The sequence below is a fragment of the Hyperolius riggenbachi genome, chromosome 5 (genome assembly GCF_040937935.1).
Source record: "Hyperolius riggenbachi isolate aHypRig1 chromosome 5, aHypRig1.pri, whole genome shotgun sequence".
Classification (NCBI taxonomy): domain Eukaryota; kingdom Metazoa; phylum Chordata; class Amphibia; order Anura; family Hyperoliidae; genus Hyperolius; species Hyperolius riggenbachi.
Genome location: NC_090650.1, coordinates 86,033,235 through 86,105,323, shown reverse-complemented (window position 1 = coordinate 86,105,323; position 72,089 = coordinate 86,033,235). Strand labels below are relative to the sequence as shown.

General features: G+C 44.5%; 1 protein-coding gene across 3 annotated transcripts; it reads right to left on the bottom strand.

Moving 5' to 3' along the window:
* Positions 1 to 33,130: 33,130 nt before the first annotated feature.
* Positions 33,131 to 57,710, bottom strand: LOC137519662 (cysteine/serine-rich nuclear protein 1-like). Of its 3 annotated transcripts, none has more exons than XM_068238633.1 (5): positions 57,617 to 57,710; positions 42,593 to 42,765; positions 38,997 to 39,256; positions 36,897 to 37,193; positions 33,131 to 35,152 (listed from the first exon to the last, which is right to left on the bottom strand). In XM_068238633.1, exons 2-5 carry the CDS (start codon positions 42,759 to 42,761, stop codon positions 34,142 to 34,144), a joined length of 1,737 nt encoding a protein of 578 aa, XP_068094734.1. In that variant the 5' UTR covers positions 42,762 to 42,765; positions 57,617 to 57,710; the 3' UTR covers positions 33,131 to 34,141. The 3 variants fall into 3 exon arrangements, with proteins under 3 accessions (XP_068094734.1, XP_068094732.1, XP_068094735.1); XM_068238631.1 differs by lacking the exon at positions 57,617 to 57,710 and adding an exon at positions 56,841 to 56,914; XM_068238634.1 differs by lacking the exon at positions 57,617 to 57,710 and adding an exon at positions 43,381 to 43,407.
* Positions 57,711 to 72,089: the final 14,379 nt, after the last annotated feature.

The window sequence follows — 72,089 nt, the reverse complement described above, 5'->3', positions numbered from 1 at the left end:
TTCAAGGGACTGGTTAACTCTTTCGGTCTGACCATTGGTCTGTGGGTGGTAGCCTGATGAAAACGAGAGGTCCATACCTAACTGATGGCAAAAGGCTCTTCAAAATTTCGACACAAACTGGACTCCCCTATCTGACACCACATTCTCCGGAATGCCATGCAGCCGGAAAACGTGCTGAATGAAGAGATCAGCTAGCTCTTGGGCCGAGGGGTGTCCTTTCAGAGGGACGAAATGAGCCATCTTACTGAACCTATCAACTACCACCCAAATGACCGTCTTGCCCTCAGACCTGGGGAGTTCACCTACAAAGTCCATTGACAAATGAGTTCAGGGTTAATTTGGTACTGGTAGGGGTTGTAATGTACCCACTGATGCCTGACGAGAGGGCTTACTTCTAGCACAAACTGAGCACTCTCTCACAAACTCTTTACAATCAAGTGCCAGTGTAGGCCACCAAACTCATCTGGCCAATAAATCCTGAGTTCGAGTTGCCCCGGGATGCCCAGCATTCTTATGAGAATGGAATAATTGTAAAAGTTGTAGGCGAAAGGGAAGTGGTACAAACATAACCCCTCTCAGGCTTCCCTTCTGGAATGTCCTGTTGATAAGGCTCTAGCGTAGCCGTCCAGTCCTCCCAGGATTCGGTAGCTGCCAACCCCACCTTTTGAGACAGGATGGACTCAGGGGTTGAAGGCTGAACTGTCTCTGGCTCAAAACACCTAGATACAGTGTCTGCTTTGACGTTCTTACTACCTGGTGTATACGTTATGACAAATCTGAATCTTGAAAAGAATAAGGACCAACGGGCCTGTCGAGGGCTAAGTCTTTTGGCCCCCTCTATGTACTCCAAGTTTTTATGATCAGTGTAAAAGGTAACGGTATGTTCTGCCCCTTCTAGCCAATGGCGCCATTCTTCAAAGGCTAACTTAATGGCCAGGAGCTCTCGGTTGCCAATATCGTAGTTCCTCTCGGCAGGAAAGAACCTACGCGAAAAGAACGCACATGGGTGTAGCTTGCCTTGCAAACCAGAGCGCTGAGACAGTACAGCCCCAACCCCAATTTCTGAGGCATCGACCTCAGCAATGAAGGGGAAGGTGACATCCACATGTCTCAGGATGGGTGCCGAGCAGAACAATTTTTTCAGTGTGGCAAAGGCGGACTGTGCCTCTGCCGACCAGTGGTAACTGTCAGCCCCCTTTCTGGTAAGGTTGGTGAGAAGTGGCACTACCGAGGAGAACCCTTTGATGAATTTTCTATAGTAATTGGCAAAACCAAGAAATCTTTGGAGTGCCTTTAATCCTACAGGTTGAGGCCACTCCAAAACAGCAGAGACTTTCTCTGGATCCATGGAGAGACCAGAAGTAGAGATAATATATCTCAAGAAAGAAACTGTCGTGACCTCGAAGAGGCACTTTTCTAGTTTTGCGTACAGCAAATTCTGTCTCAGTTTTCTTAACACAAACTTGACGTGTTTACGATGCTCTGTCAAATTAGGAGAAAAAATCAGTATGTCGTCTAGATACACTAGCACAAACCTCCCCAATACCTCCCTGAAAACCTCATTGATTAACTCCTGGAAGACGGCAGGGGCATTACACAACCCGAAGGGCATAACCAGATACTCGTAGTATATAAAATGTATCAAAGCGCTATAGCTAACACAGAATTAAAAGTCCAGTCGGAGTGCGCTACCACAAGGTCAGGCAGGACCTAAAAGACTTGTACACAATAGTTTAAGCGCACATTCTATTCATATAAAAGTCCACATAAAAAACACTTGGGAGTCTTCATATGCAGTTTCTTGGTCTCCTGTGCCACCATCACCATGGACACCCAACAGTAAACAGACTCACCAGATGTATTGGCCACTGCTAGACTGGCCAAAGATGCACAAATCCAGGAGCCTCAGTACTTCAGGATCCTGGTGCCACTTTGATGCTGTCCTTTTAGACCACCATCATTCTCCACATTATCCATGCATAGTACCTCAAAGAAATAGCCTGCATAGCGTAACTCCGTATAACACTTAAAACTTTAATTATAAAATTGCACTCACATGCTCCAAAAGGTATTGCACACAGAGTTTTACGGGCTCTCCCCCGTTGCCTGGCAGGGCACTACTTGTGTTGGGTCCTTCAGCTTCCCCTCCACTCAGCTTGCAGACACCACCGACTCCACTTCCTGGTATGTGTAATCTCCCGCCCGATCGATTTCGTCACTCCCTTGTGACTCATCAGGGGCACCTGTTGTGGTGATCCCTTCTGGTGCTCATGCAAAATCACAGGACTGTAATGGAGAGATGGGGGTGGGAACAAAAGGGAGCCAACTGAAAAGCAAAATACATGTGAGAAGAAGGACTACAACTCACAGTATGCTTCTCTGCACCAACATTAGGGGGAAATATTTGTGGGAGGACATCCTACTAGTGGACAGGCAAAGCTATACTTCGGGACACCATAGCTAGACTTGTAAACTGACAGAGGTAGACAACACTTTTAAGGATGCGTTTAGTTAGCTTTAACTCCTTCCAGATGTTGCTGTACATAAATAACCAGGGAACGTTTGTTTTGAAGCGCAAACTTTCCCATTGATCAATGTGAATGGCTGATTGTGATGACCACATGATAACAGACTAGACTGACTGGTCTCTGATGTATCTCTGGGTGCTGAGACAGCACAGCTCTGAAAATAGGTGCATGTATGGGGGCGTGCAATCACTGTGAACTATGACCAGTACCATTCACTGTTAGCAGACCCACTGGCTGGGTCGGATTTCTGGAAAGGCCACCAAAGCCCGGGCCTTGGGTGGCTGCAGCCCCAGGGGGGATCCTGCACATCAAATAGGGGCCCCACATAAAGGTTTATTCCAACTAGTGTGGAGTACAGCTATGAGGGCATATTACAATCTGGACCACCCACCACATACGCTCAAACAAACATTCATTTTTGTCTAGGATCAAACCTTAACTAACATCTCCATGAAACTGTAAAATATACTCCCCATGGTGGAATCTAATAATTCCCTTGTAGATAAAGTGATGTAATAGCGGCTTCACCTGATGTAAATCTGCACATGTGCTATAGAATACCTCTGTGTGGGTCTATGTGGCAAAGTGCAAAACCACAAATGTATGTTCTTCACAGAGCTGTGTTATGAAGTGTGAGTCAGAAATGATTCCATGTCAGAACTTGTAGTATGACTGATTTGTAGCTGAATCAAGGCTTTTCAAGCTGGCACAGTAATCCATCTTATTGAGGTTTATATCCAAGATGGTTTACCTCAGGTGAAAGTGTCCCATGATGCCACCTCTGTGGGTTCCCAACAACCTCTTGTGGGATGTCTTAGTGGCTACCATATTTATTGATATTCACTAATGCACTAGAGAAGTCTAGGAGTTAACCCTCATTTGCCTGAAGAAAACTTGTAAGGATACCTCACCCCACCAGAAACACACACACACGGGATGGCAGCAGAGGCCGGACTGTATGGGCAGATCCAGCCTCTGTGTGCAGATAATATTCTTCGGACTCACCTCGGGTTCTCTTTAACTTGTAATATTCACACTGTCTGTCCTTGTATTGTTTTTGTTCGTGTTTGTTAAGCAACTGCCAAGACAAATTCCGTGCAGGTGTAAACTTACTTGTCGAAAAATAAATTGATTCTGATTGTGATGCTAGTCAATCCAAAGCAAGGGCCGTCAGTGACTGAGCAGCAGACATGTGCACATGTGAAAAGTTCTTGGTTAGGATAAGTGAGCAAGCATATGCATAAAAGATTAGTTCTTAATCAGGAATAGAAGCAAAAGATTGTTTCATGGTAAATGCATCAGCATATCCCATAACAGCCATGATCCTGCTCTCCAAAAACTCATATTGGCAGAGTCTCACATGCATAGATGGCATCCAGCAAATGATAAATTCAAGCTAGTGGTGCATAAGTTACCCATCCTGCGTAATGGAATGACATGATGTCCAGCCATATGTGGCTACCATCCAGGTGAAGGGGCTATATGAAATACCCCACTGCCCAAGTGCAGATCAGTCCTTGGATAGGTGGGCCATGCAGAGTCATTTGATGGGTGGATGTTGGCGGGTATAGCTCCGCAACTCGGCGGCGAGGAGAGGGAGTGATGTAATGGCGATCCTCAATAGCACCACGCCGGGAGACCCGACATGTTTCGCTGGCAAGCGGCCAGCTTTCTCAAGAGAGGTGTGGTTGGGTTAAACCCATCCTATCTAAGCACTTTATAGGTCCAGCGAAAGAAGGTTCGCCGGATGTGCGTCACGCTCCAACGTGACCGTCCAATCACCGCACGCCAATCCCCAACGTGAGAACCAAAGACACTCGCAGCTGAGAACAGGCGGCTGGGAGTTGGGGGCACATTAGGCATACACCCACAACTTCCGCCGTGTGGAACGCGGAAAGTCAAAACATCCAGCGCTCACAGCGCGAAGAAAGGAGGGGAGGAAACCTATGGAGCGCGACAAACGGACCAAGGTGCCTGGACATTCATACAAAATAAACATTAGAAGTATATGCACAAAGCAAAAAGAAAAAATATATATTTATTGGAACATCTTATATATTTGGTCAAAATGCACCTTTCAAAACAGAGACACATATCCACTTAGCATAGACCACTTTTCATCAAAGGCCAACTACTAAAGCCTAGGTCAGCCAAAGAATATGCTGTTAATATGTAGGTTCAGAGGAGCGGCTAACTGTACGCCCCTCCCCCAAACAAAAAATCAATAGTGGATAGATGTGTAAAACCCCACCCCCCACAAACGAGGGGGGAAAAGGATGTATTTAAATTCCCTCAATATCACAAACTGGGGGAAAAAGAAGAAGGTGATAAGCATATAGCGCAGGGATCTCAAACTCGCGGCCCGTAGGCCCTTTGCGGCCCTCGATACAATATTTTGTGGCCCTCGCTGGCAAAAGATTCCTTATAGTTCGCTTCAGTGCTCCCAAGTAATCCGCCACATCCCCGCCGCTAAACGAGGGCTGCAGAGCCCCCAAATCGCCCGGGGGGGGGGGGCAATCCGCCGGCATTTCCTGGAAGGGGCAGAGCTTTCAGCTTCAGCTCTGCCCCTCCTGTCAATCACCGCACGGATCGCCGCCTCTCCCCACCCCTCTCTGTGAAGGAAGAGTGAGAGGGGCGGGCAGAGGCGGCGATGCGCTGCGATTGTGAAATTCCTTATGCGGCCCAGCCTCATCCTGACTTTGCCTCCTGCGGCCTCCCAGGTAAATTGAGTTTGAGACCCCTGATATAGCGAAACACGCATAATAATGTGTGTATGCAGTGGGGAGTACATTTGAAATTGGCGCCGGTAGACTTGGGCGCAGGATTCAGCAATATATGGCTGATCCTGTTTCTGCACAAGTCCGGGCCGTTTTAATTACTATTCCCCCTCCAGGCCGACATGGATAGTGGGGGAATGAAATAATTCGGCTTCCAGCGATTGCTGGAGGCTGAATTATTGTGTTTTTTTATGCAACCTTGGCTCCGTCTTCTGACGCCGCCAACGTTACTCACTGAGCGCTGCAATAGGAGTGATTCCTATTGTAGTCTATGGAGGCACCGGCTGCGCCCAAATCTACCAGCGCTGAAAAGCACTGCTCCCGTGCAGTGGGACACCCTGACAACACGTACAAAGAGGAGCTACACAGACACATCAACTAAACTGGCAAAAAAGGTGAGAAACCGAAAGACTCATTAAGACCTGGTGGAGTGGTGGCTTTTAGATCATAAATCCATCTCGCCTCCCTCTGTAAGAGGAGGCGGTCAAAATTCCCTCCCCTAATATTACTATGTAATAAAACCTATGAAGCGGATATGATCGAGATTGCCTCCATGGGCAGTTTTGAAATGTCAGGCTACCGGAGTCATGGCAGACAGGTCCCTCTTTTTCTTGCTCCGTATACTGGTGACGTGTTCACCGATTCTGGAGCGTAATTCACATTTAGTTTTTCCCACATAAAATGCCCCACAGGGGCAGATTAATAAATAAACCACTAAAGTGGTTTCACAGTTCACAAAATGTGTGAGTGACCAATTTCTGCCGTCCGGCAGCCCGACATTCCTGCCTACCCACATATAGCGGCAAACCGAACAACCGCCACATGTGTAAGTACCTGTCAAACGGCAGTGTTTGGAGTTAGGACCCGTACCACAAAAATGGCTGCTCACCAAATAATCCCTTAAAGAAGGGGCCTTCCGAAAGGTAAGTAGTGGTTTAGGGGGGAAAATAGGACCCAGGTGGGGGGCGTTTTGAAGAATGTGCCAGTGTTCCTGTAATATACGTGAAATTTCAGAATGTTCAATACAAAAACGAGTTACAAATCTTGTGACATCAAAATGAGACTCTATGTCTCTAAGGTGATGATTTGCAAATCAAAGAATCCTGATTGCAATGGTGCACTCTCTCATAAGCCCTTCTCAAAATTCTGTCGCCATATCCCCTCTCCCTAAATCTAGATCGCAATTGGTTTGCTTCCCGCTGAAAAGTCTTTTCATCGGAGCAATTACGCCGTACACAAAAGTACTGGCCCGTAGGAATGCCCCTGATGGTATGTGGTGGATGAAAACTATCCGCTCTCAGAAGAGAGTTAGTTGCAGTACTCTTCCTATAGAGAGTAGTTGATATACCACCAAAGGCGTCCACTGAAATAAGTAGGTCGAGAAAGGGGATACGGTCGCATGAAAAATCAAATGTAAATCGCAAATTGCGTTTGTTGGTATTCAAAGTCTCAACGAAGGCTTTGAGAAGAGATGTGGTACCAGACCACAATATGAGGATGTCATCTTTGTACCTGTGCCACGATAAAACGTGGCACAGATACAAAGAGAGACCCTCATTGGAGATAATCTCCCTTTCCCACTCCCCCAGGTACAGGTTGGCATACGAGGGGGCACACGTTGTCCCCATCACAGCCCCCTGCACCTGGAGGTAGTGGGTTCCCTCAAATACAAAATAATTGTTTGTCAATAAAAACTCCAGGAGAGAGACCAAAAACATATTGTGGGGTATAAATTGTACCCCCAATTCACTCAGAAACAGTTCAACAGCCCCGATACCCTTTTTGTGCGGGATGCTAGAATATAGGGCCTCAACATCAAGGGCCACTAAAACAGTGCCCCCTTGGCACTTGCAACCCATTTAAGATCTGTAATAAATGCAGAGTATCTCTAGTATAAGATGGGAGTGATTGAACATGCGGTTGTAAGTGTTTATCCAAGTAAACACTGACCTTCTCCGTGAGAGAGCCGCACCCTGACACTATAGGGCGTCCTGGTGGCTTCTCAAGTTTTTTATGAATTTTTGGTAGGGCATAAAATGTAGGTAGAACCGGGTTCTTAATTTTCAAAAATTCAGCAATATGCCCATCTATTATGCCGCGATCCACGGCATCATCTATGATCTCAAATAGCAAAGTTTGACATCGCAATGCCCTTGATGGAGAGGCCCGCACATAGCAATCCCGCCTTCCAAGGATATCGAGGCACAGGTCTCTATACGCTGGCACAGTCATCACCATGACATAACCCCCTCCTTATCCGAGGGCTTTATTATCCATTGATCCTGTGTTTTAAGGTAATCAAGGGCTTTCTGTTCCTCAACGGTCAAATTGTTCGTCACGTCAGATTTACATCGGTTGTTCCCTAGAGATGAAAACTCCTCCTCAACTACTGAAACAAATGTCTTAAGACTGGCGTTCATAGAGAATGGTGGAAAGGAGGAAGATCTATTAAACAAGCCCAGGTCCGTCAAAGATGGTAGACGGTCAGGAATCTTAAACGGGACTAACTCCACTGATTCGTCCTGTATTTGTGAATCACAGGATTCATTTTGTAAACTTTCCAAAGCTTCCAAAATTTGGAGATCACAAAATCAGCCATACAGAGCCCCCTGATGATCCCTTTGAGAAAAGGAATAGATTTCCCCTAATGAAAATAATCGTAATGCGGCAATGTTTCACCATAAAACAAAATAATCGTAATGCACCAATCTTTCACCAGAAAATAATCATAACGCAGCAATCTTTCACCAGAAAAGAATCGTAACGCAGCAATGATTCACCATAAAATAATCGTAATGCGGCAATCTTTCACCAGAAAATAATCGTAATGTGTCAGCATTTCACCATAAAATAATCGTAATGAGGTAGCATTTCACCATAAAATAATCATAATGAGGTAGCATTTCACCATAAAATAATCATAATGATGCAGCATTTCACCATAAAATAATGTGGCAGTGTTTCACCTTAAAATAATCGTAATGATGCGTTTCACCATAAAATAATCGTACTGATACAGCGTTTCACCATAAAATAATGTGGCAGTGTTTCACCATAAAATAATCGTAATGATGCAGTGTTTCACCATAAATTAATCGGAACGATGCAGCGTTTTACCATAAATTAATCGTAATGATGCAGCGTTTCGCCATAAAATAATCCTAACGTAGCAATGTTTCACTAGAAAAGAATCCTAATGTGAGCAGCGTTTCACAAATAACTAATGTACACCTGTAAAAAGAAAAGCATTTACTCACCTGCAGAAGAATCCTCTCCCTGGGCACAGCTCCCCCGACGATCTTTCGGCAGCCAGCAGCTGCAAAAGTCCCGCACTGGCACAGGCAGAGCAGGGCTACAGGAAGATGGCGCCCGAAGCCCTGTACTGGAGATGCAAATAGTCTCCAGTACAGGGCTTTGGGCGCCATCTTGCCGTAGCCCTGCTCTGCCTGCCGGAAGACTATGCAGGCTGGAGCTGCGGGGATGAACTAGCGCAGTGCCAGCGTCTATTAGACGCCGCAGCCAGTTCACCACGGGGGTCTCACAGTCTGGCGGGGGAAGGTGGGCGCGTCCCCCCCCCACCCCCCCTCCCGCGGCAGCGCCTCTGTCATCCGGCGCTCCAGGCGACCGCTTGTCCTTGCCTGATGGCTGATACGCCCCCGGGGCACAAGTTCACTTTCAGTACAGTATGAAAATGTAAGGCAGCCCCATGTTCATTTTCGCCCTGGGCCCCATTTTACCCAAAGTCCTCCCTGTTCACAGCATATTAGAATAGCTTATAACAAACAAGCTTCTGTTCCTGCTTTACCCTCAGATCTTTCTGGAGAAGTATTTTGTCTTCAAAACAAAAAACAGATGCAGATAAGAAGCCACTTACGCAACACAATTACCACAGAATTTTGTGTTCTAGCAGGAATTCTCTTCAGAACCGTCACTGAAAGAGAAAAAAATCTGCAGCATCGACACTGACAGACACAAAACTAGACGTAAACTGTAAGCGCAACTTCTTATTGTTGACCATCAGTTTAAATTCCCATCCTTCTAAATTCCTGGGAAAGTGCGATCCAGATGCCTGTTTTCCTGCACTGAGGAGGAGGAGGTGTGTCCTCCAGTGCAGAGTGGAAGAGTAATTCAATAAGTCACCATTAATGTGAAGCAGAAGGCAAGGTCAGCTCGCTGACATCATCCTGGGAGAGAGGAGAGATTGTGGAAAGCAGGTCTCTACCTCAGCTGCGTTTAATTACATGTACCGACGGCACTAATGTTTGTGTAATTGCTGCAATGTTCTTTTGGTCAGATCGCAGTCAGGCCGTAACATTTAAAAGAATCCGATCAAGTAAACACATACAGGTTTACGTAACTATTCACGGTGGCGTAGCGGTTAGCGCTCTCGCCTTGCAGAGGCGTGTCCTTGGTTCGAATCCCAGCCAGGGCACCATCTGCATGGAGTTTGTATGTTCTCCCTGTGTATGCATGGGGTTCCCCCAGACACTCTGGTTTCCACCCACATCCCAAAAACACACAGATACCTTAAGTTAATTGGCTTCCCCCCAAATTGGGCTTAGATTACAATACATACAGTATACTACACACTACATATATAGACATATGACTATGGTAGGGATTAGATTGTGAGCCCCTCTGAGGAACAGTTGTCACAAGACAATATACTTTGTACAGCGCTGCAGAACATGTCAGTGCTATATAAAGTGGGATTATTCGACCCAAAACCTTTTTTATTTTTTTCAGTTATGGTTAGATTGAGGAAGGTTTCATTGCGACTGATTTCATTCAGACAAAAAGAGAAAGAACACTTAACCAGGCCCAAATTTACATCTCAGGAGCTTATAGGCACAGATGTCCTGGACTTCACCCTCCATGAACCTACAAATCCCCAACAAACCGCACCTCAAGTGTGCAGGCTGTCCCAGGATCTAGACCAAGTTGCCCCAAGTTGCGCCTGGGGCAAGGTCAGGTTTTGGCGCCTAAACTGCCATTCCCCATCCAAATGTTTCCGCCTTTTTAAGAATTCAACAAACTGCGCCTGGGGCAAAAGACCCGCTTGCCCCCCCCTAGATCCGTCCCTAAGTTCCCCTGCCCAGTGTAGGTAGCTACAGGTGTCCCTTAGCATTAGATAGCCAGAAGTACCCTCAGTATTAAACAGCTAGTGGTGCCCCTGACTGAAGGGAGATTTCATCAGTGGAATGCCAAGAACTGGGTGTGTAACCTCTCATTTATGCTCTGCCCTGGACTATGCATAGGAAAGGAGGGAGGAAAGCATTAGGGGAGGGGTGCGAGACGCCCTTCCATCATCAGGCGCCTGTAGGCACGTGCCAACAGTCCCTTATGGTAAATCCGGCCCTGCTTTGGCATAAATGGCAATAAACTTCTATTAACACAGAAGGGGTAGACCCTTTGCTTACTATTACTTTCTGTCTCTGCTTGAGAGATTCCCTTAGTTCGTCTAGATGCCTAGACTTTAGTAATTTCACCAGCAATGGAATCCCAGAAATTCAAGGAGTAAGAAGAGGAAGCAGAAGTTGGGTGGGGCGATAAGAACTTCATTTAAATATCATTTAACACACAGAGAGTCGAACCAGTTTGTCAGGCTGATTGCTGGCCGAGGCGTCGGGAGCCACTGCTAGATTGTCGGCAGAGGCGGTTGTGATTGGCTGCCTCGGTTGAGTTTGATGTAGCCAGGGCAGCTCCAATTATGACTGTCCTTTGTGGATTTGATACTCAATTGGATGCTAATAATCAGGGCTGTTTTTATGCATAGGTAAACCAGACATACAGTGGCTTGCAAAAGTATTCGGCCCCCTTGAAGTTTTCCACATTTTGTCACATTACTGCCACAAACATGATTCAATTTAATCGGAATTCCACGTGAAAGACCAATACAAAGTGGTGTACACGTGAGAAGTGGAAAGAAAGTCATACATTATTCCAAACATTTTTTTACAAATCAATAACTGCAAAGTGGGGTGTGCGTAATTATTCAGCCCCCTGAGTCAATACTTTGTAGAACCACCTTTTGCTGCAAGTACAGCTGCCAGTCTTTTAGGGTATGTCTCTACCAGCTTTGCACATCTAGAGACTGAAATCTTGCCCATTATTCTTTTCAAAACCGCTCCAGCTCAGTCAGATTAGATGGACAGCGTTTGTGAACATCAGTTTTCAGATCTTGCCACAGATTCTCGATTGGATTTAGATCTGGACTTTGACTGGGCCATTCTAACACATGGATATGTTTTGTTTTAAACCATTCCATTGTTGCCCTGGCTTTATGTTTAGAGTTGTCCTGCTGGAAGGTGAACCTCCGCCCCAGTCTCAAGTCTTTTGCAGACTCCAAGAGTTTTTCTTCCAAGATTGCCCTGTATTTGGCTCCATCCATCTTCCTATCAACTTTGACCAGCTTCCCTGTTCCTGCTGAAGAGAAGCACTCCCAGAGCATGATGCTGCCACCGCCATATTTGACAGTTGGGATGGTGTGTTCTGAGTGATGTGCAGTGTTAGTTTTCTGCCACACATAGCATTTTGCATTTTGGCCAAAAAGTTCCATTTTGGTCTCATCCGACCAGAGCACCTTCTTCCACATGTTTGCTGTGTCCCCCACATGGCTTGTGGCAAACTGCAAAGGGGACTTCTTATGCTTTTCTGTTAACAATGGCTTTCTTCTTGTCACTTTTCCATAAGAGCCAACTTTGTGCAGTGCACAACTAATAGTTGTCCTATGCAGTGTTGCCAACCGTTATTTTTTACTGACAAATACCTAAAAATTTACTGACCAAAGATTTTTTTTATTGACAAAACCCCCTGCGCCGCGCGTAGCGCGGTGCGCCGAAAAATGGGCGTGGCCACGCAACAGAATGTGGGCGTGGTCATGGGTGGAGCCAAATATACATGATTTTAATATTGCTGTGAAAGGTCTGCCAGGGAAGTTTGAGCTCTGCCATAGTGTTTCCCCCCCTTCCCCCAAAATACATGTAATCTTACAGCATTTCACCAAAAATCCACGTAATCTGGCAGAGGTTCTTCCAAAATACAGATAATATGGCAGTGGTTCCCAAAAAATAGATGTAATCTGGCAGCAGCGATTCCCCCAACATACACATAATCTGGCAGCAGTTCCCCAAAATACATTTAATCTGACAGCAGTGGTTCCCCAAAAATAGGTAGCCCCAGGTCTATAGGTGTCCCCAGAATAGGTGGCCAGGGGTATAGATGTCCCCAGAACAGGTAGCCAGGGGGAGAGATGTCCCCAGAACAGGTAGCCAGGGGTATATGCGCCCAGTATATGTAGGCAGGGGTACAGGGCCGGTTCTAGACTGGCACATATGAGGGGGCAGTCAAATTGGTAGGGGGCAACATGTTCGAGGAAATTTGCGGCGACTAAAGTGGGCATGGCAAGTAAATACACATAATGAGAGACAGCGTTTCACCAGTAAATGCACGTAATGACAGACAGCTTTTCACCAGTAAATGCACATAAGAGACCTCCTTTCACCAGTAAATGCACGTAATGACAGACAGCTTTTCACCAGTGAATGCACGTAATGAGAGCCAGCTTTTCACCAGTAAATGCACGTAATGAGAGACAGCTTTTCACCAGTAAATGCACGTAATGAGAGACAGCTTTGCACCAGTAAATGCACATAATAAGAGACAGCATTTCACCAGTAAATGCACATAATAAGAGACAGCTTTTCACCAGTAAATGCACATAATGGCAAACAGCCAGTGTCCTCAGTATATGTAGCCAGCAGATATATGTGCCCAGTATATGTAGCCAGAGGTATATGTCCCCAGTATATGTAGGCAGGGGTATATGTGCCCAGTATATGTAGCCAGGGTTATATGTGCCCAGTAGATGTAGCCAGGGTTATATGTGCCCAGTAGATGTAGCCAGAGGTATATGTGCCCAGTAGATGTAGCCAGGGTTATATGTGCCCAGTAGATGTAGCCAGGGTTATATGTGCCCAGTAGATGTAGCCAGGGTTATATGTGCCCAGTAGATGTAGCCAGAGGTATATGTCCCCAGTAGATGTAGCCAGGGTTATATGTGCCCAGTAGATGTAGTCAGATGTATATGTGCCCAGTAGATGTAGCCAGAGGTATATGTGCCCAGTAGATGTAGCCAGGGGGTATATGTGCCCAGTAGATGCAGCCAGGGGGTATATGTGCCCAGTAGATGTAGCCAGATGTATATATGCCCAGTAGATGTAGCCAGATGTATATGTGCCCAGTAGATGTAGCCAGGGTTATATGTGCCCAGTAGATGTATCCAGATGTATATGTGCCCAGTAGATGTAGTCAGATGTATATGTGCCCAGTAGATGTAGCCAGGGTTATATGTGCCCAGTAGATGTATCCAGATGTATATATGCCCAGTAGATGTAGCCAGATGTATATGTGCCCAGTAGATGTAGCCAGGGTTATATGTGCCCAGTAGATGTAGCCAGATGTATATGTGCCCAGTAGATGTAGCCAGGGTTATATGTGCCCAGTAGATGTAGCCAGATGTATATGTGCCCAGTAGATGTAGCCAGGGTTATATGTGCCCAGTAGATGTAGCCAGATGTATATGTGCCCAGTAGATGTAGCCAGATGTATATATGCCCAGTAGATGTATATGTGCCCAGTAGATGTATCCAGATGTATATGTGCCCAGTAGATGTAGTCAGATGTATATGTCCCCAGTAGATGTAGCCAGAGGTATATGTGCCCAGTAGATGTAGCCAGAGGTATATGTGCCCAGTAGATGTAGCCAGGGGGTATATGTGCCCAGTAGATGTAGCCAGGGGGTATATGTGCCCAGTAGATGTAGCCAGATGTATATGTGCCCAGTAGATGTAGCCAGATGTATATGTGCCCAGTAGATTTAGCCAGGGTTATATGTGCCCAGTAGATGTAGCCAGATGTATATGTGCCCAGTAGATGTAGCCAGATGTATATGTGCCCAGTAGATGTAGCCAGATGTATATGTGCCCAGTAGATGTAGCCAGAGGTATATATGTGCCCAGTAGATGTAGCCAGGGGGTATATGTGCCCAGTAGATGTAGCCAGATGTATATGTGCCCAGTAGATGTAGCCAGATGTATATGTGCCCAGTAGATTTAGCCAGGGTTATATGTGCCCAGTAGATGTAGCCAGATGTATATGTGCCCAGTAGATGTAGCCAGAGGTATATATGTGCCCAGTAGATGTAGCCAGAGGTATATGTCCCCAGTAGATGTAGCGCAGTGGCAGGCGGCAGTGAGCGAAACTTACCTGCGTCTTCTCTTGTCGCCGGCGCGGGATGATCTGCCGCTACTCTGGTCTGGTCCAGACCAGAGCAGCAGAACTTCCGGCGCAGGAGCGAGATGGAAGGTAAGTCCCGCCCGCTGCCAAGCGCCACTGCCAGTCACTTAGGAGGGGGACAGTCAGCGAGGGAGGGAGAGCACAAAGGTGAGAGAAGGGGGGGGGAGATTGCCCCCCTTCTCCACCGCTGCCAACCGCTCTTCCTCCACTGCGCCGCTGTCCTCCTGAAACAGGGCGGGCGGCCCTTTTACGGACGCTGCTGAATTCCTTACGGAATTCACGGGCAGCTTAATTTGTCTAAAAAATTACGGGCTGCCCGTAAATTTACGGGCGGTTGGCAACACTGGTCGTATGGACAGATTCCCCCACCTGAGCTGTAGATCTCTGTAGCTCGTCCAGAGTAACCATGGGCCTCTTGACTGCATTTCTGATTAGCGCTCTCCTTGTTCGGCCTGTGAGTTTAGCTGGACGGCCTTGTCTTGGTAGGTTTACAGTTGTGCCATACTCCTTCCATTTCTGAATAATCGCTTGAACAGTGCTCCGTGGTATGTTCAAGGCTTTGGAAATCTTTTTGTAGCTTAAGCCTGCTTAAAATTTCTCAATAACTTTATCCCTGACCTGTCTGGTGTATTCTTTGGACTTCATGGTGTTGTTGCTCCCAATATTCTCTTAGACAACCTCTGAGGCCGTCACAGAGCAGCTGTATTTGTACTGACATTAGATTATGCACAGGTGCACTCTATTTAGTCGTTAGCACTCATAAGGCAATGTCTATGGGCAACTGAATGCACTCAGACCAAAGGGGGCCGAATAATTATGCACACTCCACTTTGAAGTTATTAATTTGTAAAAAATGTTTGGAATCATGTGTGATTTTTATTCCACTTCTCACGTGTACACCACTTTGTATTGGTCTTTCACGTGAAATTCCAATAGAATTGATTCATGTTTGTGGCAGTAATGTGACAAAATGTGGAAAACTTCCAGGGGGCCGAATACTTTTGCAAGCCACTGTATGCCTAGGGTGACACGAGAGACAGGGGGCTCTAAGTTATTCTTAGCACGCTATACAATACAATACAATAACATTTCTATAGCGCTTTTCTCCCATAGGACTCAAAGCGCTTAGGCTCTCTCAAATTCAGTCATTGGTAGTAGGATGAGGTATTCACACAACAAAAGTTATAATTCTGCAAATGCCAAACTGAAGAGGTGGGTTTTCAGTCTGGATTTAAACACTGCCAGGGATGGAGCTGTCCTGATCTGTTGAGGTAGGGAGTTCCAAAACATAGGGGCAGCATGACAGAAGGCTCTGGGACCAAAAGTTTCCAAGTGGACTCTGGGTATGACTAGATTATTAGAACCTGTGGATCTGAGAATGCGGGGATTGCTACACAGCTGCAACATATCTTTCATGTATCCAGGGCCCAGATTATTCAGGTATTTAAATGTCAGTAGGCCGATCTTGAATAGGACCCTCCATTCTATAGGTAGCCAGTGAAGGGAGTGCAGGACTGGCGTTATGTGGCAGTGACGGGGTTGGTTGGTTAGCAGTCTGGCAGCAGTATTCTATATCAGCTGTAGGTGGTACAAGACCTTTTTTGGAAGGCCAGTGTAGAGAGCATTACAGTAGTCCAGTCGGGATGTGATGAAGGCATGGACTAAGGTTGGCAGATCTTCTGGGGAGATGAGGTGCTTGATTTTTGCAATGTTGTTCAGGTGAAAATAGGCTTTATGCACAACAGCAAGTTATAATAAGAAGAGATGGATGGTTATTTTACCCCCTAAATAGGCACTGCTGATTAGCATAAGAAAGTAAGATATGCTGTACTCCATGTTACCCACGCCATCCCCTTTCACATCATCTCCATTGGCCTAGGACACGTGACAGAGGCAGCAAGAACATTTCGCACTGTCTCTCTTGCTGTGCACTCACCGTATTTTTTGCAATATAAGACGCTTGGGACTATAAGACAAAAAAATACTAAACCTGTTGTGTGCATGGTGCAGGCATGTCTTATAGATGTTCTCCCTCAATTATTATGTCCCCCTTGTATCTCATGTGTACTCCTGTGTCCCCTTCTGTCCCTCCTGTGTTCCATTCTATCCACCATGTCTCCTCTGTTCCCCCTGAATAGTTGAAAGAAGTGGCAGTACGTCTCTAACCTACGCTATCAGCAGAAACTGGCACTAGGGGAGCAGTGAGGGAGAGGAGCTTTGATGGATTAGGTTAGAGACGAACTGCTGCTGCTTTCATCTATTCAGGGGCAGCAGAGGAGACATGGGGACAATACAGGGAGTCCCTGACATCGCAGCGGGTTGGCAGTTCATAACGGCAGAAACTCCCTGTATTTGGCATATAAGGTGCAGTGAACCCCCCGACCCCCATTTTTGGGTGAGAAAAAGTCAATTTTATATGTTGAAAAATACAGGTAGTTAAAAGATCACTACAGTGAAAAGGGTTTATTTCTCTGTATAGAATAATCTGTATAGTAATAGAAGCAGAATACATTTCTCGGTAAACTATTGTACAATACTCAGAAATGCCACTTTCCTCAGCTCCTCGTCTGTGAGAAAGGCTACTGACAGGAATCCTATTCAAACTACCACCTTGCAGCTGTCATTCACTGGACTGACAGTTCAGCAGTTCTGTGCAGAGAAGGGCTGCTTGTAACAAGAGATGACAGCTGAGGAGATGTCAGATATTGAAAAGTGGCATTTCTGGCTATTTCTTAACACAATGTGTATGGAGAATGTTATTCTTCTACTATTACATAAATAACTTTATGGGTAACAGCATGTCAACATTTTCACTATAATGCTCCTTTAAAGGAGAACTCACACCTAAAAAAAAACAACATATATACAAATGTCTGACACTTCTCTTATTAGGTTCACTATAAAATTATCCTAGCTGCAGGACAACTGGAAGAAAAATATGCGGCCACCCATACTGTCTGCAGGTGGTCGAAGGACTATGGACAATGGCTGCTGTTAATTGTGAATACTTGGTTGGCAACACTTAAAGTGAACCAGAGACAAAGCACCCTCAAGTATTTTACCATATATATCAGTGGGAACATTAGAGAAAACACCTACCCTGCTCTCCGTTTCATCCTCACTGCTAAAAGTGTTTGTCATCAGCTGTGATAAGAATCCCGGACTGAGCATTCAGTCTAGCTTTGCAGGGAATGATTATTACTGAGTCATAGCAGAGCCACAAGGGGGCAGGCTTGGGCTTGAAAAGACACCAGAGAAGACAGACTCAGCTATAATCATTCCGTAGCAAAGGCAGACTGAATGCTCAGTCTGCGTTTCTTATCATTGGTGATAACAGTCAGATTAAACAGAGAACAATGAAACAAAGAGCAGATTAGGTGTTTACTGTCATATTCCCACTGATTTATAAGGTAAAATACATGCGGGTGCTTCCTCTCTGGTTCTCTTTAAAGGGATCCTATGGCCTGTAAAAAAAATAAAAAAAAATTCACTTACCCAGGCCCCTGCAGCCATCCTGTGCCCATGCAGCCACTCACCGATGCTCCAGCCTCCCGTTGCGGGTTAGTTTCGTTTTTGCCGACTGGGAGTGGGCAGGCCACTGCGCAGCTCTGGCCAGCGTATCCCTCCCGTCCGCAATAGCATCTTGCGTGGGACGCTATTACGGACGGCAGCGCAAAGGATACGCGTGGCCAGAGCTGCGCAGATGCAGTGGCCTGGCGGGAGACCGGAGCATCGGTAAGTGGCTGCGTGGGCACAGAACGGCTGCAGGGGGCTGGTAGGAGGAGCCCCAGGTAAGTGAAACCTTTTATTTAAACAGTCTTAAAGAGAACCAGAGACTAAGAAGAAATAGTTTTATACATACCTGGGGCTTCCTCCAGCTCCATAAGCCTGGATCGCTCCCACGCCGCCTTTCTCCGCCGGTACTGGGTCCCGTCATTTCGTCCAGTTGACGCAAGCGCAGTGCGCTCCCTCCGTACTGCGCAGGCGTACAGATCCGGAGGGAGCCCCTGTTGATGCGGAAGACTGGTCGTGTCCGGCGGAAGTGACGGTACCCAGTAGACAGAGGCAGCGGAGGATGGCGGCGTGGGAGCGATCCAGGCTTATGGGGTTGGAGGAAGCCCCAGGTATGTAGAACATCTTTTTCCATTTTTAAGCTTTCCCTCGTCTCTGGTTCCCTTTAACGATCCCTTTGTAGGATACAAAAAAAATGATACATTTCAACATGAATTCATTTCAAAAACAATAATTAAAAAAATAAGTTTCTAAATGTGAAAAAAGTGGTTGTATGAGCCTGGGGGTCCAAATTTCTGCTTTTGGCGCCGAGTAGCCAATATTTGCGTTAGCGCTTATTTCGGCGCCCATATTGTCCATTAGCCGCAGGCGCCCAAATTTCCTGCTTCCCATTTCATTGTGATGGCTTAAGCCAGTTAGGAGTGACAACACAAGGTGAAAATTCACAGCAAATCAAATAACTCCTCTTGTCATCACAACACAGAAAGTGCAGACTGAGCATTTTTCAGCAATTTCTGCAGAAAAAAAAAAAAAAAAGATAGCAGATGAGCAAAGGTGCCACAATCTTCCATGCCTTTACATAGAAGGGGTACAACTTTAGCCAATAGTTCCTCTTTGAGCTGTTTGTGTAGCAACTCACCATGACCAATACTAGAGAGGCTGCTGCAGTAGCTTGATCAGGAGTGCTGCTCACATTCATCTCACAGCGTTTCACTACGGCGCTGGCTGTAGAAGGTTTTTTCTTTTTCTTTTTGGATGTTTCAGTGTATTCACAGGTGTTTGTTATTATTGCTTTTTCATGTTGATTAAAGAACATTTTTACTTTTTGAAAGGGTTGTTGCCGGACACGCAGGTATAAAAGCATATTAGGTTTCAGAGAGTAGGAAATGCTGCGAGTCTGAGTCAGACTTTGAAGCCAGAGATTGATAGACTCTGGGGGTAAAGTGAGGAAGTCGTGCGTTACATGAATAAAACATTCTCAAATAGTCTGACAAGTAATGTTTGTGTAACATTGAAGGGAAATGACCAAAATGAGCCCCACACTGCCTGCTGAAGACCCACCCTCTAGATCAGAGACAGTAGGGTTACACAGGGCACTAGGCAAGGTAGCAGGTTTGGCTCCTCTTGCTTGCTGCATGGCTTTTTTTTTTTTTTGTGAGGTCAGACGGTAGACTGGATCTTAGGAAATGCCAGCCAGGTCCTAGGCACCTGCCTTGGTTGGCTTTTGAATGATCTGGTTCTGTTCTAAGAACTTAAAAATTGATAAAATCCCGGTATTTTTTTTAAAAAAAAGAACATATTCTATATTTAAAACACACCATCACATTGAAGGTGAGCCAACACTTACCTTCTTAAAGAGAATCTGTATTGTTAAAATCACACAAAAGTAAACATACCAGTGCATTAGGGGACATCTCCTATTACCCTCTGTCACAATTTCGCCGCTCCCCGCCGCATTAAAAGTGGTTAAAAACAGTTTTAAAAAGTTTGTTTATAAACAAACAAAATGGCCACCAAAACAGGAAGTAGGTTGATGTACAGTATGTCCACACATAGAAAATACATCCATACACAAGCAGGCTGTATACAGCCTTCCTTTTGAATCTCAAGAGATCATTTGTGTGTTTCTTTCCCCCTGCATCTCTCATGAACTGAAGTTTCAGGCTGCTCTTTTCTTCCTGCAAACAGCTTTGCCCTTGTCTGTAATTCTTCAGTATGTGAAAGCCCAGCCAGCTCAGAGGACGATTTATCCAGCTTGTAAAAGATAAGAGAGAAGCTGCTCTAATCTAAACAACACACAGGCAGTGTGCATAGAGGGGCCTGGAAGGGGGAGCTCATAGCAGAACCACAACACTGAAGAACTTTGCAGCCTTCCAGACACAGGCTGACAAGTCTGACAAGAGAGAGATAAGTTGATTTATTACAGAGACTGTGATAGCATAAAGTGCTGCAGTAAGCCAGAACACATTAGAATAGCTTTTGGAACTTGTAGGATGATAAAAAATAGGATGCAATTTTTGTTACGGAGTCTCTTTAAGAGCTTTTTAAACTCAGTAAAACATATATAAAAGGTGGGCACTGTTGTATCCAACACTTTTAATCCAGGAGATACACACTAGTGACGCTCGTAAGGGCCGTGTTTCGACTTCCGAGTGGTTTCGATTTAACCGTAATTGGAATTACAACCGGAAAAAATGTTTGATTTGAATTCAGATTACGAGTCGAAAATACACGTATTCAAAATTACGAGTCGTACTTACAACTGTCATTATATACATAATAAGCAGCTAATAACAAAGCCCTCGTAGGTGCTAGAAACACTAAATGTGCAAGGCAGGTTAAGGAGGAGAGGCAGAACATGAAGACATTTTTTTTTTCAAATAGACCTTGTAGTTCTTGAGAAAATCGATTTTAAAGTTAGAGGAAAAAAAGTCTTTATTTAAATGCCGTAAAATGCAGGGCTGTGGAGTCGGTCCAAAAATCCACTGACTCAGACTCCGACTCCTCAGTTTAGGATTCCACCGACTCCTCTAATTTGCATATTACAATTTTGTTGATTAACAGTATGTAACGTGAAATTTGTCTATTAACTGCCAACGCTTAGGAATTTTACAAGACAACTGAAGTGAGAAGAATATGTAGACTACTATATTTATTCCCTTTAGACTTAGGCCCCGTTCACACTTGCGTTTTGGCAAATAAACGGACCGGATCCTGATCGGATCCTGACCTGATCCTGATCAGAACCGTACGGTTCCGATCCGTTTGTATCAGGCATGCATCAGGCTGCCATCCGGATCCATGGGCAAAAAATAGCGAAATTTAAAAAAAAAAAATGTTGGGGTCAGCAAAAGGTGCACCTGGTACACGTGTAGAATCAGGTTCCTCCGCTGTAGGCCTCACCTCCACCTCCGACATTCTGCCAAACAGCTCCAGCACGTCTGTCACTGCTGCTCCACTCCAGACATGCTTGGCCCATGTGTCCCCATCCGAAATGGCCGCTTGCATACGCATAGGAAGTGGGGTAGAACGTCAGGTTTTTGTAGGCAGTGTGTTCTGTGCCTTCCGTTCCCCATTGGTTTCTGTGTTCCTGATGGTGCTGTCAGGCTCAGGTCCGGCTCCGGTCCGGATGCGTGGGCCAGAGATCCGGACCCAAAAAATAGCGCATGTTGGAAAAGAGTCCGGAGTCCGGATCCGGCTCCGTACTGTACGGAACGGACACGTGTGAACGTCCGCATAGACTTTACATTGCTATGCGGAACGTACGTTCCATTTGTACAGTATGCGGTCCGGATCAGATCCGGAAAATCCGGATAGCGAACGCTAATGTGAACCGGGCCTAAAACTAGTCTTTGGTAAGAGTACTTGTAAAAGGTACAGACCGGAACAAAGAACATCTATCAGGCCCTAGGCAATGTAACTGTGGGTACATGTAAGAGTGATGTGCAGGTACTCTGCAGGGGAATGAGGAGATTCTTCCTCTATTACACATTCTTCATGCACAATCTGAACAAGGTTTATGGGTGACAGACAACACCTCTCTGTTCAATGTGCACAACATTCTCAGTGGATTCCCTGCAGCTCTGTGGGGAGTGCATATGTAGAGTATAGTACTACTGAGTAACAAAGTAAACCTGAGACAGATGAAATTAAAGTTTATACATACCTGGGGCTTCCTCCAGCCCCTTCAGGCTAATCGGTCCCTCGCTGTCCTCCTCCGCCACCTGGATCTTCTGCTAGGAGTCCAGGTACTTGAGCCAGTCTGGTGTAGTGCGTATGCACACACTCCGCCGCCGGGAGCGTACTACATCTGCGCAGAACTATTGCGCAGGTGCAGAATGCTCTGACTGGCTGAATTGCCGGGACTCATAGCAGAAGTTCCAGGTGGTGGTGGACGACAGCGAGGGACTGATTAGCCTGAAGGGGGTTGGAAGAAGCCCCAGGTATGTATAAAACTTCTTTTCATCCGTCTCAGGTACCCTTTAATTTGTAGTCACCAAACCAAATTTTAACAACATATCAAATTATTTGATTTCATGAGCAAAGAGTGTGTAAATTTGCATAAACCAGCATCAATGTAAAATTATTTCCATCTCAATGACCATCTCTATTAGTGACACAGCTACACACATGAGGCTTTATTCTTACAGCATAGATGTTATTTAGTATATATAAGAGATTCCTGTGTACACATCATATATACAGTCACAATCAGATATGTATATCTGACTTTAAAAATATGGGGACTGCTTCATTGAAGCAGCACAAGTAACTAATTTTGATTGGTCAATTTCATTTTTGTGGACTGAGCACAGCTATTACTGTATATATACACATTATTTTTAATGACTATAATCTGAGAAATAGAACATTTTATCATATTTTCTATTTTAATTACAGTTACAAATTCATTAGGAGTCTGAGTCGGTGCATTTTTTCCCGACTCCAACTCCAGGCACTAAAAATTGCTCCGACTCAACAGCGCTGGTAAAATGAAAGATAATGTATCAACATGTATGTAAATGTATTTTTTTTTATATGTTCAGAGTGTGAGAAATGAAAAAAATAAATAAATAAATAAATAAATAACAGGGGGGTTCCCCTTCCCAAGCCACTATAACCTCTTGTCCCTGATGCAGGCTGGGATAGCCAGAATGTGGAGCCCCAGCCAAGTGGGTGTTTTAACGGTTTATTGCTCAGTCATAAAACTTTGCATCCGATTGAATTTTACCCCCTTTTCTTCCCACAAATAGGGCTTTCTTTTGGTGCCCTTTGATTGGTGCTTTTTTTTTTTTTTTTTTTTTTTAATAAAATAAGAGCAGACTTTTTGCAAAAAACTTTTTTTTTTTAATTCCCCCTTAATTGGCCCTAGATTGCAATACATAAACTACACTACATACGCAGACATATGCCTATAGAAGGGATTTGATTGTAAACTCCTCCGAAGGACAGTTAAGTGATAAGATTACTCTGTACAGTGCTGTGTGAGATGTCAGCGCTATATAAACAAATATATAAATTACCTAAATAAAGAGCCTGCCAGCGGCGATCGCTGGCTGGCAGGCTGTTTGCTGGTTTCCCCTCTGCTCAGTGACGGGGGAGCGCGCTTGTGCAAGCTCCCGTCAAATCGCACCTCTCGCAAAATGACACCATATGGCGTCCTGGAGGAACAACAGAGCCACTCTGCCACCGCCAATCTGAGTTAGGCGGTCAGAAAGTAATTAAAGATGCTTTTATTCTAGCTATACTTAGTATAGCTAGAGTTGCGGTGAGCGGCATGTGTGGTGGCGGAGATCTTCAATAAAGCTCGCAAGATTAGAGGATATTGGTGTGCAACATTTCCGAGGATATTGGAGTAGGAATTTTTTTTCTTTTTAAGGTAAAAATTCATTGTAAATGTTAATGTAAATTAACTTTTTTTTTGTCGTGTCCTTATTTCACTTAACTCTTTGTGAAAATGGGTAAGTGGCATGTATCCCTATAATAATTTCTCCTGGTTGGGGGGCTTCTTAAAGGGAAGCTTAACTGACAAGGACAATACTAGTTGCTTGCCAGTCCAGCTAATCCAGTCTGACTTCAGTCAGAGCACCTGATCTGGATGCTTGTCCTGGGGCTGTGGCTAAAAGTATTAGAGACACAGGATCAGCAGGAGAGTCAGGCAACTGGTATTATTTTAAAATAAAAACATCCATATCCTCAGTTTAGGGTTCCCTTTAACTACCTAAAGTCCACATCACGCCAACGGGCGTGACCGTGGTGGCAGTCCCAGGATCGCGTAATGCCAATATATTGCTTGGTGGACTTCCAACTAACCGACTAGCACCGCTCAATTCCGTACTGAACTCTGCTGCTCGACTCATTCATCTCTCCTCTTGATCTTCCTCTGCTGCTCCTCTCTGTCAAGCTCTTCACTGGCTGCCAACTAACGAGAGGATTCAGTTCAAACTCTAATCCCTAACCTACAAAGCTCTCCACAATCTCTCTCCCCTGTACATCTCCTCACTAGTCTCCAGATACCAACCCAACCGCAATCTCAGATCTGCACACTAGCTTCTTTTATCCTCTTCTACAATTACCTCCTCACATGCACGTGTACAAGACTTCTCACGTGCCTCACCCCTCCTCTGGAATGCCCTTCCATAGCACATCCGCCATTCTCCCACCTTTGAAATCTTTAAACGCTCCCTCAAAACCCACCTTTTCCGACAAGCATATTCTCTAGCTTAGGCCATGCACCCACTAAATAACCCAATTACGCACTGACTGTACATGTACTGTATACTTCCCCCACCTCCTGGTTCCACCCCATTCCTTTAGATTGTAAGCTCGCAAGGACTGGGCTCTCACCGTTTTGTGTCATGGAATGTTATTAAATTATTTGCTTGCACTGTTAGACATTTATACATTTTAGTCATGTTAAAGTTACCACTGCGGTCCTCAAATTAAAGGGGACTCCCAGATGCCACCATGAACCCCTCCAGGGCGTCATTGACCTCTCACCTCCTCCTGAGGCAACGGAGGTGGGGAAGATCCCCTTGTCCATGGATTGGGGGAGGCTTTCATCGATTTTCTCAAAAACTACAAGGTCTTTTTGAAAAAAAAAATTTCCTCTTGTTCCCACTGTCCTCCTTAACCTACCCTGCATAATGGCATTTCCTTAGTTATGAGACAACTTAGAAACACAACTCATTCAAAATTACAAGTTGAATGCAAATGTAATTATGGCTGCAATCGAAATAGTCATTAGTGATCGCGGCCATTCATGAATGGTGAATAAGAGCTCGTAAATGCAGAAATCGGCCTGTAATTACGGGAGAGCAGAGCTGTAATTACAGGGTCATAATGAGCAACCCTGATACATACAGCTACAGCAATAACGGAGTAAAGGGGTGGCCTAACAGCCATTTCACAGGTCCTCTGCTTTTTTTTGCCTCTGACAAAGCAGGGGATGGGGACCCGTGCAAATGGGTGTTAGGCCACCCCTTTACTCCCTGTTATTGCTGTAGCTGTGTGTACCTCCTGGATTAAAAGTGTTGAAGCATTATACACTGGTCTTTCACTATGGATTTGAGATTGTACCTATATGGAGGGCACAGTGTAGCTTCAGGTATCCAGTGTGCAACCTCGGTCGGCCTGCATTTAGTGCCAGCCACATTTGTGTTTCTACCGCAGGTTTTTTTTTTTTTTTTTTTTTAAATGCTGTAGGATCGCAAAGAGTAATTATGTATTGATGATGCTTAGAGTACCTGTTGCTTTGACCTGAAGAAATAAAGTGCATTGTTCATCTTAGTCTAATAAAATGTTAAAATTTATCAAAAACATCATTTATTGGCAAGCCAACGCCTACCTATTTTAAAGTGAACCCGAGGTTAGAGTTCACACACTGTGAATGTCGCCTGAGCCTAGAATATTGAACATTTTCACAAGACTAATGGTCTAAGGATTTTGATTCTGGGGTTCTCATAAGATGTAAACCATAAATCAAAATAACGAAGGCTTGAAATATCTTGCTTTGCATGTAGAGTCGATTTCATATATTAGTTTCACCTTTTAAAAAAAGAGACTCTGAAGCCAATAAAAACAAAGTTAAGCATGTTTGCCCCTGCTAAAACGCTGCTATCCCACAGCAGACCGTTTTTTTTTTTTTTTACCACCCAAATCCCCTGTGCAAAATCCACGACTTACTTGATCGTGGATTTTGCTGCCCAGGGAGGCTGCAGCTCTGCCTCCATGTGCGTCAATCAGGGGGATTGACGCCTCCCCCCCGCCCCTCTCAGTGAAGGAAGAAAGAGGGGCGGGGAGAGGTGGCGATCCACGCTGATGGATGCGTGTAGAGGCAAAGCTGCAGCCAAAAGCTCTGCCTCTATGTGGAAGGAGCCTCGCAATGTGCCCCAAGGGATTTGTGGGGTAAAAAACCCTCGTTCTGCCACGGGATAGTGGTATTTTAACAGGGGCAAACACGCTGAACATAAATAAAAAAAAAAAAGGTAAAAACCCGGTTTTAAATTCTTAAGTTGAATTACTGAAATAAATGGACTTTTGCACAATAGTCAAATTTTTTGAGTTCCACCTGTTGAGCTTACAAAAATGCAATTCTACACCATGCCTCCGCGTGATGCAGAGAACTTTTCTATTCCATTTTTCCTATCCAGTGCATCACATGATGGTTTTGGTAAAAGCAATCCCCCCAACTTACAAACGGGTTCTGTTCCAAGAGATTGTTAGTTGAATTTGTAAGCCAAGTCGCGTGTTAGGCCTGGGACCCACTAGCAACACTTTGTGTGCTTATGATTTTTGAAACCCGGGAATCCTAGTGACACTTCCTGTCCAGCAGGAAGTACATTACTGGGCGAGGGGTGGCGCTATGCATATGACCCCATCCGCGCACTCTGCCACAGGGTCATATGTTAGTCATTTTGTGCTTTGCAAACGCCCCTTTCAAGAATAAAGCCGGCCAAAAGGAATAACAGACAAATCATTAATTTTTAGATTTTTATTGAAAGTGTAATGAGTATTTTCTTCATATTGCTTTAATGAAATGACAGACAGCAGGTTTTTTTTTGCTGAACAAAAATAGGATGTAAAAAAAAAAAAAAAAAAAAAAAAAAAAAAAAAAAATGAATATTTACAAAAATGTAAAAAACTTAGCAATTGTGAAAGAGGTTCAATAAGAATTACAAGCTGTGTCAATAAATATCCAGGGCGAACAGACAAATAAAAAAAATCTTATACAGATGAAACAAATACAATCTTAGGCATGTTTTTTTGGCACAAAAACAAATAAATTAAATGCACGTAGTTTCGAAGGCAGGATATTAATTTAAAATTAAATATTTTGTGTAATGCAAAGTAACCCAGGAATGTTGTAACAAAAAACATCATTAGTGCCAATAAATAGAGTACCCAATCGTTATTGCCAGTACTTGAGACAAGAGAAATAAAAAATAAAAGCGTTTGAAAACCAATATCCGATATGCTTTCAGGTCAAGTTTGTCAATACTGCTGTTATGGTGGCGACCGAGTTTTTGTCAGGAATGTTTCAAATTTAAAACGCTTAAAAACTTTAGATGGCAAACAAAAAAGATCAGATCGTTCTGATCAATGGAGAGATGGGGGAATGCAAACAGAAGTGAGGCTGTGTTCACTTCAAACATCCATTTGCAAAGAAGTGACTGTTAGAATTCCCTAATGACTGAAATGGTCAGTTTTTGAAATTTAACACACCCATTTTTTTTTTTCAAGGCAACTATTATCCTTGGGTCTGTCAGTCGAGCAAGCAGTCTCTCTAGATAGCTCTATGAATAATCTCCAGGCATTAGGGCCCTGTCACGTTTTTATTTATAAAAAAAAAAAAAAAAAAAAAAAAAAAAAATTCTATTGACTCGCATTAAAATTATGGGAAAATTGTGGCAAAATAGCCACAATTGCAATTTTTTTTGTTTTAAATTGCGATCACAGCAATTTTATTGCAGGTCAATGGGAGTGTGTTTAAAAAAAATGAAAACACTAAAAATGGTGCGACAGGGGCCTTAGTTTGTTCACAGTATATAAGCAATGTGCAATTACCTCAGATATCGTACAGAGCAAATTCTGAGTTTATAACTAATGCACCGTGCAGCTGTGTTGTCTGCAAACTGAATGGGGGTCAGCACTGCTGCAGGTAAAAACCACCACATTTGTCACATGTAGCAGTGTCATGTTAGGCCACTTGTGCTGCAGAGTGTGAACAAGGCTTTAAAACTGACTAAGGGCTGGTTCAGACGGACGCTTGCGGAGCGTTCACCGCAAGCGTTCGGACCGTCGCGGTAAACGCTCCCATTCAAGTGAATGGGAGCGTTTACACTGAGCTTTTGCGCGCTTTTACCCGAACGCGGCGTTTGGGTCCCGATTTTTGCGAGCGTTCGGGCTGCCCCTGGAAGCAACATGTAGCTTCCAGGGAGCGGCCAACCGCGACGGCTAATGTTCCCCTACGGGGAAAAAAAACGCGACCGCATCACGACGCGACCGAAGGCTACTGAAAGCCTGACCGCGCAGCCGCCGCAACGCACCCAGACGCGACGCCACACAGACGTCCGTCTGAACCAGCCCTAAAGGCAAAGGCTTAAGAATGTTTAAAAGCTGATAACTTTTAATGGAAAAAAAGGGCATACAATTACAAATTGTTATTCCTTTTCAATGCCCAATCTAATGACCCATTATGGCATTCCCTTTCAAGTGAACACAGCCTTACTTCATTGCATGGCTTTCACAAATCTCTCCTCCATGACTGCATGGCCTCTATAACACCAATTACCACATGCAACCGGTCAGACTGGCCGACAGCAAGAGAGAATAAAGTAGGCCATACGCACAGATATTCCCATTCAATACCCAGAAGATCTGATCTCTGATTAAATCTGTCATGAACCTATTGCCCAACATACCCGATCAAATGAAATTTTGATTGGTTTTGGACCCAAAAAAAAAAAAAAATATTTGATTGGTCAGGATGTAGAGGTGAGAGCAGCAAAAAAAAAAAAAAAAAAACCTACTTTCCTGCTGAAACGACAAATATCTATGTGTGGTGTGGTAGTAATCGCTCACTGATCGAATTGCAATTGGAAAGGGATTGATCATTTCGCCACGTCTAGTGACACTGTATTTGGCCACCATAAGCAGCTGACTTATCGGGTTACACTAGAAATTTCATTAATGCAATGTTCAATTGTGCTGAGCAATTCATGTTTTTGTTTAGAAGTCTAAACAAGGACTTCTGATTGGCTAATCTGTGTTTCACCACTTGGACATTGTTCTTTGTCTTATGAAAGGTCACAGGAGAGATGACCCACTGCGTCAGTAACAAACACAGTGAAAGAAGCTAGACTTTCAAGTGTACTTGTCATGAAGAAATCATGAAGGCAGTCATTGCTGAACTCTGAAAAATGCTAATTTTCAGACTATATAAATGGATTCTATGGCTAGAATGCTTTCTGGATCTCACCGCTGTCACACATATACAGACATTGTTCTTAGAAACACCTGCTCCCGCCAAGTGAACCTATATGCTGCTCAATGTACAATAGAAGTATAATTCACTGTCTGTGCAGGTGAAAGCTGCCTCCCCTTCAGCAATCCACCAAAGTGGAAAGCCCTTGGCTGACTGCCACTCCTGCCATTGGATACCTCCTGGGCTCCACCCCCCCCCCCACTGACCAAACTGCACATCTGAGCAGGGATCATGGTTAAGCCATTTCCTGAAGTGATCAATAAAAATTCTTCTATATATTTTACCACAGCATTACAAATCAAGCATTACAATTTAGTATTATTAAAAGTTCCAACAATGACAACCTTCATCTTTCTCTCAGTGTTCGTCTACTTTACGAACACAGCTTTAAAAAACTGAAGATGGATTTATGACTAGAATTTAGTGATTCCATGTGTGTACATTGCAGGGGCTGCTTAAATCACTTCACATTGGGGAAATCCACAACATGGTTTCAAACGGAGAAGCTACAAATGCACATTAACCAGAGAATTGTCTAAGCAGAGTTATCATCTAAAGAACAGCGGTGGTGTGCAGAAATGCACAGCAGCCAATCAGATGCCAAGTTTTCTCCCCCTCGTGTTAAGCTGGTCAAAGCTGGATCCCAGCTGGCTTACATGGGATACTAGGTCACCGTTCTTTGCAAACAAGATCATGGATTTTGCCTTTACAAACTTTTGAATGCTAAACATCACAATTTTAAAAATTTAAAGGGTTGCAAAGCAAACACCTGTGCGAGAAGGCTCTGACGGAAGCACCAGTTCTTGCCCCCTTCTGTTACACGGGACAGAGACTATTAGCTGTCTTTTGCTCACAGCATAAGATATGTGGGAATGGCTGCTTCCATCTCACCCTTCGTCAGAAGTATTTCTTTGCAACATCGCCCCTTTAAATTTTGGCGATGGTGAAATTCTTCACAAGCTTATGGTTAGGACCACATAATAGGGAAGTGCGAAGCTCAAATTCTAGACAGGCTGTAACAAGCAGGTACTAGTTTCCTTCCATAATGAAAAATGTATTACTGTAGACAACCAATGAAGCTTAGAACTAATTCACACCAAAGGACAAGTGGGTACAACTGAACATCGGAATACAGAAGCAGTGTAGGTAAAAGGCACTTATGTGTATCGCTAGAATTAAGAGCAAGTCTTAAATACTACACCAATAAGACGTTCACTGGCTTACATTAAGAACAAGAAGCAAACTGCAACGGTCGACAGCCAATCAGCCTTCAACAGACCATTTCTCAAGCAGAACTCAAGCTCTGATTGGCTGCAAGTCTTAAAGCACATTTACCTCATGTTAGTAGTTAACTGTCTCATTTCCATTGTATACTGTTGGCACACTGTTCAGGCCACAAAACAGAAAGCAAAGGGTTATTGCCTCAGCACTGCTTACACCGCCATTTTGAGGACAAAACCCAACAATGGCTCATTACACAACATGTGCAATTTTTTTTTACATTTTTACTGTGGAAAAAATAAAAATATACATTACTTCATGCCTGAATAGTACAATGCTTCTAATGCCAAAACAGGGGTCCTGAGCTTTGATAATATTCAGGCAGATCAGATAAAGATATGGGACCATATAACTTAGCCACCTTAAAGTGAACCCGAGGTGAAAAACTGATGAGATAAACAATTGTATTTATGCTTCTATTCCTAAAAAAGGACTTTTTTTTAAATTTATTTTTGATATCCCATGGTTTAATTTTAGATTTCAAACACTTGGAATGTGCCTCTGCTCAGTGCCAGCCTCATAAGTGACCCAGAGGTCAATAGTTCATGTATTTTATCTCCCTCTGCTCTCAGAAGTTGTATTTTGCCAGGAAAACTCTTATGGCTGTAATTATCTTATCAGTGATGTCCACTATACTCCTAACAAAAGTAACTTTCAAGCTTAAAAACTAACTCTTTCAGGCAGCAAAATAAAACAAGTAAAACAGCCGATTATTATGTTTTGCACTGTACATACATATATTTATCTCCTGTCACATATCACCTCGGGTACATTTTAAACCGAACATAGCTGCAATTCCAATGTGGTCATTTTCTTGTGTGCCCCTGATAAAATCAGGGCAGTTCACAGTTGCCAATCAGGTTACAAAATATATATATTTGGTAGATTTCTCGATTACCAAATAACTTAAGCATAATGGACAGCCTTAGAATTAGGCTGGTTTTAGAAAGTCCTTAGGGGAATTTTTTTTTTTTTTTTTTTTTTTGCTAGGTAACCTTTTGGTACAGCAATGCGGAGAGAGTAAAAATTAGATCTACAATGGTCTCTGGCCCTTTTAAAACAGCTTTTATAATTTAAAAATGAAATATAAAAACACTTTATATCTTAAAACATCCCATAAATGTTTCATTTGACCAACACTCTCACTTAAATATCTGCATTTAAAATTTTAAAGCTTAAATAGGGTCACATTTCATTTAAATACAAGCGGATTGCAGAAAAAGGAATCCATTTGATAGCGGTTGTATTTAAATGACCAAGTAATAAATAATTTTGTTTTACATAACATCTTTTCAGTTAAAAAGAAATAATACATTTAAATAGTCTGGCCCATATATTACCGTTGGATATAAATTTAATCCATCTAAGGTTTATGGCAACAAGGAGAATTGGGATTCACTTGCTACTCTGGCTCTCTGTAGCTTTTATTTTTATATTGCAATAACTTTATTAAGCTGACTGGCTTCTTGGCTAGAATATCCAATCAACTTGCTTAGAATGTTATGGCCTTATCCCTAGATGCATCAAATAAATAGGAAATAATTTATAGCAAGATTAAATAAAGTGTTCAGAATATTAAAAATATGGCTTGTAAATGGAAAGTGATGGGGACAAAAGGCATGATCTACCGAAAGCATATAGGACAAATGTGAAAAGGCTCAAAACTCCCTCCTAAACCATTGTGCTTCTTAAAGGGACTCCGAGCAGTGCAGAAACTATGGAAAGATGCATATCATTTTAAAGCTCTCTTTCTCCTCTTTCCAATGATATATAAATCGTTGCCCTACGCCTTTTAGTTTTCGCTATTTTCGTGATTGAAATTGCCGCGGCCGCAATTTCAATCGCGAAAATAAAGAAAACTAAAAGGCGTAGAGCGACGATTTAGGTGTCGCCAGAAAGAGGAGAAAGAGAGCTTTAAAATGATATCCATCTTTCCATAGTTACTTGTATTACACAGGACGACACTTTCCCCAGTGTCAGCAGCTCCATTCAGCAGAAAAAGTCGGCCTGTGTAATACAATGTAACTATGGAAAGATGGATATCATTTTAAAGCTCTCTTTCTCCTCTTTCTGGCGACACCTAAATCGTCGCTCTACGTCATTTAATTTTCTTTATTTTCGCGATTGAAATCGCGGCCACGGCAATTTCAATCGCGAAAATAGCGAAAACTAAAAGGCGTAGGGCAACGATTTATATATCATTGGAAAGAGGAGAAAGAGAGCTTTAAAATGATATGCATCTTTCCATAGTTTCTGCACTGCTCGGAGTCCCTTTAATGTCATCAGTGGTTTAAATGCCGACTCCACTCAGTGGAATTGCATCAGTGGGTACAGAAGGGGGGAGTGCAAATTAGATATGGATGCATGGCTCTGTCAATATACTCCACCATTCAGCATATTTAAGTCCTAAACAGAGCAACTGCTAGATCCCACAGACCACGCCCTCGCCCTACTAGAGGAAGTTGTGGGGTGATTAATCAGAGGTGGCTCAAAAATCAACCATCACTGAATAAACTCTGGTACAGAGGTTTCTGCACATTAACATTAGCTCCTTTCTTTTCCCACTGATTTGCTTTAAGTGAACATGTCCTTTCATATAGGACTACTGCTGCTGTAATATTGCACTTTTACAATGCTGAACCAGGGGATAAAAATATAACTGAAATTATATAGAACAGAAATCAGAAAATATTAGTTTATAAATAATGCAGATATATTATGAAAAAAATATGATTGTACTCATAATACATCTGAGGTATTTCCAATTTAAATAAAAACTCATGCTAGTTCAAGCTTTCGACTCATTCCTGGAATTTGCAATAAATAAACAGCTCTATATAAAGTTTGCTTTTGTTGTTTTTTTTTTCAAATTTTTGTTTTTTTCTGTAAACCCAAGTAGTGCACACTACTCCTGCAAATATCTTTTTCTTTTTACAATAAATACATGAATAGAGTTTATTTCAAAAGTGTTGAACATGGTTCACGTGTGAGGTTTTGTACACATCCATAAAAATAGTTTGTTTTTCCCCCCCCGCGAATTATGTTCAAAGTATTATGTACAAGTCCTTTAAAAAAAAAAAAATAGTTCATAACAGACTTGTAGTAAACAGATTGCTGTGGCAGTATTCCATCCAAAAAGGCATTAATCCATAGAAAGACCAAAAATATAATGTATCCATGTAAATCATAGAAACATTGCAAATTTTTAGACGTTATTGAATGTCTCTGCAATATGCCACAGGGATAAAGTAATCCAGAGATCACGCTATAAGCGACTCAAAAGGAGATGGCGATTTTAAGGCATCTTCTAAGTATTGATTGTCACCAGAGGATTCTGAGGAGCTAATTAAAGATTCCAAGAAGTTTGCAGTAGTGTCCATTGATGGTGGAAATCCAGGAACAAAAGTTAATAGACACTGCTGGGAACCAAAGTTATCATATTCACTTAACGAATTGTAAAGATTTCCAAAATTGTAATCTGCTTCATCAGGCAGATCAAAGGTTTCCGAAGAAAGGCTGATATCCATATAGTTTTTTAAGAGTGGCTCTCCTTGCGTCACAGTAGAATCAGTAGAGCCGGCCACAGATACCCCATTGTCCGAAAAGCAATTTGCACCCTGGTTTGCATTTTCATCCATGCACTTTGAAATGTTCAGTAATGAGTCTGATTTTTCTGGGCTATAAAGTGACTCGTAAACTTTGTCACAGAAGAAATCTGTACTATGAAAGAAACTTAAGTTGTCCTGGCAGTCACTGCTGTTTTCCTCGTACTCCGAGTCATTGAAATGAAGAATCCTAGCAAGATAGTCTTCCTCGAAATCCGGTTGGGATTTATCCGATGAAGCAAGTTCATAAGGCCCTTCAGAAGATTCACTCTGAGAAGAAGAGCTGGAACTGTCTGTTGTGTCACTGCTACAACTGTTCTCATTGCCTGGTTCTAAGTCCATATTGAAATGATAGGAGGAGGAAGAGTCATCAGAGCTTGAGGAATTGGTGGTAGCTGTAGTGGGAACCATCCTGTCATCTACTTCTTCCTGATCATCATCATCGTTGTCCTCTACTGATGAGCTCTCAAGTGTGTCGAGTTGCTCACTGCAGGTTTCTTCTGGCTCATCCTGCCCTTCGTGATTCTGATTTTTCTCTTCAAGCTCAAGTTTCATAACCGTATGGATAAAATGAGTCTGTACCCGGGATGAATTGAACTCTACTCTTCCAGTAGGGTTTCCACAACAGTCTTTTGTACATCCACATGGAAAAGTGGAATGATCCCTCTAAAAAAACAAATAAATAAAGTGTTATTCAAAGTTTTAGTTTGGTTTGCTTTAGAACCCCAGTCATCCCAAAATAAACTTTTTCTGTTAGTTGCTGCCATCACAATACAGCTGGATTAACAGAATTAGGTCTATGGGTAGCAGCAAGGCTTGCTGTTCCTGACATGACTTGCTTGCCCAATCAAAACTCAACAGATCAGACTGGCCATGGTGGATGTCTGTCTCTTATTATTGTAAGGCATGGTTATAAGTGTACTGACTGGTCAGATTGTGGCCAAGCTTTAACCCAACGTAATAGGTCTATGGATGGCCTTAAAGGGAACCTTAACTGAACGGGGGGTATAGAGTTTTACTTACCTGGGGCTATTACCAGCCCCCTGCAGCAGTCCTGTGCCCTCGGCGCCGCTCTGGAATCTTCTGGTCCCCCGCTGTCACTTAGTTTCGTTTTTGACGACTCACCAGTCGCCGGCCGCCATGCGTATTATTGGACGCATTGACCAATGCAATTAGCGCCATTGCGGACCGCAACGCGTACAAAAATACGCGTTGCCGCATTCCGCACGAGTAGATATGCGGCAACGCGTATTTTTGTACGCGTTGCGGTCCGCAATAGCGCTAATTGCATTGGTCAATGCGTCCAATAATACGCATGGCGGCCGGCGACTGGTGAGTCGTCAAAAACAAAACTAAGTGACAGCGGGGGACCAGAGGATTCCAGAGCGGCGCCGAGGGCACAGGACTGCTGCAGGGGGCTGGTAATAGCCCCAGGTAAGTAAAACTCTTTACCCCCCGTTCAGTTAAGGTTCCCTTTAAGGCACGTACACATATCCAATTATGATTGGCCAATCACAGACCAATTTTACCACCTCCATGTAATATGAGGGCCAATACTATGAACAGGTTGTGTTGTAAGCTCTCATACAGTGACTGGCCAATCAAAATTGAATGTGTGTATCAGGCTTTTGGCAGAACTTCCCAACCCCATCCTCAAAGCCCTCCAACAGTACTACTTGTTTTGTAGAAAACCACAAATATTCACAGGTGAGGTAATTAATATCTCAGCAGAGCTGATTTCCTACCTATAGATTTCCACAAAACATGCACTGTTGGTGGTACTTGATGACAAGGTTGGAAAGCCCTGGCCTAAGCCAATGTAAACTGAGAGATGGCAAGTAGTTCCTCTTAAAACCAACTTATTACTATAACAGAATAATAAAACTAACTTTGCATTATATAACATTATATATAACTAATATAAGCTTAGGTGAGGGAGGTGTGTGCGTGAACAATCATTTATTGCCTGTTTTAGGGCAGACTGCCCATCCATCTATAAAGGGAAACAAAATGTAAGATTACAGGTTCTAAATAGGAAACATATAGTAAGCAGGATAACAAGGCTGCCATTTTTGCTACCATGTAAAAAAAAAAAAAAAAAAAAAAAAAAAAAAAAAAAAATGCTACTTACCTGGTTAATCCTCTGCCACTAATGCATAAAGAGTCACTGACCCAGAACGATCAAGTGATCTGACTCCAAGTCAGATTCCACTAATTGCATGACTGCCACTACTGAAGCTAAAAGATATGACAGCCAGGTAACAGACATTTTTTAAGTGGAAATAAAAACGGCAGCTTCCATATCTGGCTCACTATAGGCTTGCTTCAAGTAAAACAAAACAAAAACTAATAAAACCACTAAGTATGAGAAACAATGCTAAAGAAACAAATCCATTAAGGCCACACTAACCTGACATTTAATTCCTGCCAAATTACAGATGCACGTTTCTGGATCACAGAAGTCCTGGCAGTCACACCCGCATTGTTCTCTAGACTTCCGAATTTCGTTAAGCTCATGCTTTTCTGTTTTGTCAATCTTCTTTATGCCTTCCGCTTTCAGCAAAGCTCTCCGTTTCTTGGGAGGATACATGCGGGGGCTGAAGCCATCTTCAATCTCTGCATTGGTCATGTCAATATCTTCATCACAGATGTCATCTATGCTGAGGTTATTGGCCTTTTCTGATTCTATCGTACCGTTCATCGTATACTGCGGAAAACAGAGTAAAGTGTAAAGGTAACATAAAAACATCAGTATTTTTCATTTTTGCGTCATGCGATGACCAAAATAACTCAATGCATATTAATAGAGCCATGGAAACAAACGTAGAAAGTTTATGAAACTATGCTGCAATGGCATACAGAAGTTAAAGGCCACCTGCCAAGAACCGACAGTGGTCAGACTAGTGAGATTTCTTGGGATTGGTTACTAGAAGGTGCAGCACTGAAATCAGCGATTGCTGAACTTTATTTTGTTTTTATTTAGCACTGTTGCCTTCCAAGAAGTTTGGAGACATTTTTCTTTGGAGTTCGGGTCTTAAAGAGTAACTGTTAGCCCCCAAATTGAAATTTAAAAAACACTATTGCAATGTTTTATTATATAAGTGAGCCAAAAAGCCAATGTACAAGTTAAAAATCAATCTAATTTTGTTACTATGTAACCTTTTCCCCCAGCTCCGGACGCAAGCCGCATATCAGATACTGTAGCATGCAGAGCATGCCTATGTCTGGCCGACCCCCCTCTCCCCCCCAGGACCAGGTGCCAATATATTCTCCCCACCGCAGCTGACCGCTCTGACACGGAGACAGAGCGGCAGCACTTCCAGAGCAGCACCGCAGAGCAGCCGCCGCCGAGTCACATGTGAGAGAATCACATGTGAGAGAGATGCACGGCGCTGGCTGCTCTGCGGTGCTGCTCTGGAAGTGCTGCCGCTCTGTCTCCGTGTCAGAGCGGTCAGCTGCGGTGGGGAGAATATATTGGCACCTGGTCCTGGGGGGGGGGAGAGGGGGGTCGGCCAGACATAGGCATGCTCTGCATGCTACAGTATCTGATATGCGGCTTGCGTCCGGAGCTGGGGGAAAAGGTTAGATAGTAACAAAATTAGATTGATTTTTAACTTGTACATTGGCTTTTTGGCTCACTTATATAATAAATAAAACATTGCAATAGTGTTTTAAATTTCAATTTGGGGGCTAACAGTTACTCTTTAAAATATGCTCACTTACTTCCTGTAAAGTGCAAAGTCCCGCCTCCTTAAGCAGACACATGGGGTCTACTCTAGAGCAGGAATATGTAGCCTTGTATCTGTTCTTCCTTCTTTGGGTATCACGTGGTAATGTTTGTAAAACCACTTAGACCCCCAAAAGTCCTTGTGTCATACCCCACAATATATACCAAAAAAGCATGAATCTCCCAGATCAGGAGGTCCTGTTACAAATCTAGGGGCTTAGGGTACGTACAGACATACGATAACGATCGTTCGTTCTGAACGACGAACGATGTTAAAGGAGGTATCGGCCGATGATCGTTTGAAGAAAGGCTACTTTGAACATCGTTCGTGTACGAACGATCTTGGAACGAGCGTTGCGTGCGCAACATGATGTATAAACTGATTTCAAACACAAGTGTCAAAAAGAACTGTTTGAGCATGTGCAAAGCTTTGAGAACGAACGATCAACGACCGATCGTTGTACAGACATTACTTTTTGAACGATGGTCGTTGGAAAAGATCTGGCAGAATTGATCGTTCTTTACCAACGACATATCTCGGTCGGTCGTTTTAATGATCGTTTGTGCACTTTTTACAAACGATCGTCGGGCAATGCCGTCGGTAACGATCGTTTCAAACGACTATAGTCGCATGTCTGTACGCACCCTTACAGCTTGACCGTGGGTTAAAATTGCTTTCGTATATAAAAATCACTGAACAGTCAAAAACACTGTCGGAAGTCTATAATTCCGAACAGGTCCCTACAGACATTTCAATAGAAATTCACGCTCATCAGTACTCACCATGTTCTTTAATGCCAGTAGTTTCTCTTCCTTTAACCTCGCTTTTAACTTCTCCCTTCGTCGGGTCAGCTGCTCCGCAAAGAACTCTTCCATAGTGAACTGCTGGCTGTAGCTGTGTTTCCGCCGCATGCCAAGGGTGCACCCTCCTCTGCTTGGCACGCTGGTGAAGCCTTGGCATCGCTGGAAGTAAAACACCACCACCTGATCGAACTGCACTTTGTTCTTCTTTTCAAGTTTTGCCTTCTTTAAAATTGATACAGCTGTAGGGAGCACGCAAAAAAAAAAAAAAGTTAAATAAAATTGTTTTAAAAACAAAAACAATACAGTCCTTTTAAAAGTCAATGAAATTAATAGTCAACAGTTCCACTGCCAGTCCGCACACATAGGACCGGTGGTACATATGTCTGATGACAGAACACGCGGAGTTTCTGTTTTTATTTTCGAAAGCAGATCCTTCCATTGATAAGAGGTTCATTGACTACACTTTCATTTTCCCCCTTCTGCTTTCTCGTGGAGCATAAATCACCAAAGTTGTGTCTGACCTATCTAATCTATTCAGCTTGAAAAGATAGCTGTCTGAGCTTCTACTAACCACTCCCTTCCCCATCCACTACAATGGTGCTTGGCAGGCAGCTCTCTGAGGGCCCTTTTCCACCAGCGCGTTTGCGCTGGCTGAATCGCAAAACCGCAAACGGCTAGCGATTTTACAATCGCTACGGTTTGCTTTTTAACATAGGAATCGCGGTAGGTCATTTCCACTACCGCGATTCGCTTTTGTCGCGAACGCGCGGCGGAGCGATAATTGCCGCGATTTTGCTATGCAGTGCATAGCATAGCAAAATCGCGGCCGCAAACGTCGGGGGAATCGCCGGTTTTGCGATTCAGCAATCGCTAGCAATCAGCGTGAACGCTAGCGATTGCAGGTGGAAAAGGGCCCTGACAGGGGAGAGAGAGAGAGAGAGAGAGAGAGAGAGAGAGAGAGAGAGAGAGAGAGAGAGAGAGAGAGAGAGAGAGAGAGAGAGAGAGAGAGAGAGAGAGAGAGAGAGAGAGAGAGAGAGAGAGAGAGAGAGAGAGAGAGAGAGAGAGAGAGAGAGAGAGAGAGAGAGAGAGAGAGAAAGAAATAAAAAAGAAATTGCAAGGCGTAAAAATGTCATTTCTTCACATTCATCAAAATTTAGAGAGATGGCTTCATTAGTGAAGTGTTCTTTCTCCTAATATTGTGATTTTACACTGGGTAATTCTTCAAAATCGTGGCCAAGCATGCTGGTTCACACGGAGCTGAATGGAGATTGTTATGCCAACGTACTAGATTTCCATTGCTTAGGACTATGGCAGGTGAAAATATATTAGGAATACAGATGTCACCAGCCCACATTTGAGCGCTTCGCCAAGTAAGATACAACTCAGCCATCCACTTTTGTAATTTTCATTTAAATTACCACCTGCTCGCCTTCCACTCTCCATAGGACAGAACTCTTGCCCTTCCCCTCCACAGGACAGAACTCTTGCCCTTCCCCTCCACAGGACAGAACACTTGCCCCTCCCCTCCACTTTCCATAGGACAGAATGATCTTCATAGCAGAGAACTTAACAGCTCACTTGAATGCTGATTAGGGGTAACTTGTCACCTGAAGACATTGCTGAAGATCATTGCAGGCAAAATTCCCTGTGTGTACATAGCTTTACTAAGCAAGTCCCCTTTTTCCAATAAGAGCAGACCAGCAGACTTGCATCTGCCAGCTCCTCTCTCATTTGTACTTTGGCCATACATAATGTTAAACAAGGCTAAACAAGCTACATTCTTCCAAAAGAACTTAAAAAAAAATACACTCTACTCATCTTTCCTCAAGTGGTCATTTAAATACGTGTTTTACAAATATTTGGTCCATTACGATTTAGTGCTAACATGTTTCTCATCACTTGAAATTTGAGCTAGATCGCAAAACCAAACAGAAGGATTAAATAACATTGGGAGTGCATTGACCGCGAGAGTAATGTACAAAGTGTACACTCAGAAATCAGGAATTCTTTTCACTGTCTAGATTGGAGTACTGTACACCGAAATCTTACTGGCTGGTGCAGGTTACTGCACGATGGCAGGAGGACTTGTTAAAATCAGCGTTAATTACATTTCTGCCTAACTGATGGAAATATGCAAGACTAAAGACTCAAGTCAGTAGGAATGGAGGGGGGAGTCCCTTTCAGAGCAGAGCACTCTGCAGCAGTGTGTGCGCTGGATTATATACCATAAAACTCCAGAATGCAAAGGGGGAAAGTGCTCTGTGTGTTTATTCAGGTGTTGGAGAGTTGACATCTTTACCGCTGCAGCCACGGAAACTATGTGGATTATTTAAAGACCAGTTTACAGTCGTATCGTACAACAGAGAGAGCATAAGGCCTTAGCTGTGGCTATGCACATCCCTACCTCCTATCTATAAGCGCCCAGCATTTAACAGGAGTTCAAATAAAGTACTGGCTTATCAGCAACATGCAAATGACTCTGTGCCAGGCAGGTGGTGGTAAATAATAAAAAAACCTACTGCAGATCAGGTCCTGTAATGCATAACAGCCAGCAAGATATTAGCACTTCCATCCTGCTAAAATCATACTAAAGGGAAGGCTGTTCTGATTTATTGCTGTGGCCTCACTGAAAACACTGGGACAGATGTTATGCATAGTGAGCTCATGGATGCTGACCCACAAGGGAAGCTGTTGCCTATAGCAACCGGACTGTCTAGAGTGAACATCAGACTGATGTTGGAAATCATGGAAATTAAGTACAATAAGTCACCATTATCTCCCTAGGTGTACAGCCCAGCACCAAACACCTCTTTTTAAAATACTACATTTGAGTGTAAAAGGCGCTGGTGTTTTATTGTTGTCATAACTAATTTCTGCCAAATACTCGGTGCATTGCCATTTCCTTCCTGGGGTTCGCCTTTAATTTAAATACTGTACCAGATAGCAATACAAACTTGTGTTCAAACGCCCCCCCCCCCCCCACACACACACACACACACACACACACACTATCTAAAATGAAAATTTCCTGTTGAGTGTCAGTTACTTCCTGTTGGTGGTGGCAAAAAATAAAAATACTCCCATGGGTGACAAACCAATGGCAGTAAATTAACACCAGAGGCCAACACCATAACCTACTCTACCCAAAACTTAAAAAAAATAATTTATGTCCAGTCCAGTCATGAGGGTTTGAAGGACACCTGAACTGAGAGGGATATGGAGGCTGACATTTATTTCCTTTTAAACAATGCACATTGCTTGGCAGTCCTGTTGATCCCCTGCCTCTAATACTCTTATCCATAGACCCTGAAGAAGATGCAGATGCAGATCGGGTGTTTCTGACTGAATTAGCCACCTGCTTGTTTTGGGTCTGTGATTCAGACAGGCAACCAGTATTGTTTAAATTGAAAAACATATGGCAACCTCCATATCCCCTTTTGTTAAGATGTACTTTGTGAATTATACATAAACCCTTCTTGGTTGCTGTGAACAACAGCTGCAGCGTTCGCCATTGTAATATTCAGAAGTCAACTCCCCATCAATGTGCATTATGCTATTCGAGTCAATCTACTTACGGGTGTAATCCCTAATGATTGGCCGGGGGCTGTAGTTGTATTCGTCATCGGATTCTCCTCCCGAGGAGGTGGCCGACGAAGATGGAGATGATGAAGAGGAGTATGTGGAGTCATCTTCCACCGCCTCGTACTTGCGTTTCAGTAACCCGCTCATGGCTGTTGGTTTCATAGACCTATATAAAAAAAAAAGGCAAGCAAATGAATTATTTCTCCATACAATAAAGTTAGTAAAAAAAATAAAAATATAATAACAACAACAACAACAACAACATATAATCACATAGCCTTACAGATGTGTCTATTCAATACGTATCGCTTTAAATACAGGAATTAATGCCAGCTTGTAATAATGCTGCAACTGCTTCCTGTCACTTCTCATTCAGCTCCAGTGAGCTCATTTACCGAGACCAGAAACGGTAGTGAAAAAATAAAATGTGCCTGGATTTCTACACATGATTTCCATGCTGTAGTTCCCTGGGGAATCACGCAGGAGGTTCTTACTAAATCAGAAATGCTCGAGGGGGAAGAACGGGGGAAGTCAGATTAAGGAAAAAACCCCAAAAAACACACGCCACATAGAAACCAAGAATTTTCTTTTCCCTAAGAATTTTCAAGCCCCAGGATACGTCAATGAATAGTTCTCAAGCAAGGACGTTCTGTGCCTCCGATCACAGTCTACGCTGTCTCTCCTGGCTGTTTATGCGGACATCTGCCTTAACAAGGGCACGTTAACCTCTCGATGCTCAAGAATAATAGCAAATAGTCTAATGCCATAAACAAATACCCACAGGCAATGCCCATCGCGTCGTGGTTGGGATAAGTACACATCCAGGAATGTAGACGATAATATCGCTATCCGCTTCAGTAGGAAAAGAAGCCAGCTCAAAGAATGAAATGAATCCACTTGCTTGATCACGATTCTAACACACGCTTACGAGATAGCAGTTTAATATTAGCTCTCATGTAGGAGGAAGCTCGCGCAGACATCACGGCACAGGCATTATTTGGAAAAATGACTCAGGGTGACTCAGTAGTCTGCCTGTGTGTTTATCGGTAGACGTGACAAGCGCAGAGAGCCTGACGAGGAAAAGCCAAGGAACTTTTTACTGCTCAGCTAGTAAGCAGTGCTGACGTCAGTGCCCTTGGCTTGTAGTGACGGAGAGGGGCTGAGAGGAGGCAGTGCGGAGGTTAGCAGCCGACTGGCAGTGACATCACTCAGAGGGGGCCTCTCACTCCTGACAGAAGAGAGTGCTGACTGTCACAGGATAAGGTCAAGTAGTACACTAATACTACTCATGCAGCACCTACTAAGTGTGATGCATAACTGCAAGCATCATTTCCTGTAGTCCAAATAAAGAAACTGCAGGTCTATTAGTCATATGGCTCTGATTCACGCAAGATGCGTTCCACGTATTTATTTTTTACAACGTTTTAGAGAAATGTAGCTACCCTGGGATTTTATTGCCATCTGTGGCTCCTGAGATTAAATATCACTCTGATTGCCTGGTAAGCACATCAGATCATGCTAGTATATAGACATAGGACTGTGTCCATAGCTAGCAGCAAATGCTCATATTAAGCACCAATATTGCCACAAGTTAAAGGGTTTCCCCATGTTTACACGGAAAGGGAAAAACGGAAAAAAAAAACCCACAACATCTCTATTTCAGGAATTTGAAGGGGCTACATTACACCAACAGGTCTATGTAGGAGTTTCCCAGATCTTGCTCTTGATAGGCTGTACGATGAGACTTGAAAACCTGCCTATCACTGTGTCACCGAGATAGGAGGCATCACACCCAAACGCTGCATTTATGCTAAAACATCTTCATACACGAGGATCTCTCCTCAGACGGAATATAGAGATCAAGTCAGCAAACCAGCCAGCATATAGTTTTACTTCCTTCTTTGTGCAGACTCCCAAACCAATGAGAAACCGGCACAGAAGTCATGGCCTGTTGCCATGGCATCCAGCAAGTTTAAATTTCACATTTACCGTACTTTTTTTTTTAATAGCAGCCAAAGCTTAGAGACACTATTTAGTAGCGTTCAGTTACAAAATGACTACCATAGTAAGGTTATATAAATTTTATAAAACAGTAAAAACTTGAAAGGTGTTGCTAGCCCTTAACCTCCCTGGCGGTACATTAAAAACCGCCAGGGGGCAGCGCTGCCGTTTTGCTTAAGTCATGTAGCGAGCCTAGGGCTCGCTACATGATAGCCGCTGCTCAGCGGCATCCCCCCAGCCCCCCAGGAAATCCCGTGGCGACGGGGCGGGATGACGTCTAAGGGAGTCCTGATCCACCCCTTAGCGCTGCCTGGCGCTGATAGGCCAGGCAGCTCAGGGGTCTGGGGGGGGGCTCTACGGCGGCACGGATAGCGGCGATCGAGTGCGGGGCGGCGGCAATCGGTGTGCTGGCGCAGCTAGCAAAGTGCTAGCTGCGTCCAGCAAACAAAAAAAAATAATTACGCAAATCGGCCCAGCAGGGCCTGAGAAAACCTCCTGCGCAGGTGGCCAGGAAGGTTAAAGAGGAACTTTAACGAATGATTGAACACAATTCCGTTCAGCAGCAGCCTATAATACCCTCCCTTCCCCATAAGAAACCTTTACCTTTTCTCAAATAGAGCATTAGGGACAACTATATTGCTGATATTGTGGTGAAACTCCTCCTACAGTGTAATGTCACAGCCATGGCCCTGACCGTTTCATGCCCATTTATCTTGTCTGCCAGCAGTAAAGATGATGACCTGCCCTCTCTCGGTAGATTGAACAAAATTAATGAATTACACAGCCAATATCAATCATTTCTTGATCTAGCTTCCATTTTTTTCCTGCAGAACCTTGCACCTCTGCAAAGCGGAAGCCTTTCCTCCGGATCTAATCAGTGCTGCTCCCCATGCTTTACTTCCTGAAAAATATTGAGTGCTATTAGACGGGGTAGCAAATAACATCGGCATCAGCAAAGGGACACTTTAACCTAACCAACAGCGCTGGGCAGGTGATTAAAGCTGAATTAGTGCTATATTTGCAGAGTGGGAAAACAGTAAGCTGGTTAATTATTTACAAGTGTGTTATGCGAGACCTGCTGTGGCCCTGATGCCTCGTTTAATGTACAGCAAGCAGAGAACCAGGGACTGCGGTTTCAATTATAATACACAATAATAATGCATTACCCATCACAGCAGACAGAGGGTTAATAAAACTTGCCAACAGCCTCAGCACCACTGGGGCCAGGAGTGCCCATAGCAACTCAATAATTCAACACTATGCTATGATGACTTTCCGCTACCCTACCTATTGCACTAAGGCACTTCTACGTAGGTGGCTAGGCTGGCTCATGAATCCCTTATCGTTTCCACACGTGCTACTGAAGATATGTTATCGGACAGGACACTGCAGCATGTAGAATATGTAATTAATGCTATCAGCAATCCTGTAGTCTAAACAAAAATACATGATATTCATAGCTCATTACTGCTGACAGCTGATTGGTGTTGTATAATAAAATATGAAATTACTTAAAGAGGAACTTTGGCCAAGGACTGAACTTCATCCCAATCAATAGCCGATACCAACTTCCCTACAAGTAATCTTTACCTTTCCTCGAATAGGTCATCAGGGGGGTCTGTATGGCTGATATTGTGGTGAAACCTCTCCCATAGTGTGAGGCCATGGTCCTGACAGTTTCGAGTCTGTGAACCTCGTTACATTGTGGGAAATAATGGCTTTTTCCAACTGCCAAGCAAGCAATATCTCCCTCTGTGCATAGAACTCCCAGTAAAGAACATTCCACACAGATCACCCTGTAAGTCAGGGAGAGGAAATATTTTACAATGGGCAAACCCTGGCTAAATCTATTCATGAATATTGTAAAAAAAAAAAAAAAAAAAAAAAAAAAAAAAGCGCAATTTTATTAAATTATGTAATACACACTACAGTTCCTTTTTAAGACAGGTACACCACTAGGCACTCCCACACAATTCTTGTACAATGCCTGAAGACATTTACAGAGTCCTACTACCAGTTACTCCCTCCTGCTTATACCACCATGCTGAAAGGGCAAAGTTCAAGAGTTTAAGCACTGCCATTCATAGATTGGCTGCTTTGTGTGTCTCAGCAGCAGTCTGCACATCACTGCTAAAGCAGGCTTCCGGCTGCATACAAGTCACAACCACCCATCTTTGTACTGAATTAAGTGCTGCAAAGCTAGTGGCGGCATTTCCATCAATTTCTGACCAATTTTCTTAGAGATCTGATCAAGTCAGTAGAAGATCAATAATTTCTTGTAAGCTTTTCAACAAAGGATATGTCAATTGTTAGCAATACCACTTGCCTATCCTCCTAATGACAGGATTGCTTCAACAGCTGGACTAGCATAGCCTGAAGTCTACCTCTATAGTGTGTATGTATATTTATAATACATGACCACAATACTGATTCATCAGTAACTAGCCTTATTTGTCCTGATTAGAGCAAGTACTGCTATTGTTAAAATAATAATCGCTACACAGCCTTACCTGGTGTGAATAAGGTCAATGCCGCTGACCTTACAAATCCCCCAGCATCTAATAAGAACGGTCTGGGTTTCTGAGGCTGTTCTGCAGTTGTTGCTCACTGAATTATGGATGGTAAATTGCTGCCAGATGTTTGGTAAAGTGGCTCTAGACTGCACTAGAAAGCCTGTTAAGCAGCTTTGCTCGCTGGGCTGCTACAAAGTGAGTGCGGTGTGAAACTGTCAGAGGGAGCCAGTGGCCAAGAGTCACACGAGCTTTGTGTGAAGAGGTCACCTCAGGACATCAGGGCCTGAAGTAACAGCCATTTCAGCTCCTATTTTAGCGGAACGCCTGATGTCCTGCAAGGGCAGCATTGTTCCGCTGGGTGATTAGAGCAACGCTGCTCGATATTTGGCGCTTCTACAACAGCAAGGGAATGGGGTTTTTTGCAGCTTTTGCTTACAAAAGAACAAGGAACAGTAACCTGCTACAGAGCACAGTGGCCTGAATTCTGTGAAATAAATGGATCAGATTTGAAATAAAACATGACTGTGAATGGCAGGCTTAATATGATCTTTTTACGGCACTCCTAAGCCAGCTAAGTGAATCAAAGGGAGCAATTGACGCCCAATAACTGAGAAAATGCCTTTTAGTGTTTTTGTTTTTTTTTTGCATCTGTCAAAAATGGTAAAAATACATATTGATGATGTATACAACAGTTACCGGACTGAGTAAAAAGGCGGTCATTCAAAGAACAATTGTAGTGAGAAGGCATTCATATTTGTTTCCTTTTAAAAAATACCAGTTACCTGGCTATCCTGCAGATCTCTTTGGCTACAATAGTGTCTGAATAACACCAGAACCAAGCATGCAGCTAATCTTGGCAGGTCCGACAATGTCAGAAACACCTGATATGCTGCATGCTTTTTTGGGGTCTATGGCTTAAAGAATTAGAGGTAGAGGATCAGCAGGACAGCCAGGTAACTGGTATGGCATAAAAGGAAATATAATATGGCAGCCTCCATATCCCTTACAGGCCTTCATCTACCTGAGATAAGTCAGGACCTGCTTCATAAACATAGCACAGGCATTGACATGTCTTTGCCCACATGGGCACGCATTCAGTGATGGGGATGGTTACTGCCAAAATGACCAATATCAGTCATTTTGCCCAATCCAGTGTTCTCCCCAAAAAGTTTTTCCAGCCGGGTGGCATGAAAAAACAGTCGGGTTGGGGGAGAATGCATTGTCGGCACAACTCTGCTTCCAGCATAAGAGTCAGATAAGGAGGCGAGCCGATGATAGTCGGGTGGTCACCAAAAGTAGCCGGGTGGAGCACCTGGCTAAAAGCACCTGAGGAGAACACTGCAATCCATCTGGTGGATCGAATCAGACGACTGTTGGGCAGATATCGGGAAGTCGGCTGTGTATGTACAATGCTTTTACGACATTGTTCTACAGAATGCTTGCTTGGTCCTTTCCGCGCACAGTATTTAAATGAGTAGATCGTTTACAATATTTGTGTGCTGAAACCGTCGTTGGAAAGACTTGCTTGTTTTGGTCACCGGTAAAGTAGTTTCTGCAGAGTTGGTTGTTTGTAGAGAACGTATTTACGGACTTTGATTGATCAACTGTTGACCGACTAGTGGCCCACACATACTACGAGCAAAATCCTACGCAATTCTTCACTCATCTGAACAATGTTGCGCCTTCATGCTCTGAAACCAAAAGTCGATTCTGTGTTGATCAAAATCATATGAACAGTAGCCGATTCTTTTACGATTGACCAATATTTTCCATCCTCCCCAATCGAGTAAAATGGTTGATTTGACCAGATATTTGGTCAATTTCCATCTACCATGCAGAATGGAACATACCGGTAATCGATTCTCCTCCAATCCAATAAAATAAATCTTTCCACAACACTTTCTGATCAGTAAACAATCGGATTGGGGAAGCCAAACCAGCATACATACGCAGTGTTCTCCCCAGAATTTTTTTCCAGCCGGGTGGCATGAAAAAGTAGCCGGGTGGGGCGAGGTGAAAATGCAGGGCAACTGTGCTTACAGCATAGGAGGAGGTGAGCCAATGACAGCCAGGTGGTCACAAAATCTAGCCGGGTGGAGCACCCGGCTAAAAGAGCCTGGGGAGAACACTGCATACGTGTACAATGGCTGTCCCACTTCCTTCCCATTTTTTCTCAGCAAACTGTTGGGCTTCCTGCTATATTGATTGGTCCATAATTTATTTATTTTTTTTGCCAGTGACCAATGAATATTTGCTGCCACACCTGATCAACAACCAAGTAACCAATGGTTTCTGGTCAGAAGACATTACCGAACAATCGACAATCTGACCCTTTTAGTAGGAAGTTTATGAGAAACTGTCCACTATGGGAACTTCTAAAGTCGTTGGTACAAGGACCCAACTTGACAAAATCGCTATAACTGCCAATGTTGTCGTCAGGGAACAACCGTGCACACAATTTTTTTTCCACAGAGACCATTACAAACCATTCTGGGTGAGAAAAAGTTGAGACATTTCTGAAGATTTAGTTATGATATTTGTACTTAATTCTACATAAAACCTAAGTCACCCCAGGCCAGCAGAACGCACATAGCATCTCTTCACAGGACCCGCATCACAGCTAACAAAAATAAATTCTTGAAAATAGTAAGGTAGAAAAAGAAAAATATATAGAATGCTTTTTTATTCAGCCGGTGTCAACGGCCAGCATTCTGCTACACACAAGGGCTATTTAACTTTATTTTATTCCAGGTTATTAGAAAAAATAATAATCTGCCTCACTTGCCACTGCCAAAAGACATTCTGTTCTTGGCTCAGCCATGTTACTCATCTATTTTACTAAAAACAGCTTTTTGAACAAGTACAAGAGCCGATGGACTAAAACCTCAGGAATTCCAGTCTGGCACCGCCACTCCCACCAGGCGGAAGGCCTTAAAGGAGCAGAGCCACAAAAATAAGACATGAATTCTGCGAGTGACAGTTTTGCAGCTGATAAACGTTATCTGTGGGTGAGCAGATTGACAGAACTAGCACAGTAGCTCTTAAAGTAAACCCTGCAAGCTGTTATGGTGTCCATAAGCAAATCCATATTACGGATCCTGATAAAAAAAAAAAATGTAAAATATGTGATTATCGATTTCAAACAGGTAGAACCCCATTGAATAATACCACAATGATCAAAAGGGTACATTTTAATGAGGGGTCAAAAATGAGATTTTTCACAGTCAGTACAAAAGAATCCATATAGAATCCACATCTTACCAAGGGAGAACTGCAGGTGCTTATGATGAATCACAAATGTACTTTGATCTCTCAGCTGTGTCAGCTGGCTGCCTTGGCAGAGCAGCTAATTTGTAAACACAGGGTGTTAACCCTATGTCTGCTTCCCTGAAAGCAGGAAGTAGACACTGCAGATTTATATCAGCTGTTACAGATAAAATGTTTTCTTTAAAGATTATGCTGTTGCTTATCTTTTAGAGCAGAGAGGAAGTTAAGAGTTCAGGTCCACTTTAAATTCAAGAACTTCTTGGGGGTCTTAATCTAATAAATGCGAACTAGAATCTGGTTTGCATTGGTAACCCCTTAATTTCTGACTGAAGTTTGATAACATTATCTAATTGGTTTATCTGGGAATAAAAAAAAAAAAAAAAAAAAAAAAAAAAAACACATCCCATAATATCCTCTAGTCAAAGCTAAAAAACATCACTTGTCAAGCCAATGAAAACAGTTCCTTAAAATGTGACCTTTGGAAGAAGGGACCACCCTAAGTTACACCGCTCTGCCAAGAACTCCACACACATTTCCCTAATAATGGGCGTGTGCAGGGAAGATGTGAGGCAGGGTTATTCCGCTGCCTTCTTGTTATCAACAAATGCTTTCGTATTTTCCTTGCAAGGAAGAATGTCAGGAATGAGCAGCTCGCTGTCCTATAAGGCAGTAAACAGGCACAGTATTACATAGAGGACACAAGTCAATTACAGAGGTGACTTTACACCATAGTATGCTTCCAGCATTGCATCCATGAGCACAAGGTATTAGGCCTTGAACAACTTGTTCACATTACAAATAGCTAGCGCAATTGCAAGCACTGAGCGATTTTAAAATATCTTTTCCCTGCGCTTTGCGCCTTGAAAAACGCTTTTGTAAGCGCTTTTGCTGAGTGATTAATTTTGACACTTCCTAATGTCAGGAAGTGAACTCTTGTAACCGGAAATTAATAAATACATTATTCATTAAAGTGCTCTGGAAATCGCAATTCAAAGGAGCGATGTTGCTAAAAGGGTGAGACCCCACTTGTGTCCACATTAAATGCCAGTGGTTTTACGCGGATGAGTTTTCGCATTCAGTGTGTGTTTTCACGCGACTGCTGCTACTTGTAGCAGTCTATGGGAATCGCATACATTGCGAATTTACACAGTGGGGAATGTTTTTTTTTTTTTTTTTTAAACGTGAATGTTGCCACGGAAAACACAAAAACAGAAAAATTGCAACGCAAAATCATAAGCGCTAAACGATTGCGGTTTAAGGTGTGAACTAAGCTTTCAGGTGGCCATAGAAAATTCAATATGTATTCCTGATGTTGACATGGATTACCACCAGAGATGCCTATTTTTCTGATATGATGTCAACTTGGTTGCAATTTGCATGTAGTTCTACCTCGAACAATCAAAATAAAAAAAGTGTCTGACGATTTGGAATTAACCAATACCCACACGCGCTGAATAAACAAAAAATAGGCTTTTCCAGTTTAATATCAATACTCTTAGGGACAGGACACAAAGCTGACATTAGTTATAATTGTAACAGGGGTCCAATAATAACATGTATATCACTTCCCAGAATCCTCTGCTGCTGACAGTAGTGAGAAATCCATTGTGACTCATTAGCTTGCAAGGAACTCAGTTAAAATAAGCTGTAAAAGACCAGCATCGTATTATAAACATTTAAAGAGGTGTTTAAAAAACATTTAAACCTCAGGAAACAAGGAGGAGGTTTCCGCAGAGTACGCCTTCCTTTCTGAAAGGCAGACACCTGTTTACAGAGAGCGGAACAGACACGTGTGGCAGCCGTGCAGCACTCACTCATCATTGACATGCAAATCCAGGAGGAGGCCTGTGGAAGTGGTGAAACCGGTTCTGCCTGACAGGACATCCACCTCTAGGTTATTCGCTGCTTTATTCAGGCTGAAATTTGCAAACTCTGCACAGCAACAAACAAGCAAAAGAGAAAGCTGCTCAAAAGAAGCTAGCAGGAAAAAAAAAACATGCAGACTGGGATGTGTAAAGTGAATGTTTTGCTTGTAAGGAAAAACACTGGGCCTTTCTAATGCCCCCTTCACACTGGGAATCACAAAACATTAGCAAAATCACTAGCGTTTTGCAAAGCTATTTTTCACTGTACAGGAAAGAGCTTTTGGAGAGATTGCATTTTGCGATTCTAGAAGATTGAAAGAAAATCACTAAGAAATTCGGCATGCAGCAATTTTGTGATTTCAGAAAATCGCAGACGATCGCTGAGTGTGAACACTGCCATACACATTATGTTGCAGTACATTACATTTTCAAAACGCTAACGACCACCAGTGATTGAAAAGCGCCGGTAAAACGTCCTAGTGTGAATGAGGCCTAAAATCTGACAAACTTTGCAAAATATAAAAGTAATTCACAACTTTTGCAGGGGAAAGTCAGACCCCATCAGAATTGCTGCAACAGATTGGCAGCACCAGAGGATTTTCACCACCAGAGGGCCTCAGTGATAACAGCAACCACAAGACAATTTGTCATGGTGTTTTGCACATTCACCTTTCCATGACCTGCAGTAAACAAGTTGAAAAGCACACAGTTGCAGAAATACATCAAAACAAAAAAATAAATAAATCCCGATACCTTTTTGCAGATCTCAAAATGCTGCCTTTGTTTCGGTTTCTAAAATGGCTTTGGATCAGGACACTCAGTGTCCTTGCTTGCCTCACCTGGTCTATTGGCCTACTATCTTATGACATCTAAGATATCATTCTTGGATGGGGCAGGTGAAACCAGCTCTGGCTCCTCCCCCTGCTAAAAGCAGCATTTGTAAATAAAAACACAGCTAATCAGGTAAGTCTAGAGGGGGAGGGGAGGTTTCAGACCTGCACTTTCAGCAGCTATGCAAGCTGTAATTCATTCTGCCGCACTCTTCACGCAAAGAAGCCCTGCATAACAGGATTCAAGTAAAATATGCAATATCAGCAGCTGAAATTACCCTTTAAAAAACACCAGACTATACCAATGAAAGCTCCACCACCAGAAAATATCTAGCAATTATAGCCATGAATGTCTTTCAACACAAGGGAAGCATCTAAGCACCTCCCTAAAAACACAGATATAAAAGTTTGTCATAACTACTTCTTGTGGCAATTCATTCCACATTTGAATCACTCTTAGTGTAAAGAACCCTTTCCTAAATAAATGGATAAAAAGGTTTCCTAAGCCCTACTTAAACATAGGTATAGAATGTGGCATAACTACTTCCTGTGGTAATACATTCCACATTTTAATCACTCTTACTGTTAAGAACCCTTTCCTAAATGAATGTCTTAAACTTTTTTCATCCATGCGCAGATCATGTGGTGACCTTATTAGTACACTGAGACTGCAAACCTGATGCCAAATAGCTGCAGTATTAACAGGTAGGCAACAGAGTCTCAAGAGGAGCCCTATTAACATGTGAACGCGGCGTCCCGGCCTGCCAAGTAGGCATCGCTTCTCGCTAACACCTGGCTTACAAGTAGTGACAGCTGAACGCACCGTTACATCTCCGCATAGCCCAGAATGAGAAAACAAAACCGCTCTGTTCAGAAACTCTCTCCAAATATTTATACTGCACCAGCCCCATTCATGAATCAATGACGGAAATACAAGGAAGAAACATGCATTTCACACTTTGTTCTCGATGTGCTCCAGGTCTATCGGAACGAGCCAGACAGACCGTACTTCAAGTCGGCTGCATTAATCCAAATCCCACCATGCGACCCTAAATCCCAGCAGCTTGTCTCGGTGGATAGAAGGAATCGCAGTGACAGAACGGAAACAAAGGCTTGCGAGAACCACGGCTAACGCAAGCACAGCATCTGCTGCCATTAATTCCACACAAAAAAAAACTAATAGCGGTAATAATAATATTACATGCCATAGGCTCTGCTGTAGATTAGGTTATTACACAGAAGCAGGAAGGCTGAGCTATTCTCCCCCCCCCCCCCCCCCCTATATATGTGAGAGGCAGGCAGGGTAGCCTAGACTGCTAACAATACCTTCACTCTTCACAGATAAGAGAATTTTCCCACACAGCACAATATAGTCCTGATGGGGGAAGGAACCACTCACTCTACAGAGGAGGGGGGGTTCCATGGAAATAGCAGTGCAGGCATCTACATTATCTTACACAGGTGGGAGACTGGGATTGCACTAATGAATATGCAGAGATGATCATTTACATAGTGTTTTTGCTAAAAAAAGAAAAAGTCAATGTAAATTTGTGATTTATTCAGTACATATGAATGCCTATGAGTAAAGTAAATTATATAACGTTATTCTGCTAAGGCCCCATTCACACTAGAGCATTTTGCCGCGATATCAGCAAAATGCTCAAACGCTAGCTCTTTTTCAAAGCGCTAGTGTAATTGAAGTCTATGGGCCTGTTTTTATTTGAACGATTTGCAGGAATCGCCGCAAATCGCCCAGAAACGGCAAACGCGTAGCCTGCACCATTTTTAGGCAATCTCGTTTCAGTGCTATAGAAGCGCTAAATGCGATCGCCGCAGTGTTCAGTGATTTTTCCGCGTGAAATTGCAGAAAGATCACTCCTGCAATTTTGCCGGCGTTTTGAAAACGCAGGTGTGAACAAAAGCCTTATTATGAGTTCTAAACACTACACATAGCAGCAGGGCCAGAATACCCATTGCTATGCCCAGAGCCCACAGGAACCAATCAAATCCATCCAAGTTGATCAGGCTGCAATATATTAGTAGGTGGCTTTTGGTTTGTGTGACCGAGGGCTTGTTCACACTGCAGGCGTTTCCAGCATCTTTTTCATCCGCGTGCGGTTTTTAAAGAACTCCCCCCGACCGCGTGGACAATGAATGTCTATGAGAAGTTTCATATCAGCGTAGGTCATTCGCGGTGCGGCTAGCAAAGCTATGTGTGGACCATTTTTGAGGCGATCCCGTTGCAAAGTATAGGAGAAACGCAAAACGCTCACAAAATCGCTTTGTGCAGAGATTTCCTTCGCATTTTTAAGAATACATACATTGTATGTATTCTTTTCTGGGGCAAAGAGTTCACTTCCTGACTTGTGTCAGGGAGTGAATTTCAAAACTGTGTGGAAAATACAATTAGAAAACCGCTAAGCACAAAACAAAATCGCCCACCCAAGCGCCGGGAATCGGAAGAAAAGACGCCTCAAAAAAAGCCCAACGTGGATGGACACGCGAACGGAACGCAATGTGAACAAGGCCTAAGGGGGCCCACTAACTGTACAATTTTCAGCAAAGAATCGCTCAAGTGATTAGAGAAATGGGATAGGAAATAAAATGTCATAAAACATTGATTATTCCTCCCATCAATGAACCAATGTGTACTTCCTATGCGTCACAACAATTTTTCTGATTGAATAAACTGTCATTGAACGATCATTTTTAGGCTCGTTATATTTGGTCGCAATCGATTTGGGACATCAAGGAGGTTTATTTTCTGACAATCACTAAGGCGAATCTTCACTGAAAAATGTGGTAAGTGGGTACCTTAGCGCAGATGTATCCAAAAAAATTGAAACAAAAGTATACATGTATCCTATTATGAAAGGAAATATACACAGAGCTGAATCATCCAGAGGCACATCCTGGGCACATGCCTAGGGCTTGGTAAGAATGCAGGAGGTGTGGCCACAGGCCTAGTTAGTATCCAAGGGAGTGGCCAGCATTATCTCTGAAGTCACTGACTCCATCTCAGGGTAGAGAGGAGCTAAAGCTTCTAACTTGCAAGTGGCCCCATTTTACCCATAATGCAACGCAAAAAAAACATGTATAATGGCTGAGATAGTGACTGTATACATATAGACTGCATTCACACCACAAATTACAAAGCTCACCCAATACATTGGTTGCTGTGGGTTACTTAACAAGCTCCCCATTGTCTGAAAAGTATTAAGTCAGGTTGTTTTAACCAAATTCACCAAAAATACAAGTGGATGCTCCTGTCTATTGGAAGGCATAAATACTATTGCACAACGTTTCTACAGCCTGGAGAGGCTATCCTCAGTATATACCTATATTGCATAACAGTGTCACACTGCAATCCATAGTGAGAAGTAGCAACTACAAGCAATTAATAATGATTAAGGAGTTACACTCACAGAGAACCAGGGCTAATGAATAGCCAGCCAATGTTTTGAATGGGTTAATGCCCTGAGGGAGAGTTGAGCTGCCCCCATTCAGTAGAGATTCCCAGCTTCACAACAAGATCATTATCTCACCTCTCAGGCTAACGAGATATACTTCATTAACATCACTTAACTCGCAAGAAAGGTGAAAATGGTGAAATGTCTCATTGAGTAACTGGCATTTCCAGTCATGTTATTTACCTGAAATGCACTAGGCAAATAAAAAAAGTGTTAAAATAAATTCCTGTAATTTGGGAGGGAAAGATCTACAGATGAGTGAAGTCACTTCCAGCATAGCACAGCCCTGACTCACTCTAGGTCATTATTCCATCCTGTTCCCATTGCCAAAGAGAGGAGGCTGCTGATGTCAAAAGTTGTATCTACGTCATTTGCGCGCCATCCTCTATCTGCACAGTCCGCCAAAACTCTATAGCGGTGACTGCACTGCATTCCTTGCAAGTTCAGCGCTACAGTCCAGCGCCGATCATGGCTGTTACATGCTCCGCACTGCAACCGGCAACTCCGATCAGCGCGAGTCCCGTTATTATCACACCACTTGTACAGGGGACTTCCAAATTATTCACTTTACGTCTTTGGCCTTCACAAGGCAATCCACAGCAGAAAACCTAAAACATCCTGATTGATCATGATAATAAAAAATAATCAAAAACGTAAAGTAAACCATAAAACATCAAAAAACTAAAGACAACCAACTCAGCATAGCACTACATGCCAGATAAAGCAAAATGATAATCAGAGTGGGGATGCTTTTTAAATCCACTTCCCGCACTCTGCCACTAGAGGGCGGCCTCCGCTCGCTCACTCCGGTATGCAGTTATCGCACTCATAGACACCGGCTACTGGATTGATAGAAAGTAACAATCTAAGCAAATAATTCCGCTGAAGCCCCTGCAATGATCGGCATGCCAGCCCTGATTACACAGCATGAATACATCAGCATGTCACCCCGTCCCGCAGATCCGCCGCCTCCTCCAGCGGCTGCACTGTCACAGCTGACTGGGCTGCCCCCCGTTACTTTCCCTCCAGTGTGACTGTCCCCCAGCAGCAGCGCCCCGCTATGTGCCTTACCTGGCCGGGCAGATCCGGGGCTTGCGGTTAGATCCGTAGGGTGAATGCAGCTCTCATAGTCCGGAGAGGCTGCAGCACAGCGAGCGCTGGGACTGCTCCTCCTGCTCTGACTCCGCTCTCCAGCAGCACAGCCTTTTCCGTCAGTGGAAAACTCCGGGCTGGTGACGCAGGCGGTGACAAGGAGCCAGACAGCCAGCCTCCCAACCAGCCAGCCTCCCTCCCCTCCTCCTGCCTCTGCTCTACTACCCACACTCTGCTGCTTCCTGCTCTCCTTCTATGCACCTCCGGCCTCCTCCCTCCTTACAGCCAGCCAGGGGGGCTCCAGCACACAGCTAGGGACATGACGAGCCCCCCCTTACTACAGCACTGGAGGGAGGGGGAGGCTACTGTACATAGTATGCTGCACCTACATATGCAAAATGCAGTGTGTATGTACGTGCATATTCTATCTATAATATATGGTATCCCAATGTATCATATATATATATATATATATATATATATATATATATATATATATATATATATATATATATATATATATATATATATATATATATAACAAGTACTCCTTGACAAATATATATTTAATCATAGTACATGATAATTAGTTCTAAATAATTTCCAAGCATGTACTATTGCTTTTAATTGGCTAAAATACTAATTTGGTGTTGTTTATATAGGATTTTTCATTTTCTAAAACTCTAAATTTTTTATTCTTGGTTAAATATATCAAGCCTGCCTACCACCTGGAACCATCAGAAGTACCGCTTGGGGTTCGCGTACCACATTTTGAGAACCTAGGTTGTAGACAACAGTTATGTCACCAGCAATTTTTTGAGCGTCGAGCGATCGTTGTCGCTATCTTGCGACGTGGGTACAGGCTCACAATTACGCAAACGACTTTTGGTGACCTGTGGTGAGACAGTGACCGCTTGGTGGATCAGATCTTTAAGATCCCCGAAGACTCCCGCACAAAGTACCACAATCGCTTAAACTCCGCCGGCAGGAAGATGGATCGGGGAACGCTCGTCATTGGGGGGTGTCACTGTGACCCATCTTCCTGCGTTGTTAGGTGAGTATTTAGCTTCAGGCTCCTTGCACACTATGTCCGTTGTGTTGCAATACTGTAGAAAAAGTTGCATTGCATGTTAGACATGCTATGGGACACATTATGACACCTACAGTGAAGCATATAGTACCATTGAAAATATGCTTCACTGCCACTGTAAATATGCACATTACCTGTAAATGCACTGCATGCAGCATATTATCCCAATGGAACCCGCCGCGACACAAAGCAGACAGTGCGCTGGCTCCATAGGAATAGAATTGAATCATGTGATGCGCTAATATTGTGCATTGCGGTGGATCGCATCGCATATAGGGTAGGAACACACTAGGCAGAATTGTATATGTGTTCTCCACTATGTGCTATGGAAAACGCATACGCGATGCTGCCTAGTGTGTTCCTAACCATAGTGTGCAAGGTGCCTAAGGGTCTGATCACATTAGGGAGCTTATTAACAAAACACTGGTAAAATAAATGTGCTCTGCAATTTTACTGATATGTACATCACTGACACAGCACACATTGTGCAATGCAATGGCAATTTTACCCCAGCAAAACCCTGATGAGGTCTCCCTTAGGCCCCATTCACACTTAAAAGCGGGAGTGATTTTTCCGCTTTTTAACACTGAAAAATCATGGGACACTGTAGCGATTTTTCCACGATTGCGATTAGCGCTTCTATAGCACTGAAAAGCGATCGCCGGGAAATCGCCTGAAAATGGTGCAGGCTACACGTTTGCATTTGGCGATGTGTGTTAATCGCCGGCGATTAACGCAAATCGCCTAAGTGAGAACGGGTCCATAGGGTATCATTGCACTAGCACTTGAGCGTTTTGCCGAAATAGCCGCCAAAACGCTCTAGTGTGAATGGGACCTTACACTCACTCCCCCCCATTGCCATAGGGCCTATCTACCAGGAGTGACATAGCAAGTGTGGTCACCAAGGGTGTTTTCATAACAAGTGTGGATGCAACAACACCAGCTGTGGAGGAGTGGCCTCTGTATGGGAGGGAGGGTAAGAAAGTGGGGCCTCCATGGCCCTGTGCCTTCCTGCAGCTGCAGGATCTGGTGCCCCAGTAGTTATGCCTCTGGTCTCCATGGAGTTTAACCTCAAAACATGGCAGACACTACTGCTCATTTACCGAATTTGCTATACATACATGATGTTATCTGACCATCTTTTGAAAGAATGTGCCCTCACAGACCATGTTTTTTGAATGGTATATATTATTGGGTGCAGCAGGTGTTGAATGCAGGACTAACTCTCTAACTGAAGTAGTTACAGAGGTGCCAGCAGAATAAAAATTAGTAGTCTATTAAAACCAAATAAAAAATTGGGGGACCGGGGTGGATCCGTCTCCCCAATATATATGACACAACCACCATATATGGCATCCAGAAAAATATATATTTAATCAGTACACCACATAAAATAATTCAACGCATTTCGTGGGTCCCAAGCCCGCTTCCTCAGGCAAATACAAGAGCAGGAGTAACTCCAAGGTTGTGCAGATAGGTGCAGTGCCTCTGTCACCTTAAATCAACAATAATACACTATTGGGGGCACTCAGTTGTTCTTTCTTTTTGTCTTTATAACTCTCTAACTGGTTCATGTCAGCGTGTCTGGACGAGCAAAATCATGCATACACAAGCTGGATGGAACTAGACCAAAGCGGCTGTTTGTTGGATATGTACAGGTATCCATCCCAGAGACAGTAACTCCCGAGCACATTGCTTCCCTCCTTACCCATCCCACCAGGAGTTGCTCCATCCTTCCCCATAGAAACAGAGGTGTCGCTCTGTTATAGCAGAGCCAGGCGTCTGTACAGTGCTCGTCCCCTTTATTGCTTGAGGGATTAGGGCTCAAACCCATCGGGTGACAACTATTGTGCGTGTGCTTTAGGGCTTATTTCCACTCGGATGCCGCATCCATTTGCAGACACGGTACCCGTGTAGTTGCGAAGACACAGTCAAATCACTATCACCCTATGGGGATTTGGATGCGTGCTGCGATAAACTGCAGCATTCTGTCCGAATCACACTAGCATGCTATTCACACGGCAAGCATATTGACAGAATAGGCAGCGTTTCCTCATCCAACTCGCATGTGGGTAAACGCTGCGTATCCTGCCCTAGTGGAAACCCATTGTCTCGCTCAAATGCATTTCTGCAAATGTACAGAAAATCATATGGCAGCTTTCGGCATGCAGTATACACACTGCGTGCATTGCGCCGGTGGTGTGTATACCGCTAATGGAAGAGCAGGGGGTCCCAAAGACATATGGGCACCGCGTGGTGAGCGACACAGGACAGGCATGTATAATGTATAAATGCACATGTGGGGGGTACACTTATACCATACCTCCCAACTTTTTGAGATGAGAAAACGGGACACTTAAGCCACGCCCCTTCCACACCCCCGTCACACTCCTAGTCACGCATACCATAAAGATTTTATAAGCCAAAAAATGATTTTGTACGGCAGCTGCGCAATGTGAAATGCTGGCCGCGTAATTCCTGCCTCTGGATGGGACCCCCCCAGGCCATTGCCCCCTTCTGATTTGCTACCAGAGTGTGCGCAGCGGAGCGGGCAGTTATCTCTTACCCCCCATTAACGTGCGATATACATTAATGGGGGGTAAGAGATAACTGCCCGCTCTGCTGCGCACACTCTGGTAGCAAATCTGAAGGGGGCAATGGCCTGGGGGGGTCCTATCCAGTGGCAGGAATTACGCGGCCAGCATTTCGCATTGCTTGGCTGCCGTATAAAATCATTTTTTGCCCCTGCTCTGCTCACTGCCCAGCCACCGGGATAAAAGGCCCCCCCCCAGCGGGATAGCGGGAGAGCCCCCCCAAACCGGGACAGTGCCACCAAATCCGGGACGGTTGGGGGGCATGCTTATACACAGGAGGAAAAGCGCCGGAGGTTTGGTTGTGTTCATCGCTAGGCCCGATATTGCTCGCCATTACCACCACGCACCCGATCGACCACAACAGCCCGACATCTTACAGCATGTTTAATCGATACATGTGACCAATTTCGACCCGATAATAATTATCGAATCAGATGGTTGATCGGTTGCAAAGTCGAGAAATTTATGGACACCTTAAAGGGACACTGTAGGGGGGTCGGGGGAAAATGAGTTGAACTTACCCGGAGCTTCTAATGGTCCCCCACAGACATCCTGTGCCTGCACAGCCACTCCCCAATGCTCCGGCCCCGCCTCAGGTTCACTTCTGGAATTTCAGACTTTAAAGTCTGAAAACCACTGCGCCTGGGTTGCCGTGTTCTCGCTTCCCCTGATGTCACCAGGAGCGCACGGCGCAGACACAGACCATACTTGGCCTGCGTAGTACGCTCTTGGTGACATCAGCGGGAGCGAGGACACGGCAACGCAGGCGCAGTGGTTTTCAGACTTTAAAGTCTGAAATTCTAAAAGTGAACCAGAGGTGGGGCCGGAGCATTGGGGAGTGGCTGCGCAGGCACAGGATGTCTGTGGGGGACCATTAGAAGCCCCGGGTAAGTTCAACTCATTTTCCCCCGACCCCCTACAGTATCCCTTTAAAGGCACACCACACGCCATACTTTAGCAAACAACGGTTCCGTCAGACCCTCCCACTGGGCGGACGTTCTGCTGACAGTAGGAGATGTGTACAGACAGCGTGTACAAACGTCCTACTGTCGGCAGAACGTCCGCCCAGCGGGAGGATCTGACGGACCCGTCGTTTGCTAAATTATGGCGTGTGTACGCGCCTTATGTCGGCAATACATGGTACGTTTGTTCTGCTCGATTATGCCGCCGGATCGATTCCTGCTCGTCCCCGCGAGCGATTCTCTTATCTTCTGCTCGTTTTCCTTATCTTTTTCATTGTCCCGCCCACGGTATCGAGTGCGGAATCGTCCGGCGGGTGATCGGACATGTCGGAAATGATCAATCGAGCCATCGGCACCGTGTATTCCCAGCATTAAGGGTACAGGTTTTGTTTTTTTTCCCCCAGAATGCAAAGGCATGTGACCTGTGCCAGCAAACACTTGAAGAGATATCCTTTTATTTGCTGGAGGAGGCAGTCAGCAGACAGAACCTGAATGTTATCTCCCCAGTCACCTGCTCCTCAGTGTACACACAACTCTCCCAGACTTTCCAAATGAAGCAAGTCCTGTGAAATGTGAGGTCTTCTGCAAGTCAGAAAGTCTACATCACATAATGCTTTTTTGACTTGCAAATCTGCTACTAGAAGACATCAAGTTATCTGCCTTCTTCTATTCACTGTGATCCTTTCACTCCCAAGTTCCCATGATTTGTAAACAAAACAGCCTTTAGCTTGGTGGGATGTGTTTGTTTACATAGCTTTTTTAGCGTCTTCTAGTCACCATACCTTGTTTGGGGTCACTATAGACAGTGGCGTAGCAATAGGGAATCCAGAGGTTGTGACCGTACTGGGGCCCTTGAACCAGAGATGCCCTCCCTCAACCACAGTATTAGCTCTTCAATGGTGCATTGCTGGCATTTATCACTTTTATATATGCTTTAAATAGAAGTAATTATTTACAAACTCTTCCCCTCCTCTGCTTCCACCTTTCATACTGTGGATGTCCTTGGCAGGTTTTGTTGTGCCATGACATGTTATGTATAGAGTGCTTGGGGGGCCCAATGTAAAACTTGCACTGGGGTCCTGATGCATTGGACAAACTGGCTGATATTATTATAACTTTATATTATAAAGTGCCAACATATTCCATGGAGCTGTACAGAGTGCAGGTTGGCTCTACAAATTGGCCTGAGGAAGTGGCCTCATACTCACTAAACATGTTGCATAATACATTTTATTTTTGTGTGAAAATGTCATTATTGAGGTAAGCCATCTCCTTCATTCCATTTTAATTGTATTTAACTTAATTTTATAACTTTATTTTATATACACCCAGGCCTGGATTTACATCACAGGAGCCTGTAGGCACAGATGTCCTGGCACCCTAGACTGCACCCTTCATGAACCTACAAACACCCACCAAACTGCACCACAAGTGTGCTGGCTGGCCCAGCTGTCACTTCCCCCTTACTTCCCTTGCTCGTCATAGATAGCTACGAGCAAGGGAAGACATAGCAGACACTACTGCAGCCAAATAGATTAGCAGGGCTGCCAGGCAACTGGTATTGTTTAAAAGTAAACAACCAGGGCAGCCTCCATATCACTCTCACTTTAAGTAGCTAGAGGTCCCCCTGGCTGAAGGGAGATCTGGTCAGTAGAATGCCGATAGCAGGGTGAGTAACCTCTCATTTATCATCAGTACTCTGCATAAGGAAGGAGGGCAGAGGTGCTCGGGGTGGGGAGTGAGCCACCCTTCTATCATCAGGCGCCTGTAGGCATGTGCCTACAGTGCCTTATGGTAAATCCAGCCCTATATACACATGGGCGCCTCTTACCCCTTTGATCTACAAAACACACTCGTCTTAAGGGGCCCATACACCTAACAATTTTCCCGCCGATATACAGCCGTTTCGATCACAGTGATCGAAACGGCTGTGAAATCGCCGCGCACACCGCTGACAGAACGATCGATTTCCATCCGAAATCGATCGTTCCCGTCGATTCCCGTCGACCCATGCGTGCGGAAGATTTTTCTCGGTCGCCGGCGGGTCGGGAGTGCGTCGTTAGCGGCGCCCGACGACTGAGGCAATACAGTGGTCTTCTTCTCCGCTTCGGGCTCCAGACCGTTTCTTCTCCGCTTCGGGCTCCAGAGCTACACAGAACTTCCTGTCCCGGCAGGAAGTTTAAACAGTAGAGCTCCCTCTGCTGTTTAAACTTCCCCTGGACAGGAAGTTCAGTAGCCGGAGTGGAGAAGAAGACAGCGGGGACTCGCGCCGGCCGGAACAGGTAATGTATGCGGGGGGGGGGTTCAGCAGCGCCAGTTCCACAGATTGAGATCAGTTTCAGGCTGAAATCGATTCACAATCTGTTTGCAGTAAAGGTGGCCATACAATCCCTCGATGATCAGATTCGATCAGAGAGGGATCTGTCTGTTGGTTGAATCTGAAGGCAAATCGACCAGTGTATGGCCACCTTTATCTACATCGGTCTGAATTTGTAGGTGCATACCTCTCACCCACAGACATCACTCCTACCTGCGACCTGCTGGGAACCTGCCTGGCTGTAACCTGACCTGCAGCATTTGTACCTAGCATCTTAGCTCTGCTTTTAGGGCTACCTGTACATTAGTAGTAACAAAAGAAAGCTGCCTGTACCAGTGGGATGTCATGTTAGACAGTGACAGAAGATGCAAGAGAATGTCATAATAATCTTTATTGTTTTATATGGAGCTTATATTCAGTACACAAAAGAAGACGGACTCCAGCACTCTCCATCAACTTCTTCTTTATTTAGCCACAGTTCAAAGGTACAGCAAGTGCCCCCGTCTTATATTCAGCTTCGTACACATGAGGAGGAAACATCATCTGAAAAGAACAATGAATGATTCATCATTCAAATGTTGTTTAAAAATGGAAAGCACAAGCAACAGCTTGAAGGAACAATAAACGAATGATCCACTAAGGTGCTCGGGCAGTTTGAACGACCAACATTACCAGTCACTTTGTCAGATAATCGTTCATCGTCAGCAGTGTATACAGAGCTATGAACGACAAAGTCTACGGCAATTCGCATAGATGCTGCATCGTTTAAAAATCCCGTTGCTTAATGATCGTTTGGCATTTCATTTGCAGTCTTCTGTCGTCATTCACACCACATCGCTTGATATCTTTTGTAAATGATGGGGGAATGATTATTCATTTCACACAACATTTTCTGGGCGTGTGTACATAGCTTAAAGAGGATCTGTAATTTATTAAAAAAAAAAAAAACTCTGGGGGATACTTGTCCACCGAGGGGGAAGCCTCTGGATCCTAATGAGGCTTCCCTCGTCATTGTTTGTCCCTCCGTTGCTTTGCCGAGACCCCCCTCCCTGAATAACGTCGAGGTAAATATTTACCTACCGCGATCCAGCGCAGGCGCACTTGCCGGACTTCATTCGGGTTAAGGCGGAACTTACCGAACCCAATTGATCCGCTCTACTGCGCAGGCGCAAGTCCTTTTGCGCCTGCGCAGTAGAATGGATACGATCAGGCTCGGCTATTTCCGCCTAGCCTGAATGAAGAGCTGCTACTGCGCCTGCGCTGGATCCCGGAGAGGTAAATAAATCCCTCCTTGTCAAGCTTGTCAGGGGAGGATTCGGGGGAGCCAGCGCTGGATTCCCTGAAGCTACAGGGGACATGAAAGTCTCATTGGAGCCCTGAGACTTCCCCCTCCTGAGGTAAGTATCTCCCAGAGGGTTTTTTCTTCTTTACAGAGTCTCTTTAAAGTGTACCCGAGCCGAAGCTTGGATTAAAAATTGCATACTTACCTAAGAAGAGGGAAGCCACTGGATCTTGATGAGGCTTCCCACTGTGTCCTCCAGGCACCCCTTGCTGCTCAAGGACTCCCCAAAGATTACCGACAAGCCCCAAAGATTACTGACAAGGGCTTGTTAGTAATCTGATCAGAGCTGCGCTCCTCTTCATGCACAAGCATGGCCTTACTGCGCCAGTGCAAGTACGGCTGCACCTGTGCAGTTAGTTGGAGACCTGGTGCTACTGTGCAGGAAAGGCCACCTTCATGCCAGAAGAGGTGTGCAGCCCCGATCAGCTGAAGGATCCTGGGCAGTTGCGGAGGACAGGAGAAGAGCATGGGAAGCCTCTGGAGGATCGATAAGTCTGATTTTTTTTCACCAGAGCTAGGCTTGGGTTCGCTTGGTCTGTGGAAAGCAAACTGGCTTGTGGGGGCATCTGATACAATCATTGGTGATCCCTTGCTGTGTGTACAGGTGTCTCTCAATGTTGTTGATGAGGTCATTAGTGATCCAGCATGCCAGATCACTGAATCGCTAATGACTGACTCTAATTGTTTTTGTAGAAGCTTCTTTGAAGTTCATGCAGGAGGCCACCACCTGCTCCACCCCCCACTCCTCTGTCACATGGTAAATCCATGGTGTCTGTACATAGTGTTGGGCGAACATCTAGATGTTCGGGTTCGGGCCGAACAGGCCGAACATGGCCGCGATGTTCGGGTGTTCGACCCGAACTCCGAACATAATGGAAGTCAATGGGGACCCGAACTTTTGTGGTTTGTAAAGCCTCCTTACATGCTACATACCCCAAATTTACAGGGTATGTGCACCTTGGGAGTGGGTACAAGAGGAAAAAAAAATTTAGCAAAAAGAGCTTATAGTTTTTGAGAAAATCGATTTTAAAGTTTCAAAGGGAAAACTGTCTTTTAAATGCGGGAAATGTCTGTTTTCTTTGCACAGGTAACATGCTTTTTGTCGGCATGCAGTCATAAATGTAATACATATAAGAGGTTCCAGGAAAAGGGACCGGTAATGCTAACCCAGCAGCAGCACACGTGATGGAACAGGAGGAGGGTGGCGCAGGAGGAGAAGGCCACGCTTTGAGACACAACAACCCAGGCCTTGCATGAGGACAAGAAGCGTGCGGATAGCATGCTTTGTACCACCATGCAGTCATAAATGTAATAAAGATAAGTGGTTCAATAAACAGGGACCACGCGGCAACGCTAACCCAGCAGCAGCACACGTGATGGAACAGGAGGAGGCGCAGGAGGAGAAGGCCACGCTTTGTGAGACACAACAACCCAGGCCTTGCATGAGGACAAAAAGCGTGCGGATAGCATGCTTTGTACCGCCATGTAGTCATAAATGTAATAAAGATAAGAGGTTCCATAAACAGGGACCGGCAACGGTAACCCAGCAGCAGCAGCAGCAGCAGCAGCACACGTGATGGAACAGGAGGAGGCGCAGGAGGAGAAGGCCACGCTTTGTGAGACACAACAACCCAGGCCTTGCATGAGGACAAAAAGCGTGCGGATATAGCAGCAATGCTTTTTGCCGCCATGCAGTCATAAATGTAATACAGATGAGAGGTTCAATAAACAGGGACCGGAAACGCTAAACCATCCCAGATGTTCATCGGTCATGTTACTTGGTTGGGGTCCAGGAGTGTTGCGTAGTCGTTTCCAATCCAGGATTGATTCATTTTAATTTGAGTCAGACGGTCTGCATTTTCTGTGGAGAGGCGGATATGCCGATCTGTGATGATGCCTCCGGCAGCACTGAAACAGCGTTCCGACATAACGCTGGCTGCCGGGCAAGCCAGCACCTCTATTGCGTACATTGCCAGTTCGTGCCAGGTGTCTAGCTTCATGCCCGGTTTCAGGTCCAGCGGTGCCAGCCACAAATCCGTCTGTTCCTTTATTCCCCTCCAAATTTCCTCCCCTGTGTGCTGCTTATCCCCAAGGCAGATCAGCTTCAGCAACGCTTGCTGACGCATGCCAACAGCTGTGCTGCACTGCTTCCACGATCCTACTGCTGCTGGTGCTGGGTTAGCGTTTCCGGATGAGGTACAGCTTTGAGATGCGTTGGAGGAGAAGGAGTCAGAGAGGTAGGTGCTGCTGTTGTTATCCAGTGGGAGGGACGGCGGTGCAGCTGTTTGCGGCGTGGGCAACACCCGCGCCGTAGCAGGTGAGGAATCACTGCCAGGCTCCACAAGGTTCACCCAGTGCGCGGTAAGGGAGATGTATCGACCCTGGCCGAACGCACTTGTCCAGGTGTCAGTGGTGAGGTGAACCTTGCAGGCAACGGCATTCTTCAAGCTTCGGGTTATTTAGCTGACCACGTGCTCATGCAACTCAGGCACTGCAGAGCGCGCAAAGTGGTAGCGGCTGGGAACCACGTAACGTGGGATGGCCACTGACATCATGCCCTTGAAGCTGTTTGTCTCCACCACTCGATATGGCAGCATTTCGCAGGCCAGAAGCTTGGCTATGCTGGCTGGCTGTTACTGCCACGGCCCGCGGGTCATTTGCTGGCAATTTCCTCTTGTGCTCAAACATCTCAGAGACAGACAACTCAACCGTAGCACTGCACACCGAAGGGCTGTTGGTTGTTGTGTTTGATGAACACTGGGAGACCTCAAGAGCACTAGTCCGGAAAGTGACAGTGTCAGCATCGTCTGATGTTTGTGAATGTTGTGAACCACGCAATGGCTGGGCTACTGCTGCTGCTGAGGCGGGTCTGGTGGTGAGTCTGGTGAACCCAAGGGAGGCAGTGTTGCTGGTGGTACGGTGGTACCCTGTCCTGCCGCGTTTGCCCACAGAGTGGGATGTTTGGATAGAATGTGGCGGCTCATGCTGGTGGTGGAGAGGTTGTTAATACTTTTCCCCCTGCTCAGGCGGGTCTTGCACACCTTGCAAATCGCCATGGTAACATCCTCAGTGCAGTCTTCAAAGAAAGCCCAGACTTTAACTGGCTGAGGACTCGGACCTCGTGCGTGATGTGCTGGTGCTGCTTAACCCACTGCTGGACGCTTGAGAGGTCATCCAAGTAATTATCTGGTCCTGTTCTTTTGGATCTGTGAGGGTTGTTGTCCTGGACAACATGGGCAGTATTGAGTGGGTTTTCTTGGGTGCTCCCCTGTGGCCTGTACGTGAACCGTCAGGGGAAACACCTCTTCCCTTGCCCCTCCCTCTTTCACCGGATTTCTTCCTCATTTCACTTAAAGTACACGCTGACTGGCAGCAGTACAGTGGCAGTACAGAAATGCTATACAGTGGTGGGTGAGCGGTGTACCACTATTGTCAGCAGTGACACAGAGCACAATGCTATACAGTGGCGGGTGAGCGGTGTACTACTGTTCCCAGCAGACACAGAGTGGAAGTAAACACAATGCTATATAGTGTGGCTGAGCCGTGTACACAGAGTGGCATTAAACACAATGCTATATAGTCTGCTATATAGTCACCCCGAACAGGGTGATGTTCTGCAGAACCCGAACAGTGGCAAACACTGTTCGCCCAACACTACTGGGAGGGATCGCAGATTTTAGTACCTAAACACACGATACAACATGTTTTCCGGGGTCGGACTCTGAGGCACATACAGATGGTCCCGATCATCATCCTCATCATACAACTCTTCTCCTGAGTCTGACCCACCCACCACCTCTGCCACCCCAACATCCCCAGACACAGACCCCTCATCGTCCTCAACATTAACTTGGGATGCTGGCCTGAGCCAGACCTCCTCCTCCACATCAGGCCCCATCATCTCCTCAATGGCAGCCCTCATTAATCGCTCTGGCGACGGACTGATGGACACAACGTTCTCCTCCGGGGAGGGCTGCTGCTGACCACTGGCTGCTGGGGTGGATGTTATAGCTTGCGTGGGGCGTTGGCTGTTGCTGTTGTTGGGAGTGCTGCTCACAGCGGAGGTCTCTGGGGAACTCATGTTGAGCTCATATAGTGGTTGACGGTGAGTGGAGTATTACTGATCCCAGCAATATACACACTGACTGGCAGAGTACGCAATGCTATATAGTGTGGCTGAGCGGTGTACACAGAGTGGCAGTAAACACAATGCTATATAGTCTGGCTGAGCGAGCGGTGTACTACTGTTCCCAGCAGAATCAGAGTGGCAGTAAACAATGGTATATAGTCTGGCTGAGCGGTGTACACAGAGTGTCAGTAAACAATGGTATATAGTCTGGCTGAGCGGTGTACACACAATGCTATATAGTCTGCTATATAGTGTCAGTAAACAATGGTATATAGTCTGGCTGAACGAGCGGTGTACTACTGTTCCCAGCAGACACAGAACAGTACACAGAATGCTATATAGTGTGGCTGAACGAGCGGTGTACCACTGTTCCCAGCAGACACAGAACAGTACACAGAATGCTATATAGTGTGGCTGAACGAGCGGTGTACCACTGTTCCCAGCAGACACAGAACAGTACACAGAATGCTATATAGTGTGGCTGAACGAGCGGTGTACTACTGTTCCCAGCAGACACAGAACAGTACACAGAATGCTATATAGTGTGGCTGAACGAGCGGTGTACCACTGTTCCCAGCAGACACAGAACAGTACACAGAATGCTATATAGTGTGGCTGAACGAGCGGTGTACCACTGTTCCCAGCAGACACAGAACAGTACACAGAATGCTATATAGTGTGGCTGAACGAGCGGTGTACTACTGTTCCCAGCAGACACAGAACAGTACACAGAATGCTATATAGTGTGGCTGAACGAGCGGTGTACTACTGTTCCCAGCAGACACAGAACAGTACACAGAATGCTATATAGTGTGGCTGAACGAGCGGTGTACTACTGTTCCCAGCAGACACAGAACAGTACACAGAATGCTATATAGTGTGGCTGAACGAGCGGTGTACCACTGTTCCCAGCAGACACAGAACAGTACACAGAATGCTATATAGTGTGGCTGAACGAGCGGTGTACTACTGTTCCCAGCAGACACAGAACAGTACACAGAATGCTATATAGTGTGGCTGAACGAGCGGTGTACTACTGTTCCCAGCAGACACAGAACAGTACACAGAATGCTATATAGTGTGGCTGAACGAGCGGTGTACTACTGTTCCCAGCAGCGACACACAATGACTGGGGGGGACCCTGGCTAGCGTGGCTGGAGCGCGAACTACCCTGCCTGCCTACCCAAAGCTAAACCCACAGACTGATGGCGGAGATATGACGTGGTTCGGGTATTTATTTACCCGAACCACGTGACAGTTCGGCCAATCAGAGCGCGTTCGGGTCCGAACCACGTGACCCGTTCGGCCAATCACAGCGCTAGCCGAACGTTCGGGGAACGTTCGGCCATGCGCTCTTAGTTCGGCCATATGGCCGAACGGTTTGGCCGAGCACCGTCAGGTGTTCGGCCGAACTCGAACATCACCCGAACAGGGTGATGTTCTGCAGAACCCGAACAGTGGCGAACACTGTTCGCCCAACACTATCTGTACAGCGACTGTTCTTAAACAGAAATTCCAAGAGGGAACGGGGTACGTAGCTTTAGAGACATTTCCAAGCTATTTTAAGCTCTTTTATGCTTGCAAATGACAGCTGGAGACTGTAATTTTGCTAGAGATTGAAATATTTCTGGAATTTTGAACATATTTAACACTAGCTGATTGCCCGGTGTTGCCCAGGTATGTATTTGGCTGGTGTTGGCTGTGCCCACTTTTTTTTAACCCTAACTCACAATTACTGAATGACCTACCTTGTGAGCTTTGCTGTCTTTGGCATCAATAATTTGCATTGAAAAGAAACAAATGTGATTGGCTTTTTGTGGCTCAACCCCCTTTTTCTGAATTTGAACCCCAGTCACCCATTGACCAACTGTACCATGTTTGAGGCTTGTGCCATTAACAGTGCAAGAATGGCAGCAATTAAACATTCCCCTTGAAAATCAATAGGTGAATTTTGATTGGCTTTTGTAGGCTCCACCCACTTTTCTGAATATTGATCCCAGTCACCCAGTGAACAACTG

Bases quoted from the DNA above. Each gene is read 5' to 3' on its own strand.
- LOC137519662 (XM_068238631.1), bottom strand. From the start codon at position 56,869: ATGGGAACAGGATGGAATAATGACCTAGA. The intron at 39,257-42,592 runs GTAAGTAGATTG...TGCTCCCTACAG, and splicing joins AATCATTAGGGATTACACCC to CTGTATCAATTTTAAAGAAG. The intron at 37,194-38,996 runs GTGAGTACTGAT...TGTTTTCCGCAG, and splicing joins TACTGGCATTAAAGAACATG to TATACGATGAACGGTACGAT.